Raw genomic sequence first — 72,089 nt, 5'->3', positions numbered from 1 at the left:
AGACACTAACGCCTGGAACGCGTGTTGGACATTGAGCAGCACTCCCCGCGCACCGCTAACCCTCCGGAGAGTAGAGCGGCGAGTAGAAGCGGCGCCGGAAGGTCCAGCAAGGTTCAATGATTGCAACGATCCCTGTCGGTATTTTATTCAACTTTGTCAAGGTTTCGTGGCACCGATGTTCGTGCCAATCACTCTAACGCTGGTGTTTCCATCACTGTGGTTCCGGGGCTCGAGTTGTCTCGCAGGCAGCCGGCGCGTCGCTCCCGGGATTCCGGCGGAACAAAGCTCGCCGAAAATCAGAAGCGGTGAACTCAGGTAGTGGCCCCGCACCTTCGACGTCACCCACGTCTTCCTCCGCAGGGCGGTCCAGGTCTACGTAGGCCTTCCTTCGTAGGCGAATTCCTCGACGCGCATTTATGCGACCCGCGTGCCCTGCCCTGTCACCGCTCGTAAACGCGGCTCGCCCTCTTCCCGACGAGGTCCCCGCCGTTGGTGCTCGCCGCTCTTCGTAAGAGTCGTGCTCCCCGCGAGCTCTGGTGTCGCTCAGCTGTGCGCAGAGGTCGCCCTGGGACCACGATCGTCGGCACTGCGGCTTCCGTCGTCAGCGGCGCTTGACGTGATTTAATTTGTTTCGCAGGTCCGGACGTTCTGGGCGATCACTGCCAGCTTCCCTCACCTAGCACTCGGTCGAGGGCGAGGTACGCCGGTGCCGTCGTGTGCATCGAGCTGCGACGTGGGGACGGCCTGTGATGGTGCATCAAGCGGGGGTGCCGCACGTGCTGCAGGTGGCGAATCTGGTCGCGGCGTTTCAGGTTTCGCTGAAGACGTCAGCGACCTAACTTCGCCAAGGAAGTCATCGTCATCGCTTCCGATCTCAATATCGAGAACGTCTCCCGGCTTGTTCGAGCTGCGTGCGAATAAAAAAATTATCAGAACACGCTGCTAATGTGCTTCGTTCGCTAACTAGAGCGGGCCACAGTTGTATGGTGTGAATAAGTGACACGCCAATGACATCGTCAAAACACGCCTAAGTGCCTCAAATACGCTTGAAGTACGTACGACATTACTGTGAACAGAGTACTTATACAAATTGCCGGAGGACAGGCAATACTTGGAAAAGACCAGAATGGGTCGCGAGAAGCGATCTGAGACCATGCATTAATTATACCAAAGGAATTTCTTAGAGGTCCTTCTGTATCTCTTCATTGCAACCGTAATTCAAGCCTACTAAATAAACATAGGCATACAAAAATTACTTCGCGAAAGCTTCTGACGCCTATTGGGCTCGTGCAGGTAAAGAACTGACCACCCTAAGGTAGAAATGTCCCCATTCTAAACTTTATCGTGGCTCTAGAACTCGTGTGTTGGCGCCGCCTTGTTGAACACCCCGTGGCTATTGTTCAGATAAAATTTCATTACTATAGCACGCAGCTCTTGGTAGAAGGCACTGGAGTAGAGGTATTTTTGCAGTGAACCTTGATATTTAAACCGCCGAGAGCCGTTAATGAATGATAGTTTCTCCTTCGGTAGAGCAACGGCATTGTCCAACATTCGGTGAACCTGAGAGCAAATTCTGATTTGAGGCCAATTTAGGAATACTGGAGTGCCATGAGCTTTTCACATATGCTTGATATTTAGTACAATAGAGGTAAGAGGCTGGAAATGTAGCCATGCTTACATATTTAGGCAGCCTTACCCAAGAGCCCAGCGGGCCTATGAAAAGGCGAATATCTTCATTTTAGCATCGACTGATTCATGCGACAATACGCGTCGCGCCTTCTATCGCACTTTCTATCCGGTTAGGGGTGCTTGCATGCCCCCTACCCCGAAATTTACCTTAGCAAAGATAGTTATATCATCTAAGCCATCCCTTATAACAATCTTCACATGGAAAAAATCGAAATCATGGAGCGTATGTCATTCCGGTATTTTAGGTCACTTTCATTCGGGTATCCATGCCATTTTGTTAGGTTGAAAGCACTGTTCGTTCCTGCAGGCCTAGTTTGAGAAAACTAATCACGGTGCACAAGCCCCCATTCATCTGCTTTTTGTTCATATTTCACAGGATTTAAAGCATAATGCACACACGCGCGCGCGTACGTGCGCATGCACAAACATGCATGAATACATACACACCCACGGAATTACACATGCGTACATACACACATACATACGTACATACATTCTTAGTCAAGTCCCGTATAACGTACTGCACATATGTGGTATATTCTCGTTCCAGCGCAAACTGCTGCATATGAACGGACTTCCAAGAGACATTAGGCTTGAAAATATCTGCGGCGGCTGGCTAGGCCCGCTATACGCGGCCGTGAGCGGGCGCAACGTTTATATGCAGCCCTGCAAATTTGGAGCCCAAAAAGCACGCCGAAGCGTTGAGAGAGCGTTACAAAGCAAAAGCTGCGAGGAGCGTTGAGGGAGATGCTGTGAGGGAGAAAGAAAAGCGAAAGCCAAAAGGAGAGAACGCAGACAAAGAATTCGCCTGCGTGCGTTGCTTTGATGGCGGTGGAGGAGGAAAGACTGCGCCGGCCGGGAAGAATGAGTGCAGTGTTTCCGACAGGAAATGTGTCACTTGGTGCATGACTACATCTTTGCGACAGGGATGCGTCACTGGCACGGCTCGCTATACCGGGTCCCGTGGTTTCCGCTTCTTTAAAAAGTCAGCGGAAAGCCAAGTGGCTGTGGTGTATGTAATGTTAAACAATATTTTATAGAGCAAGAAAATATTGTGCGTGACGCGCATTGCTGAAATTAACACATCATGTCATGGCACGCGTGGAGACGGCGTGATGCAGCTAGGGTGGCGCGGCTCCCTTGCCGAGCGCAAATCTAAGGTGCCCTATAGGGACAGAATCGTTTAGGGACTTTTGAGAACACGCGGTGAATGTCTCCACAGTCCACAGCTTCGCAGAGCTGGGGGAGAGAGAGCTGAGAGAGAGTGGAAGCAGAGTATGAAAATAGCATTGCGCAGCATAGCGGATGCGAGGTGGAGAGGAGTCAGGTAGGTGTTAGTGGGACGCGTAGAGCTGCTACCGACGCCGACCGCGTTTCCCCGCGTACGCAGCGAACGCGCCCGGTGTCCGCTACTGTAGTCGATGCCTCTGGCGGTGGCTCGGCACGTTTCGACTAGACAACTGGACAATAGTTGCTAGCGAAAGACTCAAACGTGAGCTAGGGAAGCTAAAACCAAGCGTCGCAGAAGAGAACATCCCGACTTTAGATTAAGGGAAGCTGCAAGTTCATGTAGGCGAAGAAATAAAGTTCCGGAGGCTTGTTAACATGGCCGGTTGAATTCATCGCGATACTACGCAAAACATCGCGCAGAAATCCTGAGCGCCAGGAAACAGAGGAGACAGGAAGATCCTGGGTTGCGGGTACCCACGAACTTTCAGAACGTGCAACAACTTGGGACTGACGGTGCTAATGGGCGCTCACTTCGGCGGTCCTCTTTCTCACCGTGGAAAAAAAATTATGCGTGGCTGTGCTATTGCAAACACCAAACACCAGCGGAGATGGGGGAAGCCCAGTAAAAGTTAGACTAAGTGTGGGGTTTGCCACTACTTTTCTAGGGTTTCCGCTCCGCTGGTCTATGGTATTTGCGATAGCAGAGCCACGCATAATTTTTTCTTCAAAACAGCGGAAGTCACTGGACCTGCTATGACAAGCCGTGCCCACGATGTACATGCCCACGATCTACTGTATAGTATTTGAGCAGGTCGTGTATGTGCCACAGCAGGTGTAGCGCTCTAACCATTATTTCTTCCGTTTTTTTTATTCTTCATGGACTTTGCAATATGAATGCATTGCATTGCGTAGTTTTTCGAAGGAAGGTTTTATTTTGAACAATGTGTTGGTCTGTTATATGCCCTTTCCTTTGTCTAGTGTGTGGACTTGCGTAGGTTTCGGGCTTTCCTGTCAATGTGTCGACTTCACTGGAAGTTAAAGCCCGATTTTGCGCTAAGCTTGCTTGACGCCAAAATATTGATTTAACTCCGATGACACAGCAGCTCCGAAGTGTTGGTTTGCGCTAGAAGGAGCATTTGCTGCAATATCTCTTGAAGATGAGCATTGCAGTCGTTACTTATAGAAGGGGCGAAATTCCATGCCAGTGGCAAAATTCAATGGCGCGATATGGCACGTCGAGCGTAGCAATTTCAAGTTTTATTGTAGAGTGTAACATCTACGGTTTTCAGTACTTGCGTCATTTGATAATGTTGTCAGAAAGCAGCGGTGCATAGCTAAAAACTATGAAAGAACCAGAACATATGAACAGGTTGGACATCTTCCTTTTGTGTAGTGTTTGCTATGTAGTATTGATTTTCGGCTATGAGGTACCATATAGCCCCAAAACAGGCCTTAATAAGACCTTTCTTGTGACCATGTATGTGTGGAATTATCGAATTCCTACAGTTCCGTTTTATTCTCACCTATGTAACTGTTTTTCTATGCAGAGTTAAAGCGGGAGAGGTCGACACTGATAATGTCACCAAAAGAAGCAGAACCTCCGGCTCTCCAGTGCAGCTATAGAGTGGACCACAACACCGGTAGGCGAAAATCAGGCCTACAATGGCCAATCATTGCACTGCACAAATATCATAGAAGGGTGAAAGTGCTACGACATTTGCGCCACGCTGCGCCAATCCGCTTTTCTTTCGCCTCCCTGCTCCAAAACGCAATATTGCGCGGAAACTACTCGCAAGCGTTGCCTAATGAAACACATGGGCGTATGTTTGACTCGCCCTATAATGTGTATTTATGCGGGAGTTTTAGGAGCAACATGACATTAAAGAGTTATAGCGGTATACTGGAGACCTCGAAAAGCAGGCAGAAAATTCAAAGCGGTAGCCGCCCACGAATTAGCCGCAGGTGCAGTCAAGGGAAAGGATCACTCACGACTTACCTCCTACGTTGGCTCATTGAAATCGTCCTGAGGCTTGTTCCGTGATAACGGGTCCGCTTGTTCTTGTGGCCTATCACATCTGCGGGTCCGCTTGCTTGCTTGATCCTCATCCGATGCGCTTACCCACTACGGGGGATTGGCCAAGAAGCCGGCGGTTAAAAGTTAAAGGGAAGGGGGAGACGGAAAAAACTGGACGAAAAAGTAGATCAGGGGTGCTATGCAGGATGCGCCGAGTTTCTCGTTCACCCGAGTTTTACCCGAGTTTGCTCGATGGCAGTCAGTGAACGAAGATAGCAAGGAACGTGCAATAACAGCAGGCAAAAAGAAATGTCGAGATAAAGCCACGTATGACAACATGAGCGCACCCTGCGCGGCACAGTGCTGCCGGGCTTCAAGCACAGAGGACTGCGCAACAAAACGCGCCAGCGCCGCGTATTGTTATCAACGTATTATCGCAATTTAGCAATACCGTCACTGTCCCGCTGTCTGTCTGCACACTTGCCGTGAGCCGCTTGCCACGCCTTTCTCGGGCGCGTCAAGGGCGTGCCTCCTTTTTCGGGCATTATCTTTCTATCCTCCGTCGAATGCGAACAGGGCACATGCGGTGCATTCTTGCACCTATACTTTCCCTCAATCGAATGCTTTGAAATACAACAAATAAAATAACCAACATTTTACTTCTTAAAGTATCGGTTTTTTTTTTGAATGCTGTAAATTTGTGATGACAAACGGACATATAGTGAATTATTAAATTTTGTACTTTTTTGCCGCGAGTGGCGACAGTGAGGCGAAAGCTTTCAAGCGGATACATTCTAGAGGGTCACACGCACGAGGGAGTTCATGCGGTGAGCAGTCGCCAGGGGCGCTGAAGTGCTATGTTCGATAAAGTCAGTCATGACAACGATCTGCCCATTCCCTGTCTAATAGGGGAATGGCAACGCAGCGCTGCGGCATGGCTGTTCACCGCAGGTGCTTCACTGCGGCGGCTATTAAGGCCGCCGCTTTACCAACTGAAACGACACTTTAGCCATAGAGACGGGAGCAACGGCTGTCGCTGCAAAATGGCTGTGCGGTATTCTGGGTCCGTAGTGACGCAGCACAATGAAAATGCACCAGTTTATCTGCGTGCGCGAAGTCTCCGCGATGCATTGCGAACACCAGCGTGCTGCCCAGCGACACAGTTCGTCGCTTGTCACCGCTTGCCCATTGAAGGTGCCCCCGTGCGCATGTGCGCAGAATTTGAGTGTGTTGTTCACTCCAATGTGCTTGCCGATTGCCTCTGCTGCTGAGCTAACAGCGATCGCAGATGGATATCGTAACGACAGCGCAGCAATCGCATTTTGGTGGATGAGGGCTCTTGTGTGCAGTTAGGAAATTAGACTTCGAACGCAGGAAGGTGTTGCAATTGTTTAGTGTGCCGTGCTTGTGATGACAAAATGCCATTGCACTGGGTGTGTTTGCGCTGACCGCTGACCGTGTTTGCTGCACTATATCACTGACAGAGCAGCCATCTCAAATGACAGCTGCGATACGTAGTCGTTGGAAAACACTACGCAGTGCTCAAGATCGTCGTCCACCACGGCGCATCGACGCCTTGCAAGCAGCTACAGTGACGTGCGGATAATTATTTGCTGTGCGCTACGTAGCCACAACGCAGGCAATGAACCGTGTTGTGGGGTCATCACAGCCCAAGAAGACATATGCATAAGGCAGCGAAAGTCGACGCTTTTTTTATAGTGGTGCTGAGTACATCACCGATGACAGTGCGTTGTGCGTGTTTTATTTCGCCGGTCAAGATTGTTAATGCCTCTCAGTTCCGCACCACGTCGCTGTTGTCGAAAAATAAGTTGGGCGTGGCCCAACCGTGGTGGGCGCGCACAAGAGTTACATGCCTCGCTCGGGGCGTGACCTATGGTTTTGATTGACACGCGAACTCGGGCCAAACTCGTACGTCGCGAAACCCCCCTCGAGTTAAACTCGGGAGCATGGCGGCGGCAGCAGCAGCCTGTGTCATCGCATCCAGCGGCGGCAAGCGTCAATATGACCATCTGGACCCGTTCAGCTACATGACCGACGTAGAGTTTTAGCGTCGTTTTTGCCTTTCCAAAACGTCAGTGCGCTGGCTGTGTGACGAGTTGGGCGAGCGCCCTTGTCTGCGGAGACTGCGTGGCGGGCATATTATGCTTTCCGAGCACAGACTGATGTGACTAGGCTGCGGAGGAAAAGTTCTTGCGATCGCTTCGGCTCTCTCCTGTTTCAAGCGCTGCTCGTCCACCGCGCCCTAGCCCCAGGCCAGGTCTGGCGTCGTCATCGGAGTACTGGGGCACCTAGGAGCACCTGGGGTTCAACCCGGGCAAACCAACCTGCGTAGGCGAAGTGGTCACATTATATTGGAAGACTCAGAATGGAAGCTGGGCTGCCTTCCCATGCAACAGGTGCCGAAATCAGTTTTCGCAGTTACACGGTAAAGCTGCACTGCACGGTCAGAGAGGCGAAGGACGTTACTTCGCCAACACGGACCGCCTCGGCCATCCGAACGACCACCTCTCCAGGCGGCAAATGATTTGGCTCACGTACTGCGTGAGCAAAAGCGTAGACATATGGCTGTTGAAGGAGATGACCGGCGACTTGTTTCCTCTATAGGAGCACACCATCGCCGACAGGACGAACTACCCCCGTAAGGTCGCGAGGGACGAGCTGCTGGCGCGACCTCCATTTGGTACCCCGGGTAGAAAAGCGTAAATTGATGAGTGCCTTCTTCGCGGCGAGCAAAAGCATACAATTGAGGCCGCCAGCCGCCAAAATACAACTTTCCGCCAGCCGCCAAAATTACGGCGGTGTTAAAGTTGGGGGCCCATGGGTCTTCGGCATGTTCTGCGCGACCAGAGGGGTGTTGCGACTTTCAAAGTCTACCGACGAAAGGCGGCGACGCTAGGTGCCATTATTGCAGCCAATGTTCAACCGGGGACCATTATTCATAGTGACGAATTGGCCGCATACAAATGTATCCCAAATTTAGTGGATGCTAACGGGGCTATGCCTCAATCCGCATTGGTAGACAGTCAACCAAAGCGTGGACTTTGTGGACCCCATCACGGGCGTTCACACGCAAAAAAAGAAAGTTATTGTCAAAAAGTGAAGCGCTCCCTCGTCAGCGATGGGTACAGGGTAACTGCACCGATGCTGGAGTCCCACCTGGGATGCATGTGGTGGCAGTCAACATCCACGTGCGCTGCAAATACCCTTTCGTGCGTTTGTTAGAAGCCACGGATCGCTCGGGCTAGCCACTACAAAGACTCTTTCCTGCGGTTGTTAGAAGCCATCGCTCGACGCTTGCCAGTATGGAGGTGTATCGCAAAGTAAAAGAAAATAAAGCGTAGTTTTCTGACCCTTGTATGTGTGCTTTCCGGCATTCCTGTGTGCTTACACGGTAAGCGCGCGGCGACGCTCACTTCGTCTTGTAGCTGGATGCGCGCGCTACTCGCAGCTTTTCTTTAGCGCGAGGAACGAGCGATCTGTTAAAAGCCCAGTGTGAAAACCAGGCGCACACCAATCTCTGCTCGGAAATGGGAGCGCAAGCACGTAGCGAGCCGCACCAATCCAATCTAGAGCAAAGAAGCAACGAGCGATCTGTTGGAAACCCAGTGAGAAAAGCGAGCGCACACCAATCGGTGCTCGGAAATGCTAGAGCAAGCACGTATCGAGCCGTGCCAATCGAATCCAGAAAAAAAAGAGGGGGGCGAGCGTCCCCTCGTGGTATAACGCGAAACGTATTTAAATACAAATTCGTCTAATACACATTCCGTGTACATCGTGGAAACATTAAAATGCTTACAACCCACGTTAATGTGACTAATATTATTGTACTAAATGAATTTATTTTATAACTTGCTTGTGCCTGTATTGCACTCGGTGGAACGACAAACAAGTGAAAGAAGGCACGACCATGCACCGACCGTATGATCACGTGAGCCCCAGTTTGTCGACCGCCCATATGGCAACGCCCAAGGGATAATAGCCACCCAGAGTGAATCTAGATAAACCAATGAAATTGGAGGTGTGCCGATGGACAAACTTTGTCTTGTTACCATTTGTTCTTTGATCTTGGGGCGTCGCCAGAGCTCGTGAAGACCCCGAGTTTCGCCAAACTCGGGGCATCCTGCATAGCACCCCAGGGTGAAGTATTGCGTTTATGATAATTTGGAAAGAGATTTACAGGGCAGAGACTGAATTAAAATTATTGTAATTGTATATGTGGTGTCCGGCCTATCGCCACCGTCCTTAATGCGCAGGCGCGCAAAACGAATAAAAGGCGTGCGCCGCAACCTGCGCGTGGGCTTATCTCGACCAGCCACGCACCGAGGAACATGTGGCAATAAACATCGCTTCGCCCCTGGAAACTTGTCTGCTCCTTGCATGAACCACGCAACACAACAGTATATAAACAGCAAAAAGTTTTTGGTGGCATTAGAATAATTTCGAAACAACAATTAGCGATTTAATGATTTATCCAATTATTTATTTCGAGAATTAACTGGGTAGCCTTTTGTGTCACAGATATAGTCACAGAGGGCACGCAGATGTTCCTGTGGCTAAAGCCCATTGAAGAAGCCCCGAAGGAGAGGATATTTTGAGTAGTAAAAGAAATACATAATTTACGGAATGAAAATTAGAATTTCTTCCCCTGATTCCTAAAGCGACGACAAAATAATAGAAAGTGGTCAATGTTTTCGGGTTCCAGACAGGTAGGACACAGAGGGGACGGTGCCAGACCGGACCTGTATAGGTAAAAATTTAATGGTGGGATTCGGCACCGTAATTTTGTTATGGAGATTTCTAATTTATGAGTGGGGCACCATTTATTGTCCCACCGAAAGGACAAATGATTAAATTCCGTCGTTTGGATTTTCAGGTTCGTAGAATCCTGTAATAGGGATAGTTTTCTGAACCTAGCCCCAGTGACATAAGCCGAACTAGGCATGACAGACATAACTGGTCCATCAAGAGATATCCGCGCAAGTGTCACCCATTTCAATTAAGAATATACCACGATGGCCTGGAACCCATACCAATCGTACCAGGCTTAATTTAGGAGGAGTTAACAATTTAAATGTATTGGCTACAGTAGTGTCTGCAGATGAAGTGAGCAATGTACATATACTGACAGTGAATCAGTCACTATAACCACTGTTGAGTAATTTGAAGGAAGTTTCCGCAGAGCTAAGATAAATCATCGCTGCTAGTTCAGTCAAAAATATGGGTGTGAAATCCGGAAGGCGTACTTCATAAGATCAGGATAGTGACTCGGAGAAAATACCCACACCCGCTGTCTCTTCATTCATTGACGCGTCAGTCGCGATCACATGATCTATTCCTAGTTGCGTTAAATGATCTTGTAACATGCCGTTTAAGTATGTAGTGGGCAGAAGTTTCGCATTTGATGGAAATATATCGTCAAATTCTATCAATATATTAGGCAAGGGTTTGTCTGAGCAAGCGATCTCGCGTATACTAACGTTTAATGGATCGAGCTCAGCTTGTACAAACAAAACTTGAGGTCGAAGTAGGCGGGACCAGTGCTCATCGAAAAATGCCCTCATTTCCCTAATAAATACAAATTGTGATCTTCCCAAAAAAGATGCATAAATCTTTAAATATGTTTTTACTGTTAGAATGCGGAATCTGCGGGGAAGTGTAGGCAGTCGTGCTTCTTGATATAAAACATTGTTAGCTACAAATTTTGGCAAACCGAGACAATTCCAAATTGCCTCCCGCTCTAGAAGAACCAGGGGGTTAATTTTGTACGCTGGCCCACCAGAGAATAGCACACACACAAATTACAATATCAGACGAACGTACATACGATAAATCATCATTAAAGTGTCTCTGCGTAGCCCAGAGCGATGTCGGTCAAGTTTGCTTATCATGCCAACAGCGCGTGTCGCCCTAGATTTAACATGATCAATGTGATTTCGCTAGCTCAGGTTTTTGTCGTGTATTATACCGAGATATTTGATAAAGTCAAGTTGCGGAATAATTTCCTGATGATATTGGATAGAGATATTAATTGGTACATTCAATGGAAACACAATCAAGGCGCTTGTGTTAACAATGAGCGACATTCGAATATTCGCAAACCAGGCTTCAAGTGTTCCTAAGTATGACTGCAGTGTACTCTGTAATGAGTGAATATCACTCGCAGACGCAAAAAATGCTATGTCGTCTACATAGACATATACTTGTACACTATCGCGCAATGGCATTGACCATAGTAAAATGTTGAACAAAATAGGAGAAAGGACAGATCCCTGGGGAACTCCTCTTGTTTGACTATATTTTTGTGTCACCAAGCCACGCTGAGAACAATAAAATTTTCGATCCTTGAAAAATTCATGTATCCAACTTATAATGTGTCAAGGGAAATCCATGCTACTTAAAACGTTAAGGAGTATGAGATGTTCTACATTATCGTAGGCTTTAGCTAAATCAAGGGTCACTAAAGCTGCATACTGCCGCCTGTGCCGTGCAAGCTTAATGCGTTCCTCTAAGTCAACATGGGCGCACCAAATCGAGCATCCGGGTCTAAATCCAATCTGACATGGGCTGAACAGTGTATTATCTGTTAAACGTTTCATAATACGAATGTGCAATACCCTTTCTATTAATTTCATAACATTCGAGGTTAATGCGATTGGTCGTATATTATCTGGGTCCAATCCTGCTCCTTGGTTTTTGAGCAGGGGGATTATTTTTGCGAGTTTCCAGTCAGGAGGAACCCATGCGTTCATGAGGGAGTAGTTAACGACATTGGAGAGGTCTCTTGGGGAGAGGTCAAACAATATTTTTAACATGCCTGATGTAACGCGATCTGGACCCGGAGCTGTGCCAGGGAGCAGCCGAATAACGTGCTGAAGTTCTTCCATTGATACCTCTATAAAGTCATCCCCTGATAGAACCCCTACGAAGTTTACCTGCAGCTGAGTTGTAAAAGGCTCTTCTAAGGCTTTTGCGATCTTATTTAAGGATTCTTTTGGTGAGAAAACCACTGAGGAAATATTTATGGGCACTGGAAAGGCCTTACGAGAGCGAAGAAACCTAAATAATGCTTTTTTATTATCACTTTTCGATAAAAAGTTGTACCGTTTTTCATCATAATTATCCTTCGCTAAGGAAACTGTTCTTTTAAACGTAGCAACAGCATATTTATAATTATTCCAATTAGTAGGGCACTGACTGGAAATAACTTTCTTCCATGCAGCTTTTCGGCGTCGATAATCTCGTGCACAATCACTATTCCACCATAGACAATCAATGCGCTCTTTTGTTGATGATACTACAAATTCTGATTTTTTAATAGTACCGTTCAAAATTTCACAAAGGCTCATGACTTTAATATCTGTTTCCACATCAGCCGTAGAAGACAAAGTTGACTGTAAATTATTTTTTTTAAACTTTGAATAGTCCACGAATGTATGCGCATGTTTATTTAAAGAAATTAGAGGGTTGTTAATATCAATGACAACCGGGTGGTGGTCACTACTAGTGGCGGCATCAACCACAGTCCAAGAAGAAATGGAAATGCCTGAGCTAGCAAATGTCAATCTAGGACAGATCGTGACTGCGAACGCACGAAACTGGCAACTTTAGCATTTAAACATGTAAAATTGTTAACATTAGCCCAATCCCATAAACGTTTTCCAGATGAGTCCGTGCGGAAGCCCCATGACACATGATGTGAGTTGAAGTCACCCGCAAGCGATATCTTTTTTTTTGCAATATGTTACTGCGACATCAAGTGGGCGTACGTTTTGCACTCCAGCGGCAAAGTAGGAGTTAATTATAGAGAGCGGGGCGCAACCCGGAATAGTTATTTCTAATATTAAGATTTCACATTCGGATGAAAGGGTATGATGTGAAATTTTTGCTTTATGACAGAATTTAGAAGAAAAGAAACAAGCTAATCCACCACCTCGGGAAGGTCTATCCAATCGAAAACACTTATAATTGTTTAAATGAAAGTCTTGATCAGCGGACAAACAAGTATCTTGCAATAGTATAACGTCTGGCGATTGTTGGGAGATTAAATTTAATGAATTTGTAGTTTCAGAAAGTATTGATCGGCAGTTCCACTGCAGTATCCTTAGGCACCCTATGTTGACGGTAGACAAGCAGCCGCAACTGCTTGGTCCAGGATACTGTCTTTTAGAAAGTCAGTCCTCGTAAGGGATTCTTTCACACACTTTTTTTGTTTTAGAGTTAGGGGAACGAGGCATTTTGTTGTTAGGCGATCTTGTGCGTTTCAGAACTCGAGTGTCCATATCTACATCTCGATTGCCAAGAGAGTCTGAATCGGAATGGCATTCATGATCAACCTGAGCGGAAGTCGAAGGGCGTACGGAATCCACACTGTTAGAAGGAAGAACTGTCTGATATTTAGGTGATGTTGCAAGTAAGGCGGCCGTATTTTGTGCACTGTTTGTTAGTGTCTGAGATATACCAGCCAATTGCGTTGATATTACTGTAGCCAAAGATTCAGATAGATTTAGTAGAATTTTTTGTAATGCCTTTTCCATCGCTTTTTCTATTGCTGCTGTAATTGCCTGGGGCAGTGACTGATCCATGCCGAATGACTAACGGGCTGTGACACCGGCATAACCCTGGGTCCTGCTCTGAATTTCTACAAGAGCTTCTCGACGAGAGCACCATCGCCTCTCAATTATTTCAATCATCTGGACTTCTTTCGTTCTAGCAGGGCAGTTGGAGTAGTGGGCAGCATGATTCGCAATGCATAAACAGCATGACTGCTCCTGAGACGTGCAATCGTTGGCATTATGTTCTTCTCCGCATTATCGGCATCGAGCATTTGAACAACAGGCATTAGCGCTGTGTCCGTACCGCCAGCACTTGAGACATTGTAGTGGTCGTGGAGCTAAGGGTTCAACCCTGTAGATTAATGGCCATGCCTTCATCTCTGATGGGCAATCCGTCCCTGCAAAATTCGCTATGATTGTTTCTGTAGGGACCCTCTTATTGTCTACAAGTCTGGTACAGCGGTACACGGAAACTACACCTGCTGCAGAAAATATCTCTAGGATTTCTGGTGGAGTTAAGCTTATGTCCACACCGCGGACTAGGCCTTTGCAGCAGGCTAGATGAGGAGGGATGAAAGATCTCACCGGCTGCGTGGCAAAGTTAGTGTATTTGAGCAGATCCTGTACACAGGTCTGGTCTGGTGAACAGCAAAGGATTCCCCCACGTCCAAACTGTCTGACCTCGTTGATTTGCTGAAAGTGAGATGAGATAGCTCGAAGTTCTGATTGAATAGGTTTGGGGTTCTTCATACGGATAATTCCTCATGTTAGGTACCAAAGCCACAGGAACGCTACTGGCTCCACTGCGAAGAAACAATCCCACCGGTAGATCCTGAGGGGGAATAGAAGCAGACCAGAGGGTAGCCCTCTGGCCTGGAGATGATACAGGCATCACCTTATCAATAACCACCACTGTCACTCAAGGGGATAAGAACAAAGCAATAAAGGTAAGAAAAGTAACCGCCGGCTACGTGTCAGCAAACCCGGATGAGGACCGGATCAGGGCACATCAGGGCAGCGTCCTTCGAACTGGAACGATCACCGAGCCATGTCCGATCACCGAGCTGCCAATCGAACGATCCGAATAGCTCTCCCCAGCAGTCGTTGTTGTTGACCCGAGTGGTTGCGGCGCATACTCACAGTGGGGGATTGGCCATGAATCGGGTGGTTATAGTCGGTGTATAAAAACAAGGGAATTCACGAATAGAATACGGGAGTTTAGAAAGGAAGATTTTGTGAGAGGAGAAAAAAAAGCTAATAATAGGTTAAAAAAGGAATAAATGAATAAAAGAAAACTATGGTGGGAAAGGTGACAATAGGTTTAGCATGGTAATCGATTTGATTCAATGAGATAATTTTGGATTGCCAAGCAAGCATTTCTGTGGTGAACCCAATAATAGAGGCTTCAAAAGATAGAACTACAGGTTCCGATAAATCTAGGCCAATATTGCGAAGCGGGATTTCCAGTTGTATTTTCCTTACTGCAGAAAAACGCCTACAAGACAACAAGAAATGGTCTATTGTCTCCGCTTCGCCACAGAATGAGCATAATGGTGAGGGGACCAGACCAGACCTGTGTAAGTAAAAGTTTAACGTAGGGATACGGAAGCGCAGCCTCGTGATGGCCACTTCAATTTTCCGGCTTTGGCAAAAATCTCTGTGCCAAGGGTATACAAGATGTCTGTATTCCAAAGAATTAGAGCAGAGCCTGAGACTGCCTGCATAATGACACTCCTGCGAAATCTAGCAGCAATGACATGAGCAGTCAAAGGACAATACGGAAAAATTGGCCCGGTTATCGATGCCTTGGCTAGTGAATCTGCTATTTCATTTATAATAAATCCTTTATGGCCAGGCACCCAAATTAAACGCAAACTTCTCAAATAACCAGGTATCGATGGATGAAACGTCCTCAATACGCGAGAGTCACAGGAAGCAGTGAGGGATGAGCACAATGATAATGAATCAGTGGCTATCACGGCAGACGTAATTGATGGGTCTAATTTCCGAAAAGCCAGCATTACCGCCATGAATTCGGCTAAAAATATGGGTATAAAATCTGGCAGCCGAAGAGAAAATGTCCAATCGAGAATAGGGGAAAATATACCAACACCTCATTTTTCCTTACATTGTGAGGCATCTGTCGCAATAACGATGTTTGTTTGCAGGCTCTGCAGATGATCTTGTAATAGACCATCTAGAATGCTATGTGGAAGTAATTTTGAATTATTACGAAAGATGTCATCGAATTGAATATCAGTGGTAACAGATCTGTCGGGAATCGGAAGTACATCACAGATGCGCACGTCCAAAGGTTCAAGTAGATGTTGCGTTAATGTAATTTGAGGAGTATGTGAACGCGGCCAGTTTACACGAAAAAACCAATCAGGTTGGGAAATGAATATTGTTTGAGAACGTCGCACCGGTGATTCGCAAATTCTCAAAAACGTCTGTACTGTCAAAAGACGGAACCTACACGAAAGAGAAGGAACACGGGATTCGAGGTAAAGAACAGAATGTGCAACAAATTTAGGAAGCCCTAGGCACAAAACGTAACGCTTCTCTTTCTAAGAGGATCAAAGGGCGGGAAGTGTAATCTGGAGCTCCAGAGAAGAGTGTGCAACCAAATTCTAATACAGGGCGAACGTACATGCGATATATCATTAGAAGTGTATTTCTTCTCAATCCTATTCGACGATTGCTCAGCCTACGCAAAATGCCAATTGCGCGGGTACCTTTTCTAGTCACATGATCTATGTGTGGCCGCCAGTTGAGAGCGGCGTTATAAATTATTCCAAGGTACTTAACCGATTCTAACTGTGGTATGTCTTGTAAGTGGTAAGAGAGAGATATGCACTGGGTCATTTATCGGAAAAACGAGAATGGCACATTTGCTGGTATTGAGTAAAAACCGATTAACATCTAAACAGCTCTCCAGGGCACAAAGGAAAGTTTGCAGTTGATATAACGTATGAATGTAGTTTGCAGATGCGAAAAAAGCAATATCATCTGCATAAACATAAGTTGTAACTTCTTCATGATGGGGAATTGTGCTCATGAGAATATTAAATAGTGCCGGGGAAAGGACTGAACCTTGCGGTACTCCTCTCGTTTGTTTGCACCTAGAAGAAGAAAAGCCGCTTTTGTAGCAGTAGAATTCTCTTTCACTTAAAAATGAATGAATACACTCTATTATATAACCAGGAACACTACAAGATGTTAGCCGATTCCTATACTCACGCGTACACTCATCATTCCACCAACGACAAGCGGTGCGTTTAGCCGACGGGATGACAAATTCAGCCTGTTTCCGGGAACCCTCAAGAACCAAACAAATCGTTGAAGCGATTTCCTTGTCGTTGGCATTGGCAAGTTTCAAAACGTATACAAGTAAGACAGTCTTAAATTTATAGTGGTTGACAAATGTGCACGCTTGGCATTCTAAAGATGTTATTGGACACATGATTTCAAGTGACACAGGAAGATGATCACTGCTGGTTGCTGAGTCAACCGTTAACCACGAATAAACGTTGAGGCCAGCACTACAAAATGTTAAGTATAACACTGACCGAAAGTGGCCTCTAACAAATATCACGTGTCCTGTGTTCTGACATGAAAGGTTACTATCAATAGCCCATTCCCATAGTCGCTTACGACACAAATCTGTTTTTAGACCCCACGACACGTGATGCGAATTAAAATCTCCTGCGAACAATATTTCTTTTCTACAAGCAGCTACAGCCCTATCAAGTTTACGCATACTTTGCACACCGGTGGGGAAATAGGTATTAATAATTGAAAATGGTTGATACCCTGGGAGACATAAGTCTATCGCCAAAATTTCGCAGTCGGAGTCCGTGAATTTAAAAGAAAGATTTGCCTAATGACAAATTTTATTTGAAACAAGTATCAATAGTCCTCCGCCTCACGGGTTACGATCTAATCGGAACGAAAGAAAACCTTTCAAATGAAAATTTTTCTCTGGTGATAGCCAAGTTTCCCGAAGAAGTATAACATCTGGATTAAGCTGATGAGATAGGTAAAACAAATCTGTTAAAGCCGAGAAGATAGAGTGACAGTTCCACTGCAATACTTTCAACTGTCCAATGGTGTTGATCGCACAGCAGAGGCAACTGCCGCCTTAAGAAAGCTTTCTTTATTCATAGGCGATGGTAGAGTCTTTTTTGGTTTTGGTTTCATAATATTAGAAATTGGAGATCTCATGCGTTTGGGAGCTCGAGCGGCAAGTTCCATATCTGTGACAGTAAGGGAGTCTGAGGAAGAGGACTCACCATCGCCTGGTTGAATAGGCGGAGTAGTGTCCGATGAGTGATGTTTAAATGTAGAAGGCGCTTCTACGTCGTTGCTAGGTATTCGAGGTGTGGCGTTAAGTACTGAGAACTGTAGCGGTGTCTTAGTGGCTTGCAAAATTTGACTCATCTGAATGAAAATAATTTGGGCTAAGCATTCTGATAGGCTGGATACCAATTTATCCATAGCTTTAGTCGTTGCCTTTTCCACAGCAGCGTCAATTGCTTCCGAGAGATTAATATTCATACTTGGAGTGTTACGGGCTGTAACACCAGAGTATCCGAAGGCCCTGTCTTTAACGACTGCAATTGCATCTCTTCGGGAGCAGCGACGGCGGTCGATTATTTCAAGAATTTGGGTTTCTTGGGCGCCAGCTGAACAATTTGAATAGTCTGCTGGGTGTGTTCCCCCGCAGAGGCAGCAGTTTTCAGATTGCGCAGAGCATTCACTTGAGGGATGACCATCTCCACAGGTGCGGCAGCGTAGGCTCAACTTACAACCTCCTGCGCTGTGCCCGAATCTCAAACAATTCTGACATTGGATTGGATGTGACGCGAGTGGTTCTACACGGAGCACAAGAGGCCACACTTTGATTTCGGACGGACATGATATGCCCACAAACGTGGCAATTACTGACTCAGTCGGAATCCTCTCATTAGACAGTTTTAGTTTAGCGTTAGCGTAATAGCGGGGTTACGGGAAATAGCGTTACCGTTCCGCAAACGAACTTTGCAGAAAGAGAGTTTTAGTATAGCGTGATAGCGTAGTTTACGTGCGGGACGCTATTCCATTACGCTTTGAATTTCGCATACACAGGGCACCTAATTCTATGTGTGTGTGCGTCCGGAAAGTGCGATAGGCAGCGCAATGTAAGCCAGGAGCGCGTTGTATTTTTACTTCACATGTCCGTCGATCTGCAACGAAACAGACAAGCAGTACAAGCTGTCTACCATAGCCTCCGAAATCCTCCCATCTCAGAGGCCATATGCCGTCGTCGCGCCTATCTCCCGACTTTAGCGACAGATGGCGCTCGCATCTCAGAAAAAATTTCTCTCGTTAGGCTTAGGCGCGTTCGAAACGAGAAGCGATCACGAAAATTCCTCAAGATTAGCCATAACACTCTCTCGGCGAAGCGGCATGAGACTAAGCAAAAGCCGTTTACGCAGTCATTTGCTACGAACGAAGTGAATTCTACAAAAACAACGCCAAATTCAGTTCGAAGCGGGCGACCGGGACCGCCGCCATGTTTTACGCACACTACGTACACCACGCTAACACGGTAACGTTAACTCTGAGAAATAGCGTGCGCACGGTAAACGGTATGGGTCGGTTAGCGTACTGAGCATGCGCATTTCGATCCCGCTATTCCGGTACGCCCGCTATTCCGGTAACCACGCTAAACTAAAACTGTCTATTATTTACAAGGAGATTGCAACGATAAATAGCAATGACACCTGCTGCGGAGAGCTTGTCCAGGGTTTTAGTTGGACTTAAGTGGGAGTCTACGCCCCGTACGAGGCCATTGGTGCACGCAAGGTGAGGCAGGATAAAAGTTCTCACCGGGATCGAAACGAATGAAGTGCATTTCAGTAGATCTCCAACACAGGTCTGGTCCGGTGACCGCCACAATATACCTCCTCGTCCGAACACTCGCACGTCAGTGATGGTCTGGAAGTGGTTGGACATGGTCTTAACTTCCTTCTGGACAGCTTGTGGGTTCGTCAGCCTGATGGAACCTCCATTGGTAGGCATGAGCGCAACAGGAATGGTGCTTACGCCACTGCGAAAAAATAAATCTAAAGGTAATTCATTAGATGGCAGGGATGCTGACCAGGCGGATCGCGCCTGGCCAGGAGAATTGGTCGACATCGGCCCAAGATGGCTGATGCAGGGAACGTGAATAAATCAGGGATTACATAAAGTTAGTTAGAAACCTGAAACCACCCGATACACAGCCAAAATACCACTGCAGGCCAACGAAGCTTGGAGATGCACCTGAAATCCGCAGGAACGCCGCAGCTGGCTTCCAGCCGGCTGTTCTATCATCTGCTTCGTCGTCAGTGGTCCAGTCAGTGGTCAGTCCAGTCTTGTCTTGTCTTGTTTCCCAAACTCTGGCGCATACCCACTACGGGGGATTGGCCAAGAAGCAGGCGGTTTCAATTATGTTTATTTCTCGAATTTTACAAAAACTTAATCTTAATTTGAGATTTAATCTTAATTTTGAGATAAAAGAATTTTGTCATAAAGAAGTGAAGTAATAGGAATAATTCATAATTCTAGAAATTCAGCAAGGTAATCTTTTTGTATCTCTAATGAAATTGTAAACTGCAAGAAAAGCATCCCTGTGACTGTGTCCCAGTGAAGTCGCCCCAAAGGAGAGAATGGTTGGTGAGGTTAATAATAAGCCAAGATTTCGAAATGCAATTTCTAAGATTTTTCTTTCTCTTAAAAATCGGCGGCACGAAAGGAAGAAATGCTCAATGGATTCGGATTCATTGCAAAAAGAACATAAAGGGGATATCGCGAGACCAGACCTGTGTAAGTAAAAATTTAGTGGCGGTATACGGCATCTCAATTTTGTAATGGAGACTTCCAATTGCCTTGATGTACACCAATTTTTATTCCATGAGAAGCAAAGATGATGGAAATCAGAAGACGATGTTAAAATAGATTTTGCGGAATTTTGCGATATAGAGAAATTTCTGTACCTAGCCACGGTGACATAAGCTGATGTCGGCAAAACAGATATGACAGGGCCATTAAGTGATGCTCGTGCGAGTGAATCAGCCATTTCATTCAAGTGCAAACCGCGATGTCCCGGTACCCAAAGCAAGAATACTTGCCGCAAGTACGAAGGAACCATTGAACAAAATGTTCGCAAAATTTTTGAATTTGACGAGGCTGTAAGTGCTGTGCATACAACAGTGAGTCAGTGACAATAACCGCTAATGAATCGTTTTGGGGAATTTTTCGTAGGGCTAATATAATCGCTATTAGTTCTGCCTGAAAAATGGGTGTGAAGTCGGGAAGGCGAAGAGAGTAAGACCATTGAAGAGATTCAGAGAAGATCCCCACTCCTGCCTTCTCATTGCACACGGAAGCGTCGGTAGCTATTATGTTGTCAGTAGCTAGCTGGTTTAGCTGATCTTCTAATATATTGTTTAAATGTCGGCTAGGCAATAGTTTAGCATGATTTGGAAATATGTCCTCGAATTCAATTTTGAGGTCTGTTAAGGCATTATTCGAATGGCAAACTTCACGTAATGACACATTCAATTGTTGTAACTGTGCGTGCACAAATATTATCTGGGGATTGTGTAATCGCGACCACGATACATTAGAAAACTCAGACGGTTCAGTGAAAAATATGTATTGAGCACGCCTCCTTGAAAATTCATAAATTTTTAAAAAAGTCTGAACCGTAAGCATGCGGAATCTGCAATCTAGAGTGGGTATATTAGCTTCCTGATATAACACAGTGTTGGCAACAAATCTAGGTAACCCAAGGCATAATCGTAGAGATTTTCTTTCTAATAGTATCAGAGGTTTAATTTTATAGGCGGGACCACCGGAGAATAACACGCAACCGAATTCTAATATGGGCCGAATATACATTTTATATATCATCATTAAAGTATCCCTGCGTAGTCCAGAGCGACGGTGACTGAGCCGGTGGAGCATAGCTACGGCACGTTCTGCCTTTGTTGCGATATGTTCAATGTGAGTGCGCCAGACAAGCTTTTCATCGTATATGACACCAAGGTGTTTCACTGAGTCAACTTGAGGAATGGTTTCCTGGTGATATTGGAGGGATATATGCACTGGTGCAGTTAACGGGAACACTAGCACAGCACTTTTATTAACATTTAAGGACATACATAACTCATCTAGCCATGTCTCAAGCCTTCCTAGGTAACTCTGCAACGACTGGTGCAGTGAGTGTACATTAGTTGCAGATGTAAAAAATGCAATATCGTCCGCATAAACATAAACGTTCACTTCCCTGGACAAAGGAATTGTGCTTAGCAAAACGTTAAACAAAATGGGTGAAAGAACGGCACCCTGTGGTACACCTCTTGTTTGCTTGTATTTAGACGTCGAAATGCCGTGTTGATAACAATAAAATTCTCTATCTCTCATAAATGCATATATCCATGCGGTAATATACTTCGGTAAATTCGTAGACTTCATTTTATTGAATAGAATTAGGTATTCGACAGTGTCGTATGCTTTCGCCACATCTAGCGTCACCAAAGCTGCATACTCTCGTTTGCGACGAGCTAGTTTAATGCGGCTCTCTAGATCGACATGAGCGCACCATATCGAGTGCCCGGGACGAAATCCAATCTGACAAGGACTGAGAATTGTATCGTCCTGCATAGAATGTGTTATGCGCCCATGAATAATCCTTTCTATTAATTTTACGACATTGGAAGTAAGAGAAATTGGCCTTATGTTGTCTAGGTTAAGTCCAGCTGCTTTTTTCTTCAACAGTGGAATAATTTTAGCTACCCTCCACTCTCTTGGAACCCAGGAATTTTTTAGAGAAAAATTTACTATATTTAATAGGTCTTGAGGCGCATAATCAAACAAAACTTTTAGCATTCGTGTTGTAATTCCATCTGGGCCTGGTGCTGACGCCGGTAATAATCTAATTATGTTTTCAAGCTCTGTCAATGTGACTTCCACAAAGTCGTCTCCCGAGGGAGGTTTCGATAGTCCTGATGGCAATTTATGTGTAAATCACTGCGCTAGACCTTTAGCAATTTTCTCAAGTGACTCTGATAATTCCTTTGTTGATAGAACGACTGAGTCGATATTCACTGGGGCTGGTATAACTTTACGGGATCGAAGAAATTTAAACAGAGCTTTTTTATTACTAGACTTGGAAAGATATGTGTAGTGTTTCGAATCGTAATCGTCCTTAGCTTTTGCAACTGTTCGCTTAAATGTAGCAGCTACATATGTATAATCTGCCCAATTTACAGGGCATTGGTTATATAAAAGTTTTTTCCATGCAGCTTTTCGACGTCTAAACTCTCGCTCACAGTCAGAATTCCACCATGGACAATAAGAACCACCTTTAGTAGATGGTACGACAAATTGAGACTTTTTTGATGTTTGTTTTATTATTGAACAAAGGCTCATTGCCTTAATATCCTTCTCCATGCCTTCCTGAGCGTTTAAAGCTGATTTTAACACATTTTTAAATTTTGAGTAATTTACAAAAGTGCGCACATGATTATCTAAACAAGTTGACGGAGTAACCAGTTCAAAAATTATAGGTAGATGATCACTGTTAGTACCGGAGTCAACTGTGTTCCAGGAGGTGATTGAAATGCTTGAGCTGACAAACGTAAGATCTAGGGCAGAACGTGACTGACCGCGAACGAAAGTATGTACTCCTGAATTTAAACAGGAGAAATTATTTGATAAGGTCCAATCCCACAACCTTCTGCCACAAGTATCCGTTCGGAAACCCCATGATACATGGTGAGAATTAAAGTCGCCTACTAGTATGACGTTTTTCTGACTGTTAGCAATAGCGGTATCGAGATAACGGGTATCTTGCACCCCTGCTGGGAAGTACGTGTTAACTAGGGAAAATGGCGTGCAACCAGGAAGCGTTATATCCAATACTAACATCTCACATTCTGGTGACATTATCTGATGTGCTATCGTAGCTTTATGGCAGATCTTTGCTGACACAAAGATAGCTAAACCACCGCCTCGGGAAAGGCGATCCAATCGAAAACATCGGAAATTTTTAGATTAAAATTTTGATCAGCAGTAAGCCAGGTTTCCTGTAAAATAATAATATCTGGAGAATATTTAGAAGCAAGATATAATAAATCTGTTGCAGCGGAAAGTATGGAACGACAGTTCCACTGAATTACTGTTAAGCTTCCTATGGTGAAGAAAGCAGAGCAGCAGAGACTGCTTGGTCTAAAACGCTCTCTTTTAAGAAGTCTTTCTTAGAAGGAGTCTCTCTCACGTACTTTTTAGCCTTTGAGTTGGTGGGAGAGCTGGATTTTTTGTTTACCGGTGATCTTGTGCGTTTAAGTGATCGGGGGTCCATTTATACATCTTGATTTTCGGTTGCATCTGTGTCTGAAAGGCAGGTGTGGTCAACTTTCTCAGAAGTTGATGGCTTTGCAACATCGTTGTTTATCGTTGGTATCGCGGTCAACACTTGACTAGATTGACTCTTTAGTAGAACAGGCACCTCACCCTCAGTGTTGGTTTTATTAGCAATTTGAAACCACTGACCGAATTGTGTGGACATTGCCTGAACAAGGGAATCGGTGAGGTTCACCATAATGCGTTCCATTGCTTTTTCCAACGCCTTTTCGACGGAAGCCGCAACAGCCTGAGAGATTGAGTTATCTAAAGCTAAGGTTTGACGAGCCGTTATACCGGCATATCCTTGAGTCCTACTCTGAATTTCTGCAATGGCCTCGCGACGAGAGCATCGGCGTCTATCAATTATTTCAAGGATTTGTAGTTCTCTTGTCCTTGCAGGGCAGTTAGGCTCATCTGCAGGATGAGTACCGCTGCAAAGGCAGCAGGATTCATCACGTGAGGAACATTCATTTGAGTTATGGTCTTCTCCACAAACGCGGCACCGTGTATTTGATCTGCAAGCTTTTAGGGAGTGTCCAAACCGCCAGCATTTTAAGCACTGAAGGACACGGGGTGATAGAGGCTCAACTCGGTATATGAGTGGCCATGCCTTGATTTCTGATGGACGATTCAAGCCAGCAAACGTAGCAATGACAGTTTCTGTGGGTATGCGCTTATTATCAGCGACTCGACTGCAACGATACACAGAAATCACACCTGCCGATGAAAACATTTCCAAAATTTCTGCGGGACACAGACTTATGTCAACACCACGGACTAGGCCTTTGGTACATGCGAGGTGAGGAGGAATGTAGCTGCTCACCGGATGTGTCGCAAAAACATTGCACTTCAGTAAATCTTGTACACAAGCCTGGTCTGACGAGCAGCAAAGGATGCCCCCTCGGCCAAATTGTCGAACCTCGGTGATCTGTTGAAAATTGGCCGAGGCCATCCGCAGTTCGGTTTGAATCGCCTTGGGATTCTTCATGCGAATCATTCCGCCATCACTCGGGACTAAAGCCACAGGTACGCTGGTGGTCCCACTGCGTAAGAAAAGCTCCACAGGCAAATCAGGGGGAGGAATGGAAGCCGACCAGGAGTATGACTCCTGGCCTGGCGATGAGAGAGACATAGCAGATGAGCACGAAATTACTCTAATATGTTAACAGCTTTTCTAAAGAAGCGTCAAAAACAGTTAGCTGAAAAAGCAAAGATCAATAGGAAAACCGCCAGCTACTTGACCAAAACCCGCGTGGAATCTTCACGGACGGCGCTTTGGAACGCCGCTGGCACGGGGGATCGCTTGCTTGCTTGCTTGCTTGCTTGCTTTCCCTTATCTTCTTTTCCTTCTACTCAGTCCAGTCAGTCAGTGGTCAGGTTTCAGTGGTCCGCCGTTGGCACGGGGGATCGCTTGCTTGCTTGCTTGATGATGATGATGATGATCCACAGCACAAATGGCACATACCCACCGTGGGGGATCGGCCAAGAATTGGGCGGTTTGGAGAAAATGGATTTAAATAAAATTAGAAAAAGATAAAAAGAAAGAAAAAAGGAAGATGAATTCTGCTTGGTCTTCTAATTACTTATTATAATTGACTATTTTAGGAAGGCAGTCGAATCGAATTAATGATAAAGTTTTGCATTGCAGTGCAAACATTCTGGTGGTTGTACCCCAATGTGGAAGCTCCAAACGAAAGCAAGACGGTAGCGTTCATACTGAGGCCAAGTTTGTTTACAGGGTCCTCAAGCACCCTTTTCCTGCTTGCTTGCTTTCCCTTATCTTCTTTTCCTTCTTCAGTCCAGTCAGTCAGTGGTCAGGTTTCAGTGGTCCGTCCTCTTCTTCTTCGATCTGATGATCATGATGAGGATGATGATCATTTAACATGGCTCGCACCCACTGAGGGGGATAGGCCAAGAATCGGGCGGCAGTAGGTAGCTAAAAATAAATTCTTTTTGACAATGAGATACGCAAAATAAAAGAAGGCAAAAACAAAAACAAAGAAAATTTTGTATAACTAGAGTACTGTGCGAACGAGCTGTCAGACTAACTGAAGGGTGAAAAATGACGTTATTATCAAGGTCAGAAAAAATACAATGCTACTAACGAATTTGGAGAAACAAATTTCAGTGAAATGAATACTGATCTGATAGGTGGAATAAAGTTACAATTATTAACAGGGTAATCATCTTGTTTCTGTTAAAAATTGAAACACTGCGCAACAAACGTCTCACCCGCCGTGGTTGCTCAGTGGCTATGGTGTTGGGCTGCTGAGCACGAGGTCGCGGGATCGAATCCCGGCTACGGCGGCCGCATTTCGATGGGGGCGAAATGCGAAAACACCCGTGTGCTTAGATTTAGGTGCACGTTAAAGAACCCCAGGCGGTCCAAATTTCCGGAGTCCCCCACTACGGCGTGCCTCATAATCAGAACTGGTTTTGGCACGTAAAACCCCATAATTTAATAAATAACAAACGTCTCTGTGACAATAGCCGAGGGTGGAGGCCCCAAGTGCTAATAATACTGGTGTATTTAATCTTAATCCAATTTTGCAGAGTGGAGCTTCGAGTAATATCTTTCTCTGGTTTGAATAACGTCGGCATGATAAAAATTAGTGGTCTATTCTTTCAATTTCCTTACAATTTTGGCACGGAGGGGACATCTTCAGACCTGCTCTATGAAAATAGAAATTCAATTCCGAGATGCGACAGCGTAATTTGGAGAATGTATCTTCTAACTGCCGAGAAGGACACCACTGATTATTCCAGCCAAAACCGAGATGCTGAAAGTGTGTAGATAGGATCAGCGATAATTTGCTTAAGTCATTTCGTAGGCAAAACATTCTGAATATCGATGCAGTGACGTAAGCTGTATCCGGTAAAATATGAAGCACAGCTCCATTTAAAGATGTTCTGGCTAATAAATCTGCCATTTCATTTATGCATAAACCACAGTGTCCAGGAACCCAGAGCAAATTAATTTTTTGTAACGTTGTAGGGACTAAATTTTGAAACACATTTAAGGCAGTTGTATTCGTTGCCGAGGAAAGCCACACACATACCGACCGAGAGTATGTTACTACGACAGCTGATAATTGATTCGGGGGTAGTTTGCGCAGTGCTAAAACAATCGCCAATAATTCTGCTATGAAAACAGTCGTGTAATCCGGAAGGCGAATGGAAAAGGTCCAACTAAGAGAAGGAGAAAAGATGCCTACGCCAGCCTTTTCGTCCAACATTGAAGCGTCAGTGGCTATTGTTTGTTTCCTGGTGAGAGAGGTAATCTTGTAATTGGTCATTTAAATATTGGAATGGCATTAGTTTATCATTCGAGGGGAAAATATCGTCAAATTCAATTTGGAGGTTTTTCTTGGATTGACTTATTGGGTGAGTAGATTGAATTTGTACATTCAGTGGTGTTAGCTGTGCCTGTACGAATACGATCTGAGGGGTGTGCAGTCGCGACCAATGATTATTAAAAAATGTACTTGGTTCATTAATGAAAACATACATTGATCTTCTTTGAGGAGAATCAAAATACGTACGTTTGGACAGTAAGGATTTTGAATCTACTAATTAAACATGGTAATCGCGCTTCCATATACAGAACTTTGTTTGCAACAAACTTTGGGAGTCCAAGGCACAAACGCAGAACTTCCTTTTCTAATACTACCAAAGGTTTATTTTATAAGCTGGACCGCCAGAAAATAAGACACATCCAAATTCCATGATTGGTCGGACATACATTTTATATATCATAATTAATGTGTTTCTTCACAACCCGTATCGTCGGTTACTGATTTTACGCAACCGTCCTACAGCCCGAGTTGCCTTAAACGCGACGTTTTCAATGTGGCTTTTCCAGTTTAGTGTTCCATCATATGTAATTCCCAGGTATTTAAGAGAATCCACCTGGTGAATGAACTCTTGACGATACATCAGTGAAATGTGAACGGGAACATCTAAAGGGAAGAGAAGGAGTGCACTTTTACTAACGTTCAGAGACATATGTATGGTCTCAATCCAAGTTTCAAGAATAGATAAGTAATTTTGTAACATTTGATAAAGTGAATATAGATCAGCATTCGATGCAAAAAAAGCGATGTCATCAGCATAAACGTATACATTAATGTCTTGGCGCAGCGGGATGGAGCTTAAAAATATGTTAAATAAAACAGGAGATAATACTGACCCTTGTGGTACTCCCCTCTGCTGCTTATACCCAGACGATGAACATCCGTTTGGAAAACAGTAGAATTCTCTTTCCCTTAAAAATTCTGAAAGCCACGCCGTGATGTATTTCGGAAACCTGTAATTCTCTAATTGCTTTATCAGTATGCCATGTTCCACGGAATCATAAGCTTTTGCTAGATCTAGGATCACTAATGCTGATTATTCTCTTCGGCGACGAGCAAGTTATATGCGACTCTCTAAGTCTGCGTGCGCACACCAAATCGAGCACCCAGATCTAAAACCAATTTGACAGGGGCTAAGTATGAAGTTTTCAGAAATATAGGTCATAATTCGATAATTTAAAATTCGTTCTATTAGTTTAACTAAGTTTGATGTGAGGGAAATTGGTCTAATATTATCTAAATCATATCCACCTCCCTGTTTTTTAAGTATCGGAATTACCTTAGCAAGTTTCCATTCTGAAGGAACCCATGCGTTTTTGAAAGAGTAATTTACCATATTCAGAATTTCTTCTGGGGACAATTCATACAGAATTTTATCATGGCTGTGGTAACTCCATGTGGTCCTGGCGCTGAAGAAGGCAGATTGCGAACAACATCCTCCAGTTCTTGTGTTGTGACTTCCCTAAATTTCTCTAGTGGTAACGGTTTCACTATGTACGGTGGAATGATTGAACTGAAGCTGACTTCCAGTCCTTTTCCAATATTTTCTAATAATTCGGATAATTCACGTGGCGAAAGCACAAAAGGGTCAATATTTGCTAGAACTAGAATCATTTTTTCGAGAGCGTAAAAACCTAAAAAGGGCTATTTTGGTATTTCATTTAGACATATATTTGAAGTTATTCATATCATACTCCTGTTTGGCTTTAGCTATAGTACGCTTGAATGATGCAGCAACAAATTGGTAATCACTCCAATTCTTTGGACATTGATTACAAAGAAGTTGCTTCCAGGCAGCTTTTCGTTTTCGGTGGGCCCTCGCGCAATCGGAATTCCACCACGGACCTAATGGTTTACCTGTGTTGCAGGTTAAATTAACTGTTGCATTCTTCGCGGAACGCTTTAAAACTGCACAGAGGCTCAGAGCCCTAATATCTTCTTGCATATCCGTACGTGAAAGCATCGTAGACTTCAAGTCTTTTTGAAGTTTGTTATAGTTTATAAATGAGTTATTTTTCCTTCTAAGAGAAATCACAGGGAAATCAATTTGAAAAATGATTGGAAGGTGGTCGCTGGTTTGTAGCACAGTCTATAGTATTCCACGATGATATAGCTAAAGATGAGCTGGAGAAAGTGAGATATATAGCCGATTGAGACTGTCCGCGAAGAAAGGTAGCAACTTTTGAATTTAGACAAGATAGATTATTATCAAGAGTCCATTCCCACATGCGTTTTCCTTCTGAATAAGTTTTAAAACCCCAAGACACATGGTGTGAATTAAAGTCACCAGCGAATACTGTCTTTTCTGCAGGAAGCTAATACGGTGTCTAGAGAAAATGTATCCTGCACTCCTGTTGGGAAATATAAATTAACTAAGGTAAAAGGGGAGCAGTCTGGGAGTGAAATGTCTAATGCTAAAATTTCACATTCGGTAGACATTCTTTGATACGATATCGTTGCTTTGTGACTAAATTTAGTTGAAACCAAGAATGCAACGCCCCCACGTCTGGCAGGCCGATCCAAACGAAACATTCGACAATATTTTAGGGAATATTCTTGACCATTTGAAAGCCACGTTTCTTGTAAGATAATGATGTCTGGAGAATATTGATAAGAAATATACGATATATATGTAGTAGCAGAAACAATTGAACGACAATTCCACTGCAAGATTTTTAGAGAGCCTATGGATAAGATAGAACGGTAGCGGAAACCACCTGATCCAAAATAGCCTCTTTCAAAAAGTCCTTCTTATAAAGGTTCACTTTTTCATATTTTTGGGTTTTTGACTTTGAATAAATTTTGTGGGAGGAGATCGTGTGCGTTTTAGACTTTTGTGTTCCATGTCTACATCCTGGTAGTCTTGATACTCTTCCGTTAGGGGTTCCGGTTCCGTCCGTTCTACATGAGTAGAAGGTCCTGCGCCAGGGGAGTCAGCTGACGAGTTTGACGACGATGTTTGTTTTTGAGTTAGGTTTAGTACATTTGCAACCTGGTATGCAGGAGCTTAGGTAGAGGCTGCACCAATGACCTGCGCCATCTGACTAGTCATCATTTGTGTCAAGGACTCAAAAAGAGTTGCAAATCATTCCATAGCCTTTTCCATAGCTTTCTCTACTGCCTCTGCTATGGCCTTGGATAGAGAACCATCCATACTAGCGGTGTGACGAGCTGTTACGCCTGCGTAGCCCTGGGATCTTCCATGAACTTCTGTAACTGCTTCCCTACGTGAGCAAGGCCTGCGTTCCACCAGTTCTAGTATTCTTAATTCTCGTTCCTTTGCAGAACAGTTCGAATAGTCTGCAGGGTGTGCTTCATTACATAGGCAACAGTTTTCTTTCTGATACTTACATTCTGTGCTGTCGTGATTCTCTCCACATAAGCGGCATTGAGTAACCGACCTGCATCCTTTTATAGTGTGTCCGTAGCGCCAACATTTCAAGCACTGTAGTGGTCTTGGGGAAAGTGGCTCTACTCTGTATATCAGGGGCCATTCCTTGATTTCAGTTGGACGAACTGTTCCCGCGACCGTAACAATCACGGACTTCCTAGGTTACTTCTTGTTCTCAATAATTTTGGCCTAATCAAAGACCAACATCATCACTTTTCAGCTATTTATGTCCCATTTTTGGAAATGCTGGTAATAGTTGCCCTTAACTTATCGCGAATTCATTTAAAATTGTTTCCGACGTAAGCCAAAATTGGCCAATACCTCCTCGTGGGTGCAAGCCGTATATAAACGGCCATAACAGCAAGAACTGACCAACTAAGGGTGTTGGTGATGCAATGAATGAGCTGCAAGGAAAGCTGAGCTCAGAAAATGGCATAAACAACTTAGGCGACATGTGGGAAAAAGTCAAGAAAGGTGAAGTTGCAAAAAAAAGTTATGCACGGTTATTGTTTATGGGCAAATAAATAGCGCAGGAGAGGCTCCACCCTATAAGAATGCAAAAGGCCTCCACTTCGTCCTTCAGCGCTTGAAGGAATAATTACACTAAAGATGCCGGTGACTCGATGAAGACGTGCCTCCGTGGTTAAACGCCGATGATCATGACATGCCCACGCACGACACGCACGAATAGCCAAAATTGGCAGATGTTAATTGCAACAGAGAGGCGGGGACAAAGGGACAGCAGGGCTATTATTTGTGGTGAACGCAATGCAAAGCCCGAATCTCTGCGAATCGCGAGAATCACAGTGAATTCGTGGCTATTGCGGTGTGTGTTGGCGTTGGCCAAATACAAACGCTAACCAAGAGCATGCTTGGTTTGGGAACATTTAAAAGCAGTGATACTGATATACCTTTCTCAGTTGCCACTTTAAAGGTGGCAAGAAAACACGGGATTATATAATTAGCAATGGTTTCACACATGCCCTTCATGGCCCGTGTTATCAAGTTACCTTACACAATACATCTTCATATCTCAACTTCCAGCCAAGAGTAATGGCGGACATATCATATCACTAAGAAGCTTTGTGAATTTGGGTTCAGAAGTGTAAACTTAGCTTAACAGCTAGGGAAAGTTGTCCCCGAGTATGAGAAATCTGATTCCCGTATTCTATAACGTCCCTCCACTGAACCCTCCACCTTGTCTAGATGATAAGGATGATGATGTTTATTGGCATCCCCTTTGAAACTTGGCGGGGACAAAGTCCCCTTGTTTCTTGATTTAATCAGGTGTCACTACAGGTATCGCATTTTCCCGATCTAATCTCTATCACAGGAAGTAAATTACACCATCGCCTCTCGAAGGAATTGGTCACTGCTCTTCATTGGGGCTCCACGGCAATTCTTGAGGCGTGTTTTTCGGTCGAGGAGCTTTCGAGTCGAGGATCGTTTTAGAATGAGAGGGCAAGAGCTATGTGCGTTTGGCGCCGGTGGTAGACGCAGAACTTCGGGAAGTTCTGGGAGCTGTGCCGCTCGCCGAGCCCGTCACTGCCTGGAGTCCCGGCCGAGCTCGACAACGTTGATGCAGTCTTGACAGGGCCTGGAGGCCAACCTCTCCGTTTACGGGGCTTGTAGCTAGTACGTCTATTTTGGCAAGGGAATACAAGCTCTCAGCGTCATTACGTCACTGAATTCCTTTCAGTACCATTACGGGGTCTATCGGCTATGCAGGCCCTTGAGGTCGTAAAATTCCTCGGTGTCGTGAACACTCGTCAGCCAGCGCCTCATGCCGAACTGTTCCGTGGCCTAGGCACACGCCGAGATGAGTACCCAATTCGCTTAAAGCAAGACGCTGTACCATTCTCACTCAGTGCTCCTAGACGAATACCAATCCCGCTGGGTTAAGTCGTTCGGAAAGAACTGGGGAAACTTGAAGGCGACGGCGTAATTTGTCGTATTGATAAGTAAACTCATTGGTGTGCCCGGCTGGCACTGGTACTTAAGAAGAAGGGAAAATATCGTCTGTGTGTTGACCTCACTCGACTGAACCAGGTAGTTCTCAGAGGGCGTCACATTATGCCTACAGTTGAACAAATCCTTGGTCTCCTCGTCGATGCAGCCGTTTTTTCGAAGTTGGATGCGACTGCAGGCTTTCACCAAGCCAAGTTGTCGACGGACTCTCAAGATCTGACAACTTACATCATAACTTTGTGTCGCTATTGTTTCTGCCGACTGCCCTTCGGTATCATGTCTGCCCCGGAGTATTTTTTGAAAACAAATGGTGCGGATTCCCGAAGGTCAGGATGGTGTTATTAATATAATTGATGATGATCTTGTGCTTGGGCACACCAAGCAGGAACATGATAGAAGGTTTGGGCAAGTGTTGACTCGTCTTGCAACTGCAGGCATCACTTTAAACAAAAAGAAGTGTTGCTTTCGAGTCTCTGAAGTCTCATTCCTAGGCCTTATTGTCTCAGTACAGGGCACCAAGCCAGATCCAGGCAAGAGTGAAGCAGTCCATTCAATGGCATCCCCTACCGACCTTGCAGGTGTCAGACGTCTACTCGGGAGTGTAAATCATCTTGCCAGGTTTATACCACATGTCTCGGAAACCACTGCACCGATACGCACCCTTCTAAACAAGAATACCAGTTGGACTTGGCATCATGAACACGAAGCAGCATTCTCAAAAATCAAGGACCTTCTGACGTCTGATTGCTGTTTGGCCAAGTACCACTCATCTCATGCCACAACAGTCTTGGCTTATGCCATCTCTTTGGGACTTGGAGCAGTCCTGTTGTAATCCCAACCCCAACCAGGTGGTGAACGCAGGCCAGTAGCCTTTACCTCAAGGTCAATGACCACCAAAGAACAAAGGTAGAGCCAAACGTAAAAAGAGGCCTTGGCTATAGCGTGGGCCATCTAGAGGTATGACGAGTTCATCAGAGGTATGAGGTACCTCTGATCATCATCAGACGTACCTTTACCGTAGAAACTGATCACCTTCCTCTCGTGTCACTATTTCGCAAAATGTAACTTGATGTGCTTCATCCGAGGGTGCAAAGACTCAGACTAAAGAGAATGCCCTATCAGTTCCAGATGATGTACGTCCCCGGAAAATTGTTGGCTACGGTTGATGCATTGTCTCGCACCCCTCCAAAGGCACATCTAGTGGACACTGTGGAACATTTTGCTACGGAAGTCGTGGTTTCCGCTCCAGATGTGCTGCCTGTGAACACAAAAGATATCAGGAAAGCCCAAAGCTCTGATGGAGAATGCAGCTCGCTGATTTCGTTCTGCCAGCACGGCTGGCCAAGCAATGCCTCCTCACGTACCAAAGTATGTATCAGTGGAGGATGAGCTTTCCGTTTGTGATGGCATTCTTCTCAAGGGCACTCGCGTCATTATCAATTCGCCACTGAGGCCAGCAGTCTTGATGCTTCTACACGAAGGACATTAAGGCATAAGTCGCATAAAGGCCCTCGCTCATGAATCTGTGTGGGGGCAGGGCATGGTGGCTGATATCAGCTGTCTCGTTGCCAGTTCTGAAAAACGCGTCCTTACGCGAGTGAATCCGGTGGAACCGATCCTCCCTACCAAACTCCCGGGCCGTCCCTGGGAACATATGGGCCTGGACTTGTTTCACCTTAACGGCCAAACCTTCTTAATGACAGTAGACAATTATTCCCGGTTCCCAGAAGTGGTGACACTAAAAAAACACAACAGCTCAAGTGGTCACTGATGTGCTGAAGAGTCTGTTTGCGCGGCACGGCATACTGCAACAGGTAAGGTGCGTCAATGGTACACCCTTCTCATCACGCGAATTCGCCGCGTTTGCTGCCTCCTATGGCTTCGACCACATCACAAGTAGCCCCTATTATCCTCAATCTAATGGGGGGGGGGCGGAAAGGATGATCCGCATTGTGAAAGACCTCCTCCGTAAGGCGAAAGATCCTAACATGGCCCTCCTCAGCTATAGGGACACACCCGAGGTGAGTGGCTTCAGCCCTGCGTAACTTCTCATTGGAAGGAGATTGAGAACGCGAGTCCCACAGACGGACGAGCAGCTTCGTTCACATTGGCTACTAAGGAAGCAGGTAGCAGTAAGAGATGAACCTTACAAGAAAAAGACTCCTCAGGAATTCAACCGACCTCATCGGGCCAGAGACCTGCCGGCACTAAAAGCGGGCGAAGAGGTCTGCGTTCGGCCAGATCAGGTTCGCGCCACAGTTTTGAGCCGTGCTCAGCGCCCGAGGTTATTTGTAGTCGAAACAGAGCATGGAACAGTTCTGCAACGAAATCGCAGACATCTAGTTCCCTTCGTGCTAATGTCATCAAGGACCCCATTCCTTCAACCTCACTGCCCAATACAAGTTGCAGTAACACCTGAGCGGCCCCCTGCGACGGCAGCACCTGCTCCTTCACGTGATGCTGGTGATAGTGTTGTGTGCACACGTAGCGGCCTTCGTGTCGTTCCACCCGACCGCTTGAAGTTGTTATCTGAGGGGGGAGATGTAGTGGTCGCCACATATCAGCTGACCAGTGGTGCCCTCTGGGCATGAGCAACGTGTCGCATGCAAAATAAAACACTTGGAGTTTGGTTCTGAAAGAGAGTGGTTGTCGACCCTCATGCTCCGCTCCATCGTGGCCTGCGAGCACAGCCTGACAGGGTCCCATCCCTGGATCTGGGCATCGGCATCGCACGTATCCTGCACCGCCTGCAGAGCTCATGACAGACAACGAGGCGGTGACGGCACCTGGCTGCAGGCATCCTTCATTCTGGGATCTTCTTGTTCGTCGTGCTCTGCATCGATGGCGAACTTGTAAGTGCTGCTGGTAGACGAGCTGACACTCGCGTGCCGAGGTCCGCCGTCACAAGCCTCCGCGTGCAGCTGGCATCCACTGTCGTAACAAGCAGACCGCATGGAAGCTTCGTCCTGGGAAAGGGGTGTGCAGAGGCGACCTGCTTCGTCATCGGGCTCCTTGTAATAGATAAACGAGTAAAGATCCTCGTGCTCGACATGAAATCCCGGGCACCTGTCCAGAAAGGCACTCAGCGTACCGTATGTTGCGAGGATAAGCTGAGCCTGCGAAGGCCTGAATGCTTCCACCAGATCGTCTTCTTGGGACGGGCCTTTTTCATGCAGGAATTCTCGCAGCTGCTTAGAGATATCTTCTACATCTGACTCTGTAGGGGCCTTCCGCTCTGGCTCCTCATTTACGATGACTTCATCCTCAGCAATGATGATGGCTTCAGGTTTTACAACAATGGACCCACTTGCCTGGCATTCCTTCGTGTCGAAATGCTTGGTGCTATTCAACGAATGAGTTTCACACTTGGCAGTCATCGTCACTTGAGTCGCCAGAACGCCATCTTTTGAACAGTGCTTCGAAGCAGCTGCTTCTGTTGTGTTTCGAGCAACGCTAGGTATGTTCTGCATTGTGAAACGGGCGAAGATTCTCAGCGAAGTTTTCCGTAATGTTGGACGGCAAGCTACTGAAAGCCTTGCTAGTCGAGCCGGACAACAGCTTCTCCTGCGGCGCTTTCGAGCAGTGACGGTTGACATGTCCGGCGCGGCTCGGACGGGGCAGGCGAAGCTTCGGGAGCGTTGGTTCGGGCAACCAGGTTCCGATGGCAAACGTCGTACGATTTCACCGCGAGCAGAGCGTGCAACTCGGGGCCGGACAATGCATCCGTTAAATGCAGCCAGCGAGCCTCGTGATGTCAAGCCGCGAACTTTGCTGCAATCTTCGTCGCATTTCCGTTTCGTTGCCCGTCACTCATAAAGAAATGGACCAAAATTCTGAATATAAAAAACCAACTCAGCTTGCAGGGGCCTCTGCGCGAGTGCTAAAACGCCAATATGACTTTTTTTGCGAATAACTAGTCACACAGTCAGTGAAATAGAATGCAGGCAAGGAAATAAGTTGTTCTCAGTCACGTGCCACGAAAGAAGCAGTACAGGCGCCAAGTTCACAAATCCTTCCCTTTGGTGTCCTATTTTTTAGATGCGAGATAACAAATTCTGGGGTTAAACGTGCGAAAACTGCATTCTATTATGAGGCATGGCGTAGTGGGGTGTTCCGGATTAATTTTACCCACCTGGGGTTCTTTAAACGTGCAGCCAATGCACCGTGCGCGAGCTTTTTTGTATTCCGTCGCCATCGAAACGCGGCCGCCGCGGCCGTGATCGAACCCTCGACCTCGAGCTCAGCAGCGCAACGCCATAGCCACCGAACCACTCCACTACTGTCGATGGTCTTCATTACGAGTTCACCGTGAGAAGAGGACAGTGCGATAGCAATGGTGGACATTTAACTTGTGGTCGCTGTTCGAGAGAAAGGACAAACACGAAATCTGAACGACATATAAGTTTAAAGAAAGAAGTGTGTTCACGTGACATTCTCCTGCAGCGTCTGCTGTCTAGGCTGTGTGATGCCGGTCAATCACCTTGCGTTGTACTTTCGCGCATTTCTGCCCCCGACGTGCGCTGTAATGCTGGGCTGTGCGGCTTTGTGCTCTCTCTGCAATGCGGGAAACTGAGAAGGAAATGAACAGTTGATCAAGCTGTGTACAGAGGTGAGCCGAACAGCACTTGTCCTGCTTTATTGCGAGCTTATGGAGATTTCAACGACAGTGCCGTCATTTAGGATTAACTTTCCGGGAACCTCAGTATAAAAACTAATACGAGAAATATATTACAACCATTAGGTTGTCATGCGCATTAGCATTCTCTTTGTATATACCGCATGCATCGACCAACTGCCCAACGACTCCTTACATTTTAGGGAGGCAATCGCTTAAAAGATTTAATCGCTTAGTACTGAATAGCTTGCATGTACAGTCGAGTGCAAAATTTTAGAGACCACGGGAGCGGCGGCTAAACTAAAGCCCCTTAGTCTTGAAAGTAGCGATACTCTCCTCCGCTCGCGCGCTTTAATCCTCAATTCTCGGATTTTTCCCTTCCCCGGGCCGGCGTGGTGCGCACGGCACGCTGAACCCTCCAGTGGCTCGCTGCACCCGCATTAGAATCAATGCGCGCACTTGTTTATTCGGCCCTTTGAAGCATTATATGGGAATTCCTCCCTTGTGAAACTGTCGTGACGAAAGTACGCTTCCGATAGAACAGCGTGACAATTTTTTTGAAGACGCTTCTATAAATACAAGCGGAAGCGCTCCGAAAAATTAAGTACCAAGCAGTGGTGGAGCGGTTTGCCTCTCCGTCGCCACTTGGACTGTTCGTAACGCGGAGGTGTATTGAGCGCATATAATGTAAGCAGCATAGAATATACACGAGAATTTTTTTCATAATCATTACTCTTAAAAAGCTCAAAGAAGGTAACCAAGAAGTCATGTGATAGTTTATTTAATGCGAATTTGCCTGGGCCAAAAGCCTTTGTACCAATGTCACTGTGCAAAATGCGTGCTGTGTTTGCGAAATAGGCAATATAAAACTGAACGCACGCGCCTGTATTCCGTAACGATGAAACGACGAGAAATTGTATTCCATCAAGTCTGGGACTACCCTAAATATCTAAAGAAAGTGAAAAAAGAGGCTGATTGCTCTCAGGGAAACTTCTAAGACTATGGCAATTGATAATCAACTTACCGCATTCAAGATGTGAAAGTTTATCAGAGTTCAGGGAGATTATCAAAAGCGCGTGGCTTGTACGTTATGAGCATCCGCGAATGACACATGCCAGATACGTGTAAGTTCGCTTTCTTGCGTACGGCTATTTACTTCACGACGGCTGCCAAGATATCATTGAGCGGTTGTTCATTGAATTAACTTTATTTTCGCCGGATCAACTCACGTTCGTAAGCCTATATGCAGGAAAGAGGATAACTGTTTGGTTTAATTCAACTAAATAATTCTTATTCGCGCTTTTTCGCACGATGAAAATCGCTACCAGTGTTTCATAACTGCCGCCACTGAACTACAGAATGATCTAGGCGGCTCCGAAGTTTGCGGACCGGACCGGTAGGTGGTTCGAAAAAAAGTGCCACGTTCACTACGAAGTATTTCAACTCGGCGCTCACTCACACGCACACACATAGACACACACGCGCGCATGCGCGCACACACAGACACAAAATTACAGAATAGGAGTTACAGCTAATAACTCATAAATTACATGCACTGGGGAAACTAACACACGCGCGAAAACACAAAAAAAACTTTGTCACGGCGCGAAGAGTCAACAAAAAGTTCAGCGACTCACATAAAAAACAAAGAAAAACTATATGCACAGTTATTGGCGCTCTGTATTGAACTAAACGATGAGTCTGGCTATACAGAGGGTATTAACATCTCCATGCAACTTCACCTACCAATATATGGTAATCTGAAACAATCACCTCGCAAAGAACGACGTGCTTAGAAGGCGCGAAATCCTTGCTCCCGATATTATGGAGCCGCTGCTTCCGACATTCCGTTCTTCCCGGGGGATAGAAAATAATCCTAGCCCTTTCTATGACCTGCTGATGCATAGAAACGCGCAGCCGCAAGACATTTCCACGGAGAACGAAGCCCAGATTCCTACGGAAACACGGGAAAACTTAGGAAACGCACGTTCGGAGCGGGAGGGCGACCACCGCTTGGAAGGCGCATGGAGGGCGGGAGGAACTGAAAGCACGCTAAAGAAAGTTTCGCGCCGTTTTCGTGACGTCAGGGTCACCTGACAGAGTCGTATCGCGCGCCGCAGCCATTCAGCATGGCAGATGCGCTGGCTCCGGAAAGAGGGAGAGAAAAAGAGGAGGTTAGCAGCGCCGGCTAGGGTGTCGCGGCGTAGATCAAAGACTGCCGCTACTTTCCAACATCAAGGGGCTTTAGGCTTAACTAAAATTCCTATATATAGTAAAAGTACCGCCATCTACTCTTTCCTCCTTCGTCTCCTCTCCTAAAGCGCGTGTTTTTTTTTAGATGCCAAGCATCTTATGGCGGGGGCTTTGTCCGTCCCTGCCGCGGCTACGGTGGCTAGAAGGGGGAGGTGGCACAACGCAGCCGTCGGAGAGCTCGGCGCGTGTTGCAGTGATTCATGATGCCGAGTGGTGGCGCGCGCGTCGACACTAAGATGCCTCCGCTGTAATTAGGCTGCTATCGGAGCTAGCGAGTGCGCTCGGTTGGCATGATTCTGATCGGTTATTTTTTGCTCCACGCTCGCTTCTGTTCGCATTCACGCTGTGGAGTTGCGCCTCCTTGTGGTGACAATATTTCTACACATTGCCCTGCCATAAGAAGCAATGGCAAGTCGCATGAGACGACAGACGCACCGCTTTGCGCCGGGCTCCTCAACAGGCTATTTTTCTGCTAGAAAAATAGAAGAAAAAAAAAACACCCCTTTTCTCGGTATCTGATGATGATGAGGTACTTACAGCGTGGCAGCGGGCCGTGCCCCGTGCAGCCAAGGCCTTAGACAGGACTTCGAAGATCTGCCTGCACTTCGAACCCCAGTTGAATCATATACAGGGTGTCCCAACAATCATGCAGCAAGATTTTTAAATATATGCAAATTCCCCGTAACTGGGCAGAACCAAGGCAATGTTCTTTGACGTCGCTTCTAGATACTCAGATTATTTTTTGAATCTGCCTAATTATTCAATTATTATAATTAGATGAAAAGTGTCAATGAGAAAATTGTAGAGCAATATGAAAAACTCCCGATACAGCTTTCTGTTGCTCAATATGTGTTACATAAAAGTTTTTCCCAGCGTGAACGAAGCTCGCGAATGGCCGCTCGAGGCACTTTGCGTGTATTCACTGGCTTAATTCTTTCACCCTAGGAAAAACACTTTTATGCTGCACGTATTGAGCAACAGAAAGCCGTATCGGTAGTTTTTCAAGTTGCTCTACAATTTTCTCGTTGGTACTTTTTATCTAATTATAATATTTAAGAAGTTGAATAATTACTTAGGGCTAATTATCTAAGTACGCGGAATGCAAAAATAATCTGAGTATCTACAAGCGACGGCAAACAACACTGCCTTGGTTCTGTCCAGCTACGGGGCATTTGCGTATTTTTAAATCTTGTTGCATGTCAGTTGGGACACCCCGTATATTGAATCCTTTAATCAAGTGCTGTCTGTCGTTCTTTTGAGTATTCTTCATGGTCACCACCATTCTAGTTCATCGCATTGGCGACTAAATTAGGGTTGTTTACTTAACTCCTATATGGAATGATTTCTAAAGCATCATTTATTGGTATTAACCAATTTGACGAGCAGGAGGATGCAGTGCGTCGCAGTAATGGGATCTAAGGAGCTCTTCACTGTGAGCCTAGAAATCGGTGCAGCTTTCTTTACCCACACCACTAGCATAATATTTTTCGCATTAGCTGAAATAATTTTTGTTCACTCCCGACGATTCGGGAAAGCATGTAGAACGCGTGCGACCAAGACCAACAAAAAATCTTTGTGCTGGCTGTGACGTGCCTGAAGCGAATGCACCTTTAACACTGGACCACTCACCAGAGGATAAAAATTATGGTGTTTTACGTGCCAAAGCCACGATCTGATTATGAGGCACGCCGTAGTGGGGGACTCCGGAAAATTTGGACCAGCTGGAGTTCTTTAACGTGCACATAAATCTAAGTACACGGGTGTTTTCGCATTTCGCCCGCCTCAAAATGCGGCCGCCGTGGCCGGGATTCGATCCCACGTCCCCGTGCTTAGGAGCCCAACACGATAGCCACAAAGCAACCACGGCGAGTCCATCAGAGGATATCTGCTAGTCATTAATTGTCTCCTCTATTAACAAGGTACGGTATACATTAACCTAATGCTTGTTATGTCAAATATGCGAGCGCTAATTGCGAACAGAAACGCCCGTTTCGAAACCCGCAGCACCAACTGCCGTACCTCCGCGCCCGGGGAGCGATCTTGCTGTCGACTGCAGCGCCGCCGCTGCTGTCATGATTGCTTGCAACACTCCGCCGCCGCCGTTGGTCTCACCTCCCCCTTCTAGTATGGTGGCTAGAAGGGGGTAGTGTGACGGGCAGACGCCGGCGGAGCGCACAGAGGAGCGATGAAAGCGGTAGATGGCGCTACTTGCAGCTGGTGCGCAGCTTTCGCAGCTTTAGATGGGGGCGGCGCGCGGCAGCTAGCACGCGCGTCGTGTTCACTTTGCGTCTCGTTTGAATTTTTATGTAATCCGTGGTGTTTGAACCTCAGAGATACAATAATAAGAAGGGTGACACTTCGGAGAGCAGAGAAAGGAAAGATGCGTTATTTTCTACACCAAAATGAGCAGCAGATGTTTAGCCATGCGAGTTAAAAAAAGGAGTAAGATCACATTTGAAGGCCGCTCTGGACAAGTTGGTTCGGAAACGCCGACTTTCCTTTTGTCATCGGCTGCAAATATAGCCAGTGGGCGCAGAGAAAATCGTTCACGCCAACAGACAATAACAACGCTGGGGCTGCGCGCAATAAACCGGGGAATGACAACACCGTGTCGTTTAGTTCACTGTGCGCGCCCGCATGAGCCAGCAACGTGCCTTTCAAAAAGCTTTATCTTTGTAATAATAAAAAAAAACTTGGTACATATGTGGGCGAGCCAGCAAGATGCCCTTTAAAAAGCTTTAGCTTTGTAATAAAAAAAATTGGTACATATGTGGGCAAGCCAGCAACATGCCTTTTTAAAAAGCTTTAGCTTTGTAATAAGAAATTGGTACATATGTGGGCGCTTTGGCGAACCTCAACATATGCACTAAATATTTTCCATCACTGCTTTTGTTGCACAGGTCCACAAGACGAGAGAAAACACTTTATTATATAGTACAGTAATCCACATGCACACATCAGACCAAGCTTAACAGTAGGCTCTACTTGACTCGCCTTAACTTCAAATGTTTCTGGCGCTCCCTTTGTAGAGCCTTGTCCTTGTTTAAAGATTTCGTGAAAAAGTGCAGCCTAGTTAGCACCACAAACTGGATAATTTTTGCAGTGAGCTCTTTGCAATGGAGCTCGCATCCCACTTGGCGGAGTGCTAAAGTGCTCAAGAACTGCACAAAATCATGCATACTGAAAGCATAAAGCTTCTCAGTTGAAAAAAAGAAAGTGAATGCGTCCTCTAGCACTTTAATGAGCGTGGCTAACTCATCTCCAGGGTACAATAGGTCTCCCCTGTCAAATTTTTGCGTGAACACGCTGTCTGGATTGCATTCAGCTGCTTCTCTGGTGACTGTGAGGCCAGAAGCACAAGATTGGCATGAAATTTTGCCACAAAACTTTCTAGCCACATATCCTGCCATGTAAAAGACAAGCCGACTGTCACTTGTCTCAACCACATAACTGTTGTGGTCTGAATTGAGGCACAGCTGAATCACAGAGCCAGCATCATCAACGTTACCAACCTCTAGCATGTCTTCAATTATGTGCTGCATGCTAAAAGTATAGTTATTGTCAGCTGTTGGAGAGCTAAGCAGGGCATTAACAAGCTGGGCTGGACTGTTTCCTGACTTAGGCGGACGGGCAAGGTTATAGAAGCTGAGGCAATTGACAGTTACGAGAAACTGTGCCGCGCTTGGGTGGTCATTTGTGCCCGAGTACTGTCGGATAATACCGAAGAGATTTTCCAACTTGTCCTGACTTAACCTTGACGTAAGTAGGTATTTGAAACCTAAAGATGCCAGGTATCTCAAAAGTGAAAGTATGCTGCGAATCGTAACGCGCAGTCCTTCAGCAGTACTCTTGCTGATAAAGCCGCCTCCAGCACTCTTTGCTACATGTTCCCATTCATTAAGAAAGTCAAGAAATGCCTCAAGGTCAGCAACACCCTGAGATGACGGCCTCAGTCCACTGCATGGAACTCTTGATGTGAGTAGGGATATGAGGCCACTCATGCGCTTCACAAGCTTTTCTGTCGGTGTAATTGAATCAGAAGAGTGTTTTAAGTGCATTTTCAATATAAAGAGACCTTTTATGACTTCTTCGCTAAAGAGTGTGAAGGCTAAGTTTACCTTCATTTTTTCGAAAGAGTTGGGTCTGATGTGTGCACTGGTTATATGTGGCATTGCTTTCAACGTCAAAGGGCTTTTGTCCTTTTCCCGTGATAGTTGTATGTGCTGTACACATGCACGACCATCTGGAGTTGTGAAACCAGTGGCTACAAACGCGTTTCGAACACACTTCACTAGATGTGGAAAGTCCGAGCAGAAGTGGAGCTCTCTTGTGGAGTCTACAGGATGTCTCGTCTTGAATATGACATGGCTTGAGGATGCTGAAAGGGAAATGAAAGGTGTTTAGAGCCACCTCTTACTGTACCCCCTCTAGCCATTTGGTGTCACACATGACTGCGCGTATTCATCACATTGTGTTAATGCAATAATGAGACAATTGGCTATATCTTAAAAAAACAGTTAGATAAGCTGAACACCAAATGGTTTCTTACCACCAATTCCAAATGATCTCCACATGCTACGGTTCCATGAAGCACCGTCGCAAGTCAAAAAGTCAACAAACAGTCCAGCCCGTTCTGCTAGCAGTATTGCTTCCAGCAAAAGCTTTGTCAGCATTTCAGCCTTGATGTTGCCTCTTGATGCAAACACACCAAGTATTTGGGTTCAGTCACCTGCACAATAAAAGAGCCACACAGACAGCATGCATACCTTATTAAAGGAAACAGCAATGTTTGTATATTCAGTCAGTGGCAGTGCATGCTTATTGAACCGAGCATATGCAAAACATTGTCTCTTCTTATACCGTCTTTTTTATGTATGTAGCTAGTGCTTACACTCATTAATACAGCACTGCTGTAAGTACGGGAACAGTGGGAATACACTTCTCTTTATATGAAAAAAAAACAGTGGCACACAAGACCTATTAGTACGTACAATGTAGACAGCATTACACACCTTGAAATGGTTGCAAGAGAATCACCATTCCATGATCGGCTGGAACAGTTTTATCTTCTTCAGGCGTATATTTCCCGAGGTCCACGAAACCTTGTACTGCACCTGAAATTATAGAACTCCCATGACTACACGGTGCAAAATGCCATATTTATTTACACTGATACCATGCTAGAGGTACCAATAATCGTGGTAGAGGTAGCCCCACTGCCTGTGCTTACCTGCAGCGTTGACGCTGAAGTGCTCGCTCAACTTCATCTCATCAAAGACTATACCGCCGTGCCGTGCATTCATGTCCATATCCTCAGTTTTCACGGTGATAGCTTTGAATACATTTTCACTGAAGCCAAAGCCACTTTTAAACTTTTGAACATAGCGCTGCAGACAGGTTCGACCGGGCAAAATCAGGATCTTGTGCTTTCGCAGTTGTTCATAAAGTTTAGGGCTTCTCATACGTAAGAGGACACATTCAAGAATCCATTCATTCTCATAACGCATGCCAGATGTTGACCTTCTTCCTGCTGCTTTGAAGCAGGTCCTAATGGCTATTTGTTGTTTAGGAGGCAATGCCTTGATGCGATCACTGAGCACGTCATCCCCCATTTTCTCATTTGCCTGCCTCATAGCTTCAAGCAACTTGGTCGTGTTGCAAAGCTTTTTTTGTGTGGCTTGCAAGCGGCGACGTGTGTTCGCGTGTTTTTTAGCCGACTGATTGCCACACGCGGCCGTTTTCTCCTCTATTTCTGATTCTGAATCAGCTTCCTTAAATATTTGCAGTGGATACAGGGTCCCGGCACTTCACATGTGAGAGTGCATTTAGTAGAAAAGTGGGCGCCACCAAACGATGCATACTTGCTTGATTTTTCTGGTGTTAGTCCGCAACCTGTGCAGATCACAAGCGAGTGAGTAGCGTCGAGGAATGCTTGTGCTTCATCAGAGGATTTAACAATGCGCTCCGACTGTTTTACACCTCGCACATAGACAAAGCATTGCACTGGCTCTCGCTGGTTGTTACCTTCTTGGAAAGTTACCGCTTTTGGCAGCCGTATATTACAGATCCCATCTCCTTCTCGCTCGCAAATGCCGAAGAAAGCAGCGTGCGGTTCTGCTGCGAATCTCAGTTTGCTCCAGGATTTCTCAGGCAGCTGAAGATTTTGGCAAATGCGCTCTACATTTGGCTCGGTCTTGTCCTGTACTGGCGACTGGCCCAGTGAGAAGTCGGCTACGTCGTGCAGGTCCGATGACTGCGCCGGCTGCGCGTCGTTGGCCGTGACTATCTTTTTCCGTTTTGGAGGCTGTTTAACTTGGTTGCACAAGTTCCTCTCCTTCCGTTTGACAGGCGCTTTCTTGGTGAAGTATTTGGGGGCATCCGGAAAGACAGTAGGAATAGCGTCGTCAGTCAGCTGCGGACGATCACGTGTAATTTCGACTACTTCCCCATTAATCACATGCCGAAAGGTCCTTTCGATGTACTTCAATTCGAAGTGCCGTTCACAAACTACACACTTTGTCGTCAACTCCTTGTCAGCGCGTTTGATGTTTCGCGACCACAATTCACGCCGAACTGCGTCTTTAGGCGCTCTGAAAAGGGAGGCCTTGGCTTTGCACGTTCTGTAGCCGCTTCTGCACCCGGGTACAAAACACGTTCGTGCTTTCGGCGCCATGCGTACACACCGTAACACAGGAACAACACAATGTCACGCACTACGTACCTCAAAATAATCACAGTGGCACATGAGCGACGCTTCCCAGCTTTGATCACGATCAATGTGCAAACAAGCGCGGTCTACACGCCTACGCTCGCCCGGCAGACCTCGCTGGCGCTACACTGCGAATGGCCGCGTTGGCTTGTCCTTGCACACCAGGGCGCTGCAGCGCCCCTAGCGGCGCCGGGAAAATTCATCACTCATCGCGCCTCTCCCGCGCACGGCGCAGATACGCTGCCCGTCACACTGCCCCCTTCTAGCCACCATACTTCTAGCCACCGTACCGCGGCGTTCCAGACCCCCACAGCGCATGCGCATCCCCCCCCCTCTCTCTCCTCTCCTGCCCTCCCCCCTTTATCTCCTCTAGGAATCCTCTACAGGGTGGCGCCCGCGTCCCACACGCCCACAGCGCATGCGCGTCTCCTCCCCCTCTCTCTTCTCTCCTACGCTCCCCGCTTTCTCTCCTCTAGGAATCCGGAGCGGCGCACATGACAGCTGGTGCGGCAGCTGCATACTCCGCTGGGGGCGCCACAGTAGTTCCGCGGTACGAAAATGACGACGCGTGCGCGCCTCATTCTCTCTCCTGTGCAGCGCCGCGATGAGCGCTCGGGCCGCGGCCGCGAAACCATCTCAGCTCACGAACTAGAATTGTGCTATCTGCCACAGGCAACCTTTAAGAATTTTTGAAAGTGTTCGATGAAACACCCTGTATATTTGTTCACCTATTTATTATGTTTGTTTACCTATTGGCTGGAATGGCTTGTCTTTCGAATGTCTGAATATGAAACAAACATCACTCATGGTTAACGCCCTGAGGTACATCTTGCGCAAAGTTTGTGTTGAAGAGATAGCGTACAGCAAGAATTGTTCGTGTACGCTATCTCGGAAGCGAAATAAGCCGACAATATTGCGGCGTTAGGGCCATCTCTGCTCTTTCTCTTGTTTCCCTTACACCTTCTCACTGTGCTCTGTCTATAATAAAGTATTGTCGAGCCTGAAAAAATGTCTAATAAATACAAATGCATATGGCTGTAAACCACTACTGACCGTAAGGGAAAAGCTCGTAGTGGTGAGCGAAGCGGTCACTGCACGCACGTATTTCACTTGACTGCGCGAGTAATTTAGTTTTTTCGTTACTTTTATACTTGCAAGCATGGTGATATTGCCCGCGTACCCATGCGAATACTTTTTTTTTACGTTCTTTCCTTGTGCGGGCTCATTCAGCGCGTTTCTACGCATGTGCCCGAGCTCTAGCACCGGAGCTAGGTCGCGCTGATGAGTTTGACACACTAGTTTTTGCATTCTCTTGCTGTCCAAGCACAAAGACAACGCTCAAAGATAGGTAAGCTCCATGCAGCACCACACTGTTGAAGTTAAATAGACTTTAAGTGTTCTGCGTGGAAATTGAATCCAAAAAAGTACAGCGCGTAGCAGATGACCCTTACTTTCCGCGAACTTCGCGAGCGCGAAAAGCCCACCGATCTGGAACAGCAGCGGCGGAGCAGTTCCCAGAAAAAGGCCCTCGCCGGAGCCGGGGCTTCGGATACTGCCCTATTATTGTATAGTGTTGTCCATTTGAGAACGGACAACACTCTTCGTGACGCGCGGTCAAAATCTGATTAGACATGTGGTCGTTTGTGGAATTTCGCGTACAGAGCGATCGCCAATGATAATGATCATGCGTAAAGCATTGAAAACAAACTCTGGCTTAAATAAAGCAACAATATATGGTGATATATATTTAGTATGAGGAACAGTAACAACTAAACCATTCAGAACCATTACAATTAACATCGTTTTTTCCCGCCAGGAGATTTGCTGGAGGTTGATACAATTGCGTATGGCTCATTGAATGTGAACCATGTTGGCCTGCGAAGTGCAGCCACCGAAGAAACGGGCCAAGCACGCCTATAAGTTGGCCTGCTAAGCGCAGCCACTGAAGAAGCAGGCCAAGCATGCCTTGTCTTGATGAACTCACATGTTTATTGCCTCCGAACGCCGACTACCGCGGCCACTTATCACTTGCCCGCTAGGCATGGCGCAGCAGCAACACAAAAAGGCAGCGCTGCTTGGGGGCGCTGCATTTCCGCCATTTCTCCTCTTAAGTTGCATGCTACGGGGAGTACTTGATGATAGGTTTTCGAGTTCTTGTGCTACGCGGTAACTTTGGTGTGCAAGGTGCAGCCATAACAGGGTTGTCCACGGCACAGCTACTTCAAGATACACTTCCAGGCGATTGTGCCTCATGTAGCACGTCGGGTGCAGCTGGGAGATGTAGGTCTGGTTCTTTCTCATGAAGCACATCCGGAACAGCTGGAGAATCGATGGGCGGCTGCTCCAGATGAGGAAAAGCTTGTGCGCCAGCAGGACGAAATGGCACTGTCTGCGCAAAAGGTCATTGTGTCGGTTCCATGTCGAACCGTCTCGACAAAGGACATGGGCCGACGGTGGATTGACATCCAAAACACTGGCGCAACCACGGTGCACCTGTGCGGAAGTTTCTCGCATACAATTTATCTCCTGGTTGGAGTAATGGTGCCTGCAGTGACCCTCTGTCAGCATTAAACTTCTGTTTCAGTTGTTTTAAGAGCACCGATTCTTGTAAACTAGGCCGCAGGACATCCAACGGAGTCTTGAACACTCTAGCCATTACGAGCTCACATGGTGGCCGACCAGTTACTTCATGTGAGGTTGTCCGATAATGAAATAAGAACCTGTAAATCTGTGTTTTGAAATTGTCAGAGCCAGACTTCTTAAGTTCGTTCTTTGCAGTCTGTACCACTCGTTCTGCTGCACCGTTCGAGGCGGGGTGATACGGTGGTACAAGCATGCGGCGTATTCCGTTTCGAGTTAGGAACTCAAGGTACTGTGCACTGGTAACCGCAGGGCCATTGTCACAGACTATTCTTTCTTCCTTTCTGGGGTTTTACGTGCCAAAACCAGTTCTGATTATAAGGCACACCGTAGTGGAAGGCTCTGGAATAATTTTGACCACCTGGGGTTTTTAACGTGCACTACAACGCAAGCACACGGGCGTTTTTGCATTTCGCCTCCATCAAAATGCGGCCGCCGCGGCCGGGATTCGATCCCGCGATCTCGTGCTCAGCAGCTATTACGTCAGGGAGGCCGTGCTGAGCGAATGCAATTCTCGGGGCAGAAATGGTAGCTTCTGCAGATGTGGATGACACAGGGAAGACTTCTATCCACTTCGAGAAAGCATCCTCGATGACTAAGAACGTGTGTCCTAGAAATGGTCCCCCAAAATCAATGTGAAGCCCTGACCAGGGTCGGTGCGGAAATGGCCATGGGATCTGCTGGACCGGCTGCGCAGCCCGTTGTTGAGTCTGGCACGTAGTGCAGCTTTTAACACTGTTGGCAACGTCATTGTCTATGCCTGGCCACCAGACATGGCTCCTAGCAATAATTTTGCTTTTTTCAATACCAGGGTGACTGGCGTGAAATACTCCAAGTACTTGGGCCTGCAGTGATTTTGGAACCACGACTCTTGATTCCCATGGTAAGCAGCCTTCATGGAGACTGAGTTCTGAGCTTCTTGTGTTAAAAGGGTTGCACTCTGGCCCAGCTGGGAGGCTCTCTCCTTTCAATACAGAATGCATAACGTGACCCAAACTGGATCGTTCCTGGTGGCTCGTGCCACCACAGCAGGTGAAAGAAGTCGTGGATAGGCCTCCTCCAACATAAAAATCTCGGCAGGGTCAGGCAGTGCGCTGCTGTCGTTCGGTAGTGGCAGTTTACTAAGAGCGTCACCATGCCCAAGCTCTCTTCCAGGCTTGTATACAAGTGCGTACTTGTACGCGGATAGCTTGAGAGCCCACCTGACCAATCTTGGTGATGCTTGCACAGTGACAGGCTTGCCGGCACCCAGCAGTCCGAGAAGTGGCTTGTGGTAGTGTATACTTGAAACCGTATGCCCCAGAAGTACTGGTGGATCCGATCTACACCAAAAACGAGTGCCAGGGCCTTCTTGTCAAGTTGACTGTAGTTTCGTTCTGCTTTTGACAAGCTCTGTGAGGCAAAAGAAATGGGATGTTCTCGGCCATCAGCACCTTTGTGGGCCAGAACCAATGCCATAAGGTGACGCGTCACAGCTGAGACATACAGGCCTGTCCGGGCGGAAATGCACGAGAATTAGAGCCGAGGTCACCAGGTGCTTGTAGGCTTTGAATGCATCTTTCTGATCCTGCCCCCACTCCCATTTCTTTCCATCCCAAAGAAGAGAGTGCAGGGGAGAAATAAGTGCAGAAAGATTAGGCAAAAAACGCCGGTAGAAATTGACAAATCCCAAGAAACTCTGAAGTTCTTTGAACTCTTTTGGCACAGGGGCATGCAGAATGACAGCCATCTTGTCGACGTTTGGGGAAAGGCCTTCCTTACTGATGATGTGCCCAAGATACTCCACTTGTGGCACGAAGAAGTGACACTTCTCGAGTTTCACTTTTAGGCCAGATTCTTGAAGCTTGCGAAGCACAGCATGAAGGTTGTTGAAATGTTCAGCATCATTAGCACCTGTGACAAGAATGTCGTCTAAATAGACAGCCACATGTGGTAGCCCTCTCGGCAAGTTCTCCATCTCACGTTGAAATATAGCAGGAGCTGACGACACTCCAAAAAGCCAAGCGGGTGTACTGAAACAACCCCATGTGTGTCGAAATTGTGACATACTCTCTGGAGGCCTCATCAAGCACTACTTGCTGATACGCATCACGCAAATCCACTTTGGTCAATTTCTCACCCTCTGCAAGGACAGTTGACATCTCCTCCATCCTTGGAATTTCATATTTGTCCACTGTCGCTACTGGGTTGATGGTGACACTAAAATCTTCTCAGATTCTGATGCGCCCATCCGTTTTTACCCCAGGAGCAATAGGTGCAGCCTACCTTGATGTTTTCACTGGAACAAGGATGGAATCTCTCCTTAATCATTGCATTTCTTGTGTGACTCCATCTGTCAAGGCATATGGCAGAAGGCGTGGCTTGAAGAACCGGGGTGTTGCATCAGATGGAACATGTAATGACGCTTTAGCACCTTTCAACGTACCAAGACCTTCTTCGAACACCTCTGCAAAGTCTTACGGCTAGGTGTTTGATGTCAGAAAGTGCATGTATATTTAATTCAACATTGGAGAGGCCAATGCCCAGCTTACGCATCCAGTTGCATCCTAGCAGAGTAGGTGAACTGTCCCCGGTCAGAAAAATGGGTAGATCCGCCTCCTTGCCACAAAACTTCACAAGGACATCAGCTTTTCCTTCAACTTTTTTCAGTTCCCCGGAATAGCTTCGCAGAAACACTTGCGACGGCTGCACATTAACCGAAGGCAGAAACTGTAGAAGCCGCGACTTTGCAATGGCAGAGACGCTTGCCGCCGTGTGCACTTCCATGCGGAGCGGCTTGCCGCAAACATCAACGGTGACGGTGAACGGCGGGGGTGGTTCGGCGTAGTTAATCTGCCACATGTCGTAGACTTCTGAAGGCAAAGCTGTAGCGGCATCTTCATCTTTTACAATGTACACGCGAATGCGGTTGCTTGACGACTGCGAACTTCGTGCAGTGGACGAACGCTGCTTGTGAGGACTGCTGCTTCGGGCTTGGCTGTTCTTTCGTTTTGTGTTGCAAACATCTGCCAGATGACCCCGTTTGTGGCAGTAACTGCAGACGGTCTTCACATGCTTGCATTCGGATGCAAGGTGTCCAGCCCCGCAGCGGTAGCAGGTGACGGCCAGGGAGCCTGGCGAGACGCGGTGGGTCGAAAAGGTGCCGTTAGGGTTAGCTTGTGCAATCTCCCCGGCATCCTTTTTTGCTGCTTCCATTGCTAGGGCTGTCTCACGGCATCCTGGAATGTGAGGTCCACTTTTTCCAAGAATCTTGTTTGAATGTCTGCGTTGTTCATACCACACACAATACGGTCGCGTATCATGTTTTCTAGTTGGGCACCGAAGTTGCAATGCTCAGAAAGGCTTTTCAGCGCGGCAATGAACCCGCTGATAGATTCGCCTTCCGCGCGAACGCGGGAGTTGAAACTGAAACGCTGCACGACTGAAGACGGCTTCGGTCAATAGTAGTTTCCAAGAACCAAAATAATGTGTTTGACGGTTTTGTCACTCGGCTTCTCGGGTATTACCAAGTTGCGAAGTAACGCATACGTCTTCTGCCCGCAACAACTAATAATTACGGACGTTTGCTTGTCTTCGGCAATATCGTTCGGCGCGAAAAATGCTTCGAGTCGGTCCACATTGCAGGGCCAGTCGTTTCCTTCCCCCTCGAATGGCTCGAGACTGCCAAAATATGGCATGTTGAACGGGTGGACGAGCCATGCGGGAACGCAGACTCACTTGAAACTGCCATGCAGGAAACGCCGACTCACTTGAAACTTTTCACCTGGTCGCCAGTTGATACAATTGCGTATGGCTCATTGAATGTCAAACCATGTTGGCCCGCAAAGTGCAACCACCGAAGAAACAGGCCAAGAACGCTTAGTAGTTGGCCCGCTAAGCGCAGCCACTGAAGAAGCAGGCCAAGCACACCTACTCTTGATGAACTCACATGTTCATTGCCTCTGAACGCCGATACACCGACAACCGCGGCCACTTATCACTTGCCCGCTAGGAATGGCGTAGCAGCAACACAAAAAGGCAGTGCTGCTTGGGGGCACTGCATTCCGGCAACTTAAACATTGTGTCCATAGAATTTCACACTATAAAACCTAGAGGGAAATGTGGCGCTGCTGGGAATGCCGGTATATTGTGTATTCGGATTGGCATCGTTCTTGGAGAGCCCGAACGCCTTGAAGACGCGCCTGGCTAGCACCGTTCCGTCTGTCACAATGATTCATTTCCTGCTAAAACAGCACGTAAAAAACTGCTTTAGCTTTATTATTACACAAAAACATGTTTTGTTTAATTTTGAGGACATACTATTTCAATGCACAATAGACAATATGCGAAATGCGCGGCGCCATCTCGTGCATAAGTTGAGAGTTAGGTCCGCCATCTTGGTTGCGGCGAGGAAGCGAGCGGACTGCGCAAAGCCCGCACTACCCGCACGGATTCACAAGCCCCAGATCGACCCTCACCGTATAGCTAAAATGCCGACGCACTGCTGTGTCCCCTGGTGTTAAGCAGCATGGACCCAAGGATCCAGACGGGAACAAGGTGCGTGGTTATTGTTTCACACCCGTGTTAATCCGTGCCCGGGGGTTATAGTACACATCGGACGTACCCGTATTCATAGTCGTCCGTTGAAAAAAAAGATGAATAACCTCTAGTTACCAATAAATTATAAGAACTGTTAGAGAAGTAACGTGTTGTACTTTCCCGATGTTAGTGAAAGTTTCGAAAGGCGGCCTTTCCTTTTTGCGTCAACCCCGTACGACCCACTTTTTTTGTCCGACGGTCATGACAGCAGCCTTGTCGTTAGAGCAAATTCAGATGTTGTGGATGTGCAAAGGCTGTAAATATTAGGGTACATGGCGCTCGCTCTTGTAAGCCCGTGGGCTCAAGGCCATTAACGTCGAAATTTTCTCGGGTACAGACCAACCCTCGCGCCGCGACAGAAGCCGCGTTTACATGAATGCGACAAGTGGCGCATCGTATCGCCTTTATAGCGCATCGCATTCATGTAAACGGCGCCAATGCGATAAGAAAGCGAATCGCATTAATGCGCAAGACGGAGGTGGTTTGAGACGGCAAATGCGCATCCGCAAAACGCATGTAAACGGGAGCGCATCGCATCGAGGATTACGGGATAGCATTCGCTGCGGGACTGCCGCGCCGCTGCAACTGCGGGCCTCTGCTGCCTCGACCTCCTCACACTTGCTAACATGGCGGCGGTGAATGCGAACGAGACCGCGGCTCGTGTGGTTTTTTCACGTGAGCAAACGCGAACGTTTCTCGCTATCATTAGCGAGATGAATATTGGGGAGCTATTGGACCTTAGAAGGCAACGGAATCAAGTATACTTCCAGAAAATTCAGGCTGAAATGGCCATTTTGGGTTTTCACTGGACGTAGCAGCAGCTCCGAACACACTGGAATAACTTGAAGGGGCGATATAACAAGGTAAGGTGTCGTGTTATTTGTTTTCTGCGTCCGATAATGTTTTCTAGCTTGCGAGTTTCAAGAATGCTTTCACATGGCAGGAAAGAGTGAAGCAAAACCGCAGTGGCGCGGCACCGTCGAGCTGGCTCTGGTACGCCGAGATGAGTGCGATTCTGTCTCACCGCCCGATGACAGAAGCTCAGGCGTACGGCATTGACAGCCATGTGGACACCGAAGGTGACGACAGTCGGACAGGTAGGAAGATCGAACGCTCTATTGTTGCAAAGAAAAAGTGCTTCGAGAAACACTTAGGTCACACAAGATGCCGATGCTCATCAGCTGGAAAGACGAGAGATGGCTCTGTGAGCTAATTAAAATTAAATAATGGGTTTTAACGTGCCAAAAGTACGCTTTGATTATGAGGCACGCCGTAGTGGGGAACTCGGGAAAATTTCGACCACCTGGGGCGGCTCTGTGAACTCCATTGTGTTTGAACTTGAGCTCTTTTGTCGCCGTAGGCGCTGGCAGAAAAATATTTTTTTCAGACACTTAGAATGTGTTTTTAGCTAAACTGTATTCATACAGTGTATAGTAATTGCAGATGCCGAAACAAATCGTTTCCAAAAATTTATTTTTGAAATGTGCGGTCTTTATTAATCAACTGTAGTTAATGCAACACCAATGACTTATTCAAGATATGTCAAAAGGCAGTATGCTTGTTAGATTTATTTTGGCACGTTTGGTTAAGGTTTTTGGCAGGCTACTGGCTCATGAAATGTCATAAACAGCACAGTGAAGCAGGAAAGGGCTTGTGTGTGTGTCACTCTGTCATACCTGCTTTGATTTAGAACTGAGGTGCGAAGTGCGAAGAAAAAAATACGACAAACAAGCGCTGACTGCCAACTGGAAGTTTATAAACTTGCAGTTGGCAGTCAGCGCTTGTTTGTGGTATTTGTTTCTCCGTGTCCTTGTTTTATTCGCGCTGTTCAAAGCTCATTTCTAAATCATGGACCAACTAGCCCTCATCAAGACCTTACTGATACATCTGCTTTGAAAGTCATTGATATTGTTTTCGAATGAACCATGTCAGCACAGTCATGACAACTCTTACTGTTTTCTTTGTTGACAGATTTAAGCGAGGACGAGGAGCTACAGGCGAATGAAAGTACCCCGGGATCCTGTATGTCACAGTTTGCTTTCTGATTTTCCTCACTTTGTGTACTATCAGTAACAATTTGCGCATATTTTTCTTCCTTGCTTCCAGACATATTGCGAATATTTGAAGGGCTCGAAATTGTTTTAACTTATCTGCAATAATTGCCCTGATATGCATATGAAGGCAATTAAAGAGTGAAGTTTTTAGCAGAGGTTTGTGTTGTCAAAATTAAGAACATTCTCACGAGTAAGAGAACTTACACTTTATAGGTAATTTTAATTTGGAAAATTATATCCTTTCTCCCGCTTACTACTATGCAAATACGCAAGGCATGCTTATTAGTGTGCCCTGCTTGTCTGGTGATGCTCAGCTCATTACTTCTTTTTTATTTTTCACTGTATGCAGCAAGCGGAAGCAACACTCCTGTGCCACGGGCAAAGAGGCCACGACGGACGAGGAATTCGGAGCTCGCTGAGATCTTTGCAGAACAGCAAAACAGAACTGCAGAGACGCTACAGAAACATACAGAGCTGATATTTGAACAGCAGAGGCAGCTTTTAGAAGATGAGCAAAAAAAGCTCGGCGATATAATGAGCACTATAAGCACATCGTTTTTGCAGGGCAGACAAGCAATGATGGCGCAGCTGCTGAGCCAACCACTGCAAGCTTACCCTCAGCCTCTGCAGATATACAGCCAGGCTCTACAGCAAGACAGCCAGCAGAGCAGGCTGTTTCAGTTTACGTGGCCAATATTCACCACTACACCAAGGAATGACACTGCTCCAAGCAGCACCAAGGAATGACAAGATTTAATTGGGCAAAATAAAGTCATTTTATTTCACTGAATATGCCAAGCCGTGTTCATGTGGTGATTCTTGATAGTGTGTTTACACAGTAGTGCATGCACAAGTCTTGCATGTCAGACTTTGTCTGCCACTTACGTACACTAGCAAGAAAATATGACTTGTTCCCTTGCACATGCATGCAATTAACTACATTGGATAAAAGTGTGCTGATTGCAGGTGGAAAACGTTTTCTCACTCAGCCGTGATGACAATATGTCAAGTTCACCAGGAAGCTGAGCGCAGTGGAAACTCCTGCGCCAAATTATCCCTCCACCAATCATCAGAGCCTGTCTTTGCCCATAGTCTTCGTGGGATGCGTTCCGTTGACAAAAAAACCTGAAAATTAGAAAAATGGTCCGTGTAATTTGGTGATAACGCTGGCGTGAATGCAATATTGAAATTAAAATATGTGACGACTCGAAAGCACGGTAATATTACACGTTTGGCAACAAAAAAACACATGTAAATTCCCGGTAAAAAAAATATATGTTCTTAAATTTTGCGTGCCTAATCACGATCTGATTATGAGGCGCGTAGTAGTGTGGGGCCCCAGAATAATTTGGTCACTTGGGGTTCTTTAATGTGCACCTACATCTAAATATACGAGCGTTTTTACATTTTCCCCAATCTGAACGCGGCCGCCGCGGCCAGTATCGAATCCTCGAGCCTTGGAGCACAATGCAATAGCCACTGAGCTATATACAGCAGCCTGTAAGCACAAGCTAAGGCTCAACCAAAGCGCTAGTAGATGAGCTCAGTAGTTATCGCGACGCATAAACTAATACTCGAACTAAAAGCGCGCATTATTTAAGCGGCTCTAGTTGTACTTACCGTGCATGACTGTCCATTCGTTTATCGTCCCACTCGAAACGGCGCCGGTTGCTTGCAAGACCGCATGGGCGCAAATAGTCTGTATACGGCGCCGACGCTCTTGATAGCGCAAAAACGCTACAGCAATAAGAAGTACATGCATGTTCGTCCATGTTGTCAGAAGCAGCATGACACACAAACGGGCTGTAGCGTTTAGAAGCATTACTGTCGTTTGCACTTAGCCCACACGTGCACGCACGGCCATAACCTCCTATGTGGCACGGCATACGCACGGACGGAGGACATCGACACCGGAAACACGAAGTTCCGGAAGCACTAGCACGTTACTTCTAAAATGCGACACCGCATGTCACCACCATCGCGGTCGCCTAGATGCGCATGCATGTAAACGCTCGCGCATCGTCTTCAGTCGAGGCGCAATGTCGATGCGATGCGCTACTGTCGCATTCATGTAAACGGGGCTAGAGATGCCGGATAGTGCGGATAAAGCGACGGACGCACTTTCTGGCGCGGATGTCACACGGGCATTTACGATCGTGATCAATGATCACTCTTACATGGTACAACTAACCGCATCGAGTTTGCCGAGTTCTAGTGCACCACACGATCGCGGCCGATCGCAATTTGTTTAATCTGTATCGAGAAGAATCGCGATCGAAAGGGTCCGCGTGACAGATATGCATATCGACCACAACATCCCGGTAACAAACGCTTGCACGGTTGTGGTAGATTTATTATCAGGCGAAGTATTTTTAAATATCACCCGCAGGTCCCAACATTCATGTATTGCACATACGGGTTATTAATGTTTTGTTGATGCAGGTTTTAACTGCATGTTTATCTCTTGAAACTTGCAGGTTTCGTATCATCGCTTCCCAAGAGATGCCACATTATACAAAAAGTGGATCATCGTCATCAAGCGCGATGAACAGAAATTCTTCAACGTGACAAAATGCACAAAACGGTGTTCAAGGCATTTCCTGCCATCAGACTTTATTCCCAGTGTATCCTGTGGCAACAACTTGCTGCGACAAACAGCCTGCCCCAGTGTGTTCAGCTTTGGCAAAATGCAGCAGCTTCGCAAGCCACCGAAGAAGCGAACATCAGATTCCAGATCAAGCTGCTGCTCAAGCATCGACTGTAGAAGACAGTGAAGCAAGATTTTTTGATGACCAGTCTACTGATCGATCGTCTGCAGCAGCTCTAGGGTCCGACACACCTGAAACAGAGGGAGACACCACCAGCTGTTCACCTGCTGCTGGTACAGTCCCTTTATTAGGTGGTGGCGAGCCTGTCAGTGAAGTGGAACGTCTTGAGGGTGTGGTTGCCACACAGGGCAATGAAATAGACAGACTTAAATATGATTGTGAAGTCCTCCAGGAGCAGCTGCTCCAAACGAAGACAGAGATGCACCTCTCTCTCCAAGAAAATCACCGCCTCACTGCACGTCTTGAAGAGACAGAAAGTTTAACAAGCTTTTGCTTTGAGCATTTTAAACACTCAAATGAGGACTTGCTTGCCTACACAGGAATGCCAACATACCGGCACTTCCTGGCATTGATGGCTTACATCAATCCTGGAAACAATGGGAGCAACGTTTTGAGGAATGCTGGCATCAAAGCTAGCGGAGGCCGACGGCGGAAGCTGACAGTGGAGAATGAGCTGTTCCTCGTACTTGTGAGGCTTCGTCTTGGCCTCTTCGAGCATGACCTGGCACACAGATTTGGCATCACTCAATCAACAGTGTCACGCATATGTGTGTCATGGATTAACTTCATGTACATAAGACTCTGCAAATTACCACTCTGGGCATCAAGAGCTGTAATAGACGCAACATTGTCTGCAGCATTCAGTGCGTATTCAACAACAAGGGTTATTTTGGATGCAACTGAGATAAAGTGTGAGGTGCTCTCCTCACTGTCTCTCCAATCGAGCTCCTACTCTGCTTACAAGTCTTCAAATACCTTTAAAGGCCTCATTGGTGTTTCACCAAATGGCTTAGTTACCTTTGTGTCAGAGCTCTACACAGGTTCTATCTCGGACAGGGAGGCCGTACTGAAAAGTGGATTTCTCGACCTCAAGTTTGATGGAAACGATTCCGTCATGGCAGACAAGGGGTTCTTGATTGAGGACCTTTTGGCAAGAAAAAATGTCAAGCTAAACATTCCACCATTTCTGCACAGGAATGCCCTCTCTGAACAACAAGCAAGGGAAACTAAGGAGATTGCTTCATTGAGGATCCATGTAGAAAGGAGAATAAGGAGAATCAAATCATTCCATATATTTGATCGTCCGATCTTACTCACTCTGGCTCCCATAATCAATCAGATCTGGACTGTGGCTGCTATTCTCACAAACTTTCAAAGCCATCTATGCAAACCTTCACCACCAAGCAGGCAACACCTGGCACCTCCAACAGAGCTAATGGACGAAAAACTTGGAGGATGACCTCTATTCATAGACTCAAACCACGGAGCGAGATGACACAGAAGAAGGAACTTCCCTCATTCCTACAACCAGATGAAGTCACGATAAAAAATAAATAAAATATACAATGTGTGAACGCGACCCATGACTGACTCTTCTTCATTTGTACACATCACTTGTACAAATTCCTCATAGCGTGGAAGCTTGGGCATGTTGGTGATTCATTGGAAAAAAACACATAGACACGAGAGAGCGACACTACAAATTCCTCATTTGTATTTATTATCAGCCGTACAGCTTGTTCTTCATCGTAGCTCGAGCTCGGCTGGAATAAATGATTTAAAATAAAATATGCAATGAGTGATTATACAAACAATAAGGAATGGACAATAATACAAAGAAAGGCAATGTCTAGCACAAGAAAGCCATAAATACAAAATATCACTATTTATTTATTTATTAGTTACCTGCATCGCCCCGTAGGGAATTACAGCAGCGAGGTTACAAACTTAACTAAATACATGAACAAATAATTACAATGCGTGGAAGAAAGCATCATTTTCTGTGATGTATACAATGCGCGATGGCAAAGTGTTCCAATCTTGAACTGTTGTAACAAAAAAAGAATAACGGAAAACGTCACCCCCACAAGAAAATTCCCTGACCTTCAAACAGTGGTCCAGTCGCTTAGATATGTAGTGTGGTGCCTGGATATATAGTTCGCGGTTTATGCCTGTTTTAGAATAATAAATATTGTGGAAAAATTTTAATCTGATATGCCTTCTACGATCCTTCAGCTCTTGCCATTTAAGTTTGTTTGCTTTCTGTCATGCTAAGCTGCCGACTATAGTTACCAAGAACAAATCTAACTGCCCTATTCTGGATTTTATCTAATTTATTTATAAGCTCAGATGTGTGTGGATCCCAACAAACATATCGATATTCAAGTATTGAACGTACATGACTGAAATACAGCTGCGTTTTTAAGTTACTCGGTAAATGACTAAAATTGCGCCGCAAGAATCCCAAAACTGATGCTGCCTTATTTCCAATATAGTTAACATGCTTGTTCCATCGTAAATCAGAAGTAAAAAAGACGCCTAGGTATTTAAATTCCTTGCTTATGTTTAGAGTAAAATCATGAATTCTATACCTATATGGATGATTAGCTCGTTTTCTTGTGAAGGTGACGTGAACAGTCTTATTTATATTTAATGACATATCCCAACGCACACACCAGTCTGCTATAGTAGTTAAGTCAACTTGCACGATTTGTGAATCGGAAATGGAATCTACGACTCTATAAACAACATAATCATCGGCAAACATCCTGAATGAAGACTGTATACCAATTCAAATATCATTAATGTACAACAAAAACAATAGTGTCCCCAACACTGAGCCTTGGGGAACTCCCGACGTAACTGATGCATATTGTGAAGATATACCGTTCAGCACAACAGCCTGTTTCCGCAATGACAAATATTCAGCAATCCACGCTATTATTTGACCATCCAAGTTATAAGCTTTTAATTTAGAGATTAGGAGACTGTGTGCGACTACATCAAAGGCTTTATGGAAATCTAAGAAAACGCAGTCCACAACTTGTTGCTTATTGAGCCAAGACTAAATAGTGTATAAATTCTACCAACTGTGTATTGCAAGATAAACCACGCCTGAAACCACGTTGGCTGGGGCTTAGGAGATTATGTTTAGTTAAATAGGCCATAACGCAACTGTATATTACGTGCTCCATAATTTTGCAGGTTATACTAGTTAAGGAAACGGGCCTGTAGTTCTGAACGGAGTTTCGCACACCACTCATATGTATGGGCACGACTCGCGCTAATTTCCAATCATCAGGCATGTCTATTTCACTGAGGGACTTCTGGAACAATCGGGTGAAATAAAAGCATAACGCGTCCGCACAATTCCTTATGATAGCGGTAGGAATGTCATCAGGGCCGCATGCCTTAGTCTGGTTCACATACGGATACCATCGACACAAAAGGTGACTTCCGGCATGCGGTCTATTTCAATAGGTAATTCAAAACAGATAGTACATGAGCTAGACGGCAAAAACACAGATGAAAAATAACGGCTAAAAATTGCAACTTTAGACTCATTATCATGAATAATTGTTTCATCATTTTTTAAAGCAGGTATCGATCTGTTGTCCTTGCCATTACGCTTCACATACCTCCAAAATTCTTTGGTGTCCCTGACAAGTCTTTCACCTAGATTAAAAAAATACAAGTCCTTAGCGATGTCAGACTTTTGTCTAAATTCAATTTTTATTGCTTTCAGCAAGGCCAAATGCTCTGGCGAATTAGACGCCTTGTATCTGATAAGTTCGTCGCTGTCGTCGAACAAGGGCACGTAACTCTGCGTTAAACCAGGGTTTGTCTCGAGCTCGCCTACTTGATATAACTCGTGATGGGACAAAAACTTCACGTAGTTCAAACATTTTCAGTTTGAAAGTATTCCACAGTTGTTCGATATCTAGATCATCTGCGAGTGCATCAAAAGTTGGAAAGAACGACTCGAAAGCAGCGCGAATCGCCTCGTAGTTGGCCCCGCTGTAGGCATAAATCTTTCGACTAGGTGTTTTTGCAACCTTCACATACAGAACTGATAAATCTGCTAGAACAACGTTGTGATCGCTCACAAGCTGCAAAGTAGATCACTACAATGAAGAGAAATGTTGAATCCACATATCAATGCAACCTCATTACAAAACATATATTGCCAGAATTATAACAACGCAGCAGTGTTGCGAGCAGCAAAGTAAGGCAGAGTTGTAGTAAAAAAGAAACCATCTAACTGTGCCTTAAAGGGCAACTCCGGCGATTTTTTGACCATGTCGAGCTAATAAAATATTTAGGTACCCGAGACCCTCCTGTGACGCACCTGATAGGAGAATTGTTCCGCAAAGTCGAAAATAATTTTAAATAAGCAAAAAAGCGCAAAAACGAAACCGAAACCTGAGCAAGCAGCCGAGCGAACCTCTGCGTGTGACGTCACGAATGTATCCCCGGCGGGGAAGGCGCGCAATGCATGCCGGTCTCGCCCGCGGGGCGAACGAAACCGGCGAAGAGCAGACGCTCAGCTTATTCGTGACCGCGCCGGACCTTCGGGTGACATTGTAAGCTGCACCACCTATTCGGATAAACAGTGACAGTTATGATTCAGAAGAATTCAATAGCCACGAATCGCCGTCCTCCACCACTAGAGCCAGCACCCATGCGCAACATATCGCGCTGCGACATGAAGACCAAGAGTAGCCCTAACCACTGATATACGTGCTGCTTGCTATTTTAGGTGTTTTACCCCTCTCAGGGAACCGCTTCGCATGCTCACTGTAAGATGTGAAGCACGACTTTCCGCATTTGTATCCCACAAGAACGCCGCTGACAGTCCAAAGCACCGACCGGTGCATTTGTTTACATTGGCAGGTACAGCGACCACTCGTACGTCGTTCGCTTGAGATAGCCCCTCATCGGTGACATCAATTAATGTCAGAACATATCAAAACACGTAGATTTTGTGCATGTAAGCACCGTTACATCACTCTGGGTCGCGCTGATACGTGCTACCACACACCTTCGGAAAGAGCGAGCGGGAGACCGTAGTAGGGAAGCGTTGTGCAGCCCTGCTTATCATTCTTCGTATTCTCTTCCTGCACAAAATTAGTGCTCCGTAAAGTAGACATAGATTGGGACATTGCGCGTATGAACGTTCATTTAGAGAATGTATAGTTTTCTCGCGGAAACGCAGATGCCATGAAGTACGACATCGTTGGCAGCTGAACGAGACGGTTGTTTACACATGCTGTATCGAAGGGGCCTCCGCTTGCTGCCCATTTGGGATACGAGGCAAACAGTGCACCTCGTAAGCTAAATAATGAGTCAGCATAACAATAGGTAATAATACACCCATGGATTTGCGTAGTCACATTTCATTTAGGGAAGCGCCGGCGAGTGCGACCGGCCGCATTCGAGAACGGCAACGTATACGGATGTTGATTGCGCGTCGTGTTGTCGCTTCTAGCTTTTTGCGTGTGCACTGTACGAAATGAGGAATGGTTTATTTCAGATCCGTATGGTCAAAACTGAACTACAGAAGCAGCTTTCCTCGTCCTAATAGCTTAACTAGCTTCATATCGCTGGGTCTGGTCCGCCAGCAGCAGACGCACGAACTCGGCCACTGTGATAGGCTTAACCTCGGCTGAACGCGATCGGCTCAAACTGCAGTGTTTGCGGATGGCGAGGGTTGAAGTTCGTGCAGCCAACAACGCAACACCGCTTGCCACTCCGCATCACTTGCCCGTCCACAGGGAATGCAACTTCTCGCGACAGCAACATCTCACGCCAAGCGCTAGCTCACGATCGTCGACTCCTGCACGCCCTCGTCGCTGTCGTCTGCATGATACCGGCATGCTCTGCGTGGACCATTCCTGACGTCATACACAATGTGGTCTATAACTGAGGAGGGGGTAAGGTAGGGTGCTCGAGGCAATAGATTAAATTCATTTGTAAAAAATCTGTGCAACTCTCAAGCCTGCTTTTTTTAGGACATGACGGAGGTATTCAGAGGAACAGACCCAGCGAATTTCATCGACATCCGTTGACATCGAAAAATCGCCGGAGTTGCCCTTTAACATTGTCCCACTTCTGTTGATCAAAATAAATGCGCTCCACAGCTATCCACTTTTCCGAAAAAACTACGAAGTCCGCCCATTGGCATTCTGTACAGCCATCTGTCCTAAAACTTGATAAAAATAGTCATCATCTCTCTTGAGCTGCGGTGTATCATCAACAAATGTAAGACACAGTATTGGCTTCACTGTCTTTTAAAGAGTAGGGGCACTTTATCTCTACCACACCATAGGTGCCTTCTTCGGGGTCAAAGGCCAACCTATCCGGGCTTGCACCCAGCCATGGACAGCTAGGGTGCACAGCAAGGCCACAATGTTGCAGGTCACGTTGCGTCCTGCAGCTCTCATTGTAGTGGCATACCGCTCTGCTGCAACAGACTCATTTTTCTTTCCATATTGTATAGCCCGTACACGGGACAGATCCTTTGGGTCTAAGAGGTTCCTTAGTCCTTTCTCGGTCCATTCTTTCCGCTTTATCACCCTGCCAAAGGTGGACGCTGTGAGGCGGTGATGTCGTGCCGAGTGCCATCTGTCGCTCAGGGCCTGCTGCCTGGTATTCGCTTCTAGGTCCTGGGCTTCCTCAGGAGCAAGTTGAAGGTGCTAGGAAAGAAATACAATAATATATATTTGCCGCAAGTCTGTACTTTAATGCATTTCAGCAGTTCTCAATAATCATGCTTGGCGCACATCCAGTCTGTCGACTTTTGCTAGTAACAGTGCATCAGATGACGCTAATCTGAGTATGCAAAATGCTGATCGATTAAATGGCCAAACAGCGAAAATTTCACAATTAGCTGCAAGCCAGTCATCTTTCGTGCCTTGTGTGAGCTGCCACACAGCTGTTTTTGTTATATGCTGCAGAGCTATTTTGAAGGTTACTGGCCCATTCTATAAGTGTTAACAAGACATCATCTTACACAAGGCCATCTACAAGGGGTGGGGAAGGAGAAATAAGGCATCCTCTGTCGCAGGCATCGCAGTTGTAATTGTACAGCATTTGACTGCGGCAATGACTGACAACAGAAAGCTCGAACTGTTGGCAGTGCAAACTTTCACCACCAACCACTTTCACCACCAACCGGTATCTTTTGTGAATTATGAAGCTACAGTGCCTTCAGCACAGGGCCAATTACATGGCTTAATATGGCTATTACTACGGTTGACAAATAAACACACTAAATTCCAGTCCCCACCCTGTACGACTGTAATGTGCCACTGGCACTGGTCAAAAGTAATATGGCAGCTAGGTCAGCTCTGACCAATGCTCACATTACTTTGGGCGCACATTACGTGAATGGCAAATTGCAGCAATAAAAAACCGGAAACCACAACAGAAAAAAGAATAAGAACGTGCAGCTGGCTGTGAAGCAGTCAAAGTGAGCATCTTTAGCTGCGCACATAGGAAGCGTGAACATCTTAAAACAGTATTGTAATGCAGTGATTTGGGTTTGTTGGTATGGCATCGTGAGGCTTATAGCACGTGAAAAGACAAGGACGAAGGAAGACGTGACACACTCAGGCGCTAGCGCCTGTGTGTGTCACGTCTTCCTTCGTCCTTGTCTTTTCACGCACTATAAGCCTCACGTTAAAGCAGTAATCGTTCTTGTACGCCTGTTCATGAGATAAAGAGCACGCTATGCACACCAATTAAGAACAGCAGGTCTAAAAGTATAGTATCGTCAGACATGCATGCTTTGAACTCTACTATCACAGCAGACGTCCATCGCAAGACAAAGCGGCCATGCAGCTTGGATGGTGCTGACTGAGCCAATGAACTTTTGGCGGTTACATTATATCCTTTTAGTAATATCATCAGCAACAGTTCCCATGACCTGGCGTGTAGGTGGTGTGATCAGTGCCAGCAAGGCCTTCTCAATGAATGTTAAATACTTACCAAGCATGATGCTCAATGCATGCTCTTATTTAATCCGACCTGAATGCAAATAGACAGTGTGCACGAATGCGCATTCAGGACTGCCGACGCATTGCAACAAGCATGCTTACTGCCATATGTAAAAAGCACTCGCTATATGCTAAAAAAATAACACTTTTGCTACCATAAGCACATGGCAAACCTGCAAAAGCACCTGATAAATGCAATGAACGAAAGCAACAACTAATGTGCTAACCATCAGAATTAGTTGTTCGTCAACTGTGAGGACATCAGGAAATGTGTGCTGCACTGCACCAGTCAAAAGCGCCAGTTGTGGGAGAGCACAACTGGTGCCTGCACCAGGGGCTATGGTTGACGACATCCACGTCTTAAAATCATGCGGCCTGTCCGACTGCTGGTATGTCAGTGGAGAGTCTGCTGGAGCAAGACCTGCCTTTGTCTTCACCAGAGGAGCCTGTACGTCCAGTAAGACAGCGGCAAAAGGAAAGTCACCCAGTGCCTCCAGCTCCGCACCAAGTGACTGGATTGCGGCTACTTGGCTAGCTTCATCTTGGTAGTCCAAGCTTGCATCTGAAAGGCGAGCAGTCACTGGCAACTGCACACCACCTTCTCGTGGGGCTCGCCAGTCTACGTCTAGAACACTTGCAGGCTTTATGCCTTTCTGTCTCGGGCGTCTCCACTGCTGAGGCAGCTCTGTGCAGGAAAGTTCTGGTGGTGGCTCTGCAAATCCTTGCTGCTTCAGCAGGGCTAGCAGGCGTACTGCTGCAAGGATGTGGCTGCAGGCTCCACTCTTTCCTGCAGGGCATTCACAGGTAGTGGTACGAGGCACACCGGTGGCACTGTGAACTGACAGCTGCACGTTGTAGGGGCGGCCACTTTTCTTTTGACTCCGGAAACACGTGCAATGCACATGGACGATACCAAGTCTGAAAAGAAAAGCCAAAACAGTGCTGTGGTACTCATAACAGTGGCATGTGCTTTAATGGGAGAGTGCCCAAGAACCGAGACATCTCATTGTATATAAGATAAAACTCTTCCATAGAGACCTTACGACGAGTGTTTGTTTCATGATCAAAGCTGCAATTAAACATTGACTCTGGCAATCAAAAAACGTAGTGCTGGTAACAAATACTTGTCTCTATATCAGTAATGTTATCACTCGAAAAACCACATGATAAAACTAAAAATTATGAGGCACGCCCTAGTGGAGTGCTCCGGATTAATTTAGACCACCTGGGGTTCCTTAACGTGCCCTACAACGCAAGTACATAAGCGTTTTTGCATTTCACCTCCATTAAAATGCGGCGGCCGCGGCAGGGACTCGATCCCGCGATATCGCACTCAGCAACAGAGCGCCTTAGGCGACTGAGCCACCACGACGGGTGAGATAAAACTTCAAGAACTGATCTGCAAAGCAATATGCAGCGCTCTGGGCACGTGGTCATTCGACAGTATCGGTGCGTTTGTTTTGCAAGTTGTTTCTTGGGTGACTCGGCGTCCGCCCCTTCAACATGTAGAAACCGGTCGCATCTTAACACAACGTTACTAGTGCGCAGGTTGCTTCCGCCCACAAACACTCCCGGAAACGAAGAATGAGAAGCTCCCACTGTATTCGGTTGTGACGAAACTTCCATATCAAAATGAGCGAGATACGGTTTCGGGTGTGCGCGAGAGCGCCAGTGCAAGGATGGCGTCAGACGCCGTTCGCAAAGTATGCTAGTTGTAGTACTACAGCAAAAAGTTTGCTTACCCTGAGTCACACGTGTTCGTACGAAGCGATGACGGCGAACAGTAGGCCTCTATGGCAAAGCTGTACGCCTTCTTGCGCTGACGGGCAGAGGGGCCTTTTTGGTCGCACAACCATTCCAATGTGCGCTCCGATATATGCGGAACGACCGTCAAATTCGTCGTCCAACCTGGGCTGCTCAGACTCGGAATGCATCGCGGCTGGTACGTACCGAGAGGACTTGCCATCATATAAAATTTTCGCTCACATACAAACAGATCTCAATGCGGCGCACACATAGAAACAAAGGCTGGCAGCTGAACACTCGCCGCAACCAAGATGGCGACCGGACTTCCGGTGCCCAGTGTTGGCCGATGACCAAGCAGTTTTGCATATCGTCTATTCTATGAAACGTAAAAAGTATCAGCTGGCCGCTAAAGTTGGAAGGCAGACGACAAGATTTTCGCTCGCTTTGGAGCAACTTGTCGTCTGTTCTTGCTTTTCTTCGCTTGATGCTGCATTGTAGGTGAGTAAACTTTATTGCGAGATGTAATATGGGTGAATGAAAGCCTTTTATGTAGATTTTATTTTAAGAACGCGTTATTTGTGTAGCCATATCCACGTTTTAGACGAAGCCTCGTACAACACCGGCCAACACAAGCCTCGCAGACACATATCCCGTCATTCCCATGAGGGCACGCCCAACGTTTACAGATACTTTTTCGAAAAAGGTATCTATAAACGTTGGGCAGTATCTATAAACGTTGGGTAATACAGTGAGAAACTCTATAATTGTACCAGAAGTATTACAGATAAATAGTGACGAATGAGAGTGGTTGCGCGCGCCCTCTTGGCTGCCAACCGCTTCGCCCTGCTAACTACTGCCATCGCTCTTGAATGTTTCCGGCCTATATGTAGTTCTTTGTCTCCGTAGATATTCACACAAGACATTTGTGTATTGATCCTTGCAGATTTGAAAAGGTACGTATTTGTTCCCGCTTATTGACTAAGATGCGTCGCACAGCTATTTGTAAGGCTGCAAAGGACGAAATACACTGCATTTAGTCGAGGTGGATGAACCATGGTTTTGAGCCAACAACATATGCATCGGACAGTGGTAGCAAATGTGGTAGAAATTCGCAGCGTCACTGCTCCGAACAGGTCTGCATCTCGCTGAATGTGCAAGTCTTCTCCGAGGTAAACGCGTCGTCATCAAATAATTTAAAATAATTTGTTTAGTATCCCACAAGTGCACTCGCATAACATGCTTGTTTAGAAATTTTGTGTGGATTGCGTAAAGCATGTTTCTATTTCCGCGATCTTTGGCGTTTGGACAGCATCTGGTTCCACGCAGTTTTCTTGTCTGATTGAGACTTCTCATTTCTGCATATTCAAGTAGGTGATCGTACCCTTTCGCACACGGGCGTATTACCGTTTCTGATTTTTTAGGGGAGACAACATCTGAAATATTGTGGCAGCCGTCTTGGAGGCCGTTTCATCGTAGCCTACGATGCCACACTGCTGCTCCTAGGCCTAAACACTGATTCTCGGCTTCCGAGTGACTTGCAAAATTCTTGATATTCAGTGGCCGAAGCATATCTTTCCTGATGTGCTATAAGCTCCTTCTCGAAGGCTATAGCGCATGCTGTTTGAACTTAGTCGTGCTGTTGCGTCTATTATAATACAAGCATGGTAACAACTTCAGTTGCCATTGTTTGTTTGCCGTCAGTACGTCCTTTTTTTCGAATGTGCTGCAAAAATTAGGCTGTGTCATCCCTGTTGAGCGGCTGGAACAGCGGTGTCTTGTCATAAGCGACATATGTCAGTCAATAGTTATGTTGTCGCGCTGTTTTATACTCAAGCTTTGTCATTTTCATAGCTGTGTCACGTGCTACTGTAAATGCACACTTCGTTCTCTGATGACCCGCGTTCGGCGTTGCTATATAACTGCACGTTCGCGTTCCTGTAGTACGTACGCGTTGCACGAACTACATGCCTCGCGTAGTTCTTTGTTCGCATATGCAAATTAGTTTGGTCGAGTTATTTCTAATCGACGCGTCCATCCGCACGCTGACATTTTATTGTAGACGCTGCGCAGTCACGGATGGGGGACACGTGTTCATCCAATGCCTCCTTTTTTTAAAGGAGGCATTGGTTTATCACCAGTGCGTTCGTTCCATTTGAAGGTAGCAGAGACACTACGTCTCGTAATAGTATACGCGGTTTGCTTATTAAGCTGTCGTAAAAGTCGTGCCCAGTCGATAATGTGTCATTAGTAATCACTTGACAGTGACTGGCTGGCTGTTGGGACATATTTGCTCTGTTATGAACAGGCATTAAAAACCATACTTGGGTGATTCCACGAAAGATCAACAGAGGTCCAAAAATTCATATTTCCGATTCCATTTAATATTTTATGCGCATGTCACTCGGTAGCTTCTTTGCCAAATGAATACTTCAGGAGGGAAAAAATAGCGAAATCATTGAGTGTGAAGGCCTCATTTTCATGAACCGGGCATTCTCGCAAATTCACAAGAATGCGAGATCGTTGGGGATATTTCTTTGAAATGGTATTTTATTTTTGTGCACCATCCAGTAAGCTGCACAAAAAACTTTGTTACGGCTGTAACGGTAAGCCATCGCAGCACTACTCACAGCGCAAATCACTACGAGCACTCTTTGTGCTTGTCTATGTACTATGACTGTGTGGTGTGCACTCAACTCTCAGCCCAAAGGTGGCTTGTATGTTTCGAGGTCGGTCACACATGATACTAGCAGACGTAAAACTGAGAGAACCTACCAGCATGAAGTGAAGGCAAAATATTGGAGTGTGCTAGATTGACTCTGTGGTCAATCCACATCAGATTCAGAGCGATCTTTGCCCTCAGGTTCGTTTAGAATAAAATGTAGCATAACGGTACCATCGCCTGTACCTATGATGTATTTACCTGCTCTGCAATTGCTTCTAGGAAATGCAATAAAATCATGACGTTCGAGATTAGATTGTGTTACCCAGAGAGAGCTGGGGCATTAATTTGGACACAACCTATACTTGAAACACCACAATCTAAAGCATGGCCTCCGAGATGGGGATCGTGGCGCCCAATCTCGGAGTCGTAAAACAGAAGACTGCTGTTAAGCAGACGACAGATGACAGTGCACTCGAAACAGCTGGAGTGTATGTAACTTCTTCTGGCTAAGGCGGTGGCCACACCGCCAGAAACTTTCAGCTTGTTTCGCTTCACTTGCTCCGCGTGCCACCGCCTCCCGTGGACCCATTCCCCTATTTTACTATACTCTACCAACTCTATCAAAAGAGACGACTTTTACAACAGCCTCATTTGTAAGTGCGAACAAAATATGGGAACGAATTATGGTCGAGTATTGGCATCAGTGCACGAGTTTACGTCGGAAAGCAGGACATTCTAAAAAGATGCGCTTCAAATCGTAATTCTAGTATAATAACGTTGTATTTCTGTCACAATCGTCAAGTTCAGGCAAGTCAGACGTTTATGCACTATGTTTTTAGCCCGATGGCCCTTTTTTTTAGCACCTTGCTGCATCCTGGCACAGCTCTTATTTCGACCACCTGTATTGTCACTACAAACAAAATAATGCAATGTGTTTTTTAATATTTTTTCCAGTGTCTGCCAACAGCTGTTTACGAGATATTGAAAAAACTAACGGTGAGTTTTTTGTATTTTGATTTTTAAACAGAGTTCATTTTCGTCAAAACTTCACATTTGAGAAATGTCATTTGGCTTGCTGCTGTGGGCCCTATCTTTAAAGCGATCGTCTTATGTGACGGACTGACTGGTTTCCTCGTTGGGTAGGCATAGAAATGCTTATGCATTTAATAACTTTTCTGCACAGCAGTGCGCTGCCAAAGGACACCTGGAGCGGCCAAGTAAACTTGCCCAACATGCCACTAAATTTGCCTGCATGACTGATGTATTAATTACTCACTCACTCTCAGAAAAAAAGGGTCAAAAGTGAGTCACAGCAACGTGACTCTCTTTTTCTGTGCTAAGACCCCCCTTTGCATGAGTAGAGTCACAAAATAATGGTCCACCCTTCTGCATGAGTCAATCGACTCCCAATGGCTTGCGAAGAGTCGTCGAGAAAGATCGCGACTCCTTTGTGTGCAGCAATTGACGAGAGAAAGATTATAATGCAGGAGAAGAAATACCAGATAATTTCTGGCTTTATGCATACTTCTGCTTTAGGCAGACCCTCAGGGTTTATGTCCTGGCTGTAACGCAGT

At 46.2% G+C, this 72,089-nt stretch overlaps 2 protein-coding genes across 2 annotated transcripts; one reads left to right on the top strand and one right to left on the bottom strand.

Moving 5' to 3' along the window:
• Positions 1 to 42,407: 42,407 nt before the first annotated feature.
• LOC125942629 (uncharacterized) lies at positions 42,408 to 45,325 on the bottom strand. Its single transcript, XM_049660841.1, has 4 exons — positions 44,751 to 45,325; positions 44,533 to 44,634; positions 44,070 to 44,249; positions 42,408 to 43,898 (listed from the first exon to the last, which is right to left on the bottom strand). Exons 1-3 carry the CDS (start codon positions 45,151 to 45,153, stop codon positions 44,242 to 44,244), a joined length of 513 nt encoding a protein of 170 aa, XP_049516798.1. The 5' UTR covers positions 45,154 to 45,325; the 3' UTR covers positions 42,408 to 43,898; positions 44,070 to 44,241.
• Positions 45,326 to 54,424: 9,099 nt separating this feature from the next.
• LOC125942628 (uncharacterized) lies at positions 54,425 to 56,307 on the top strand. The gene is made up of 3 exons (XM_049660840.1): positions 54,425 to 54,544; positions 55,419 to 55,469; positions 55,851 to 56,307. The coding sequence occupies exons 1-3, from the start codon at positions 54,451 to 54,453 to the stop codon at positions 56,246 to 56,248; spliced, it is 543 nt and encodes a 180-aa protein (XP_049516797.1). The 5' UTR covers positions 54,425 to 54,450; the 3' UTR covers positions 56,249 to 56,307.
• The last annotated feature ends 15,782 nt before the right edge of the window (positions 56,308 to 72,089 follow it).

Source organism: Dermacentor silvarum, chromosome 1, assembly GCF_013339745.2.
Source record: "Dermacentor silvarum isolate Dsil-2018 chromosome 1, BIME_Dsil_1.4, whole genome shotgun sequence".
In the NCBI taxonomy this organism is placed as follows: Eukaryota; Metazoa; Arthropoda; class Arachnida; order Ixodida; family Ixodidae; genus Dermacentor; species Dermacentor silvarum.
The sequence above is the reverse complement of the archived record's forward strand: the minus strand, read 5'-3'. Positions and strand labels throughout refer to the sequence as shown.

What these genes read in the sequence shown, in the direction of transcription:
- LOC125942629 (XM_049660841.1), bottom strand. Translation starts at nt 45,153, where the DNA reads ATGAGGCAGGCAAATGAGAAAATGGGGGATGACGTGCTCAGTGATCGC. An exon ending in CTTCAGCGTCAACGCTGCAG is followed by an intron (nt 44,635 to 44,750) that starts GTAAGCACAGGC and finishes CTATAATTTCAG; the next exon opens with GTGCAGTACAAGGTTTCGTG.
- LOC125942628 (XM_049660840.1), top strand. Translation starts at nt 54,451, where the DNA reads ATGAGTGCGATTCTGTCTCACCGCCCGATGACAGAAGCTCAGGCGTAC. An exon ending in AGGTGACGACAGTCGGACAG is followed by an intron (nt 54,545 to 55,418) that starts GTAGGAAGATCG and finishes CTTTGTTGACAG; the next exon opens with ATTTAAGCGAGGACGAGGAG. An exon ending in TGAAAGTACCCCGGGATCCT is followed by an intron (nt 55,470 to 55,850) that starts GTATGTCACAGT and finishes CACTGTATGCAG; the next exon opens with CAAGCGGAAGCAACACTCCT.